This window comes from Cetorhinus maximus, chromosome 20 (assembly GCF_964194155.1).
Source record: "Cetorhinus maximus chromosome 20, sCetMax3.hap1.1, whole genome shotgun sequence".
Lineage (NCBI taxonomy): Eukaryota > Metazoa > Chordata > Chondrichthyes > Lamniformes > Cetorhinidae > Cetorhinus > Cetorhinus maximus.
Window position 1 is genome coordinate 24,534,505 of NC_135898.1, and position 72,089 is coordinate 24,606,593.

The 72,089-nt window shown below is 44.4% G+C and overlaps 1 protein-coding gene across 2 annotated transcripts; it reads left to right on the forward strand.

Moving 5' to 3' along the window:
- Window positions 1-3,916: 3,916 nt before the first annotated feature.
- Window positions 3,917-40,142, forward strand: LOC144694967 (uncharacterized). Of its 2 annotated transcripts, none has more exons than XM_078565787.1 (9): window positions 3,917-4,021; window positions 11,057-11,129; window positions 13,209-13,275; window positions 16,202-17,625; window positions 18,938-19,142; window positions 24,141-24,299; window positions 26,268-26,340; window positions 33,089-33,251; window positions 37,570-40,142. In XM_078565787.1, the coding sequence occupies exons 1-9, from the start codon at window positions 3,976-3,978 to the stop codon at window positions 37,787-37,789; spliced, it is 2,430 nt and encodes an 809-aa protein (XP_078421913.1). In that variant the 5' UTR covers window positions 3,917-3,975; the 3' UTR covers window positions 37,790-40,142. The 2 variants fall into 2 exon arrangements, with proteins under 2 accessions (XP_078421913.1, XP_078421914.1); XM_078565788.1 differs by having other exon boundaries at window positions 33,092-33,251.
- The last annotated feature ends 31,947 nt before the right edge of the window (window positions 40,143-72,089 follow it).

The following is a 72,089-nucleotide window of genomic DNA, read 5'->3' on the forward strand; positions in this document are numbered from 1 at the left end:
TCTTGCTATGCACAAATTGCCTGAGTCAGTTACTGCATGACAACAATCAAGAAAAAGAGGGAGAGTGAGAGAGAAACAGCTGGAGGTGATCTGGTCTCCAGCAGTCCCCTGCAGAGTGTCAGAGACCTCGGCTGTCACTGCCCCCGTGGGCTGCGGACCTGTGTCAGTGATGCGCTCCTTCGATTATGACTCCAAGCCCACTCTAGAACGTGGACCCACTGAGGTGAGTGCATCTGTGTTGGTGGAGGGGTGCAGGTGAACACTTTGACCATGCATCCTCTGAAGGTTCTGAGGCACCCTCCTCAGGGGTGGGGATGGAGCGGTGGCTGGTCCGGTTTGCAGACCTCCCCCTTTTCTTGCAGGTACCTGGAACAGAGAAAAGAAACATTTAGCGATTGACTAAGCAGGCTTGTAAATTAAAGACTTCCCACGGTCAGTGAGCTGACAACTGCAGGCTGGAGGCATCCTCACTGGCTCCCTGGGGGAGACCTGTCTCACCCTCAGCACAAACATGGCCCTGCTCTTCCCCAGCTAGCTCAGCTGCCACTCCCTCCTGCTAGGTCAGGACCCCTCCAGTCTTAAAAACAAAAAACTGCGGATGCTGGAAATCCAAAACAAAAACAGAATTACCTGGAAAAATTCAGCAGGTCTGGCAGCATCAGCGGAGAAGAAAAGAGTTGACGTTTCAGTCATGAGGACTCGAAACGTCAACTCTTTTCTTCTCCGCCGATGCTGCCAGACCTGCTGAGTTTTTCCAGGTAATTCTGTTTTTGTTTCCCCTCCAGTCTTGGCCCACTCACGTTTGTTGTGTGTGTTCTACTCCTGAAGAAAGACAGGGGGATTGATTGTCATCTCAATGGTTGCATGAGCGATTCAGGAGCATGGACGCCTATGGCAGCTGCTGAGAACCCCCTCCCCAGTAAGTGATTAAGAAGCCATTTGCTCTGCAACTGATATGAGATTGAGAACAAAAACAGAACCACCCGGAAAAACTCAGCAGGTCTGGCAGCATCGATGGAGAAGAAATCAGTTGACGTTTCGAGGGTCGTGAGGACTCGAAACGTCAACTGATTTCTTCTCCACCGATGCTGCCAGACCTGCTGAGTTTTTCCGGGTGGTTCTGTTTTTGTTATGAGATTGAGAGTCTGAAATGGCTGGTACACACGAGGTGCTGATGTCCCATCTGCTGGTTGTATCTGACATTGCGGTGCACTCCGCCCCCTGCAGACTGCCTGATGCCCTTGTGAGAGTGTCAGTTTGTAGTGAGCCATTTACCCTGACGGAGTGCAGCAGATCATTCATCCTGTTCCTATGCTGCTGTGCGTTTCTGCGCTGGACCATATGGATGCTAACCTCTGCTGCGACCTCAGTCCAGGCCGCTGTGGTCAGACGGGAGGGCCTCCTCTGCCATCCCAGGGAAACAGCACCTCCCGCCTCTCCTGCACGGCCTGGAGGAGAGTCACTGGGGAGGTTTCGCTGAAACTTGGGGCCACAGGTTGCTGTATTCTCTTGGACATGTCGGAGCATGCAGTATTCCGGAACTCCTGGCCTGCAGTGAGTGAATGACAGTCCGGGTGCCCTTTAAACATGGCACCCAACCTTCGACCCCTATGACTCAATGGCGAGGACGGTGACCCTGCCATGAGATTCACTGTGCTCTGCATGGATTAATAAGTAATGAGCTGAACTGCACAACATCGTGTGTATTTAGCCATCCTGCGCCCCCTTCCCCACAGTGGGAATCACTCCCACTTTCACGCCCACCACTGAACATAGGCTTTACTGCAGAAAATTCCAATTAGACATTGCTGCTACTGCAATGGTTGAAGTATCTCTGGGTCTTATTAGTCAGGCTAGTGTCATTTGCACATTGCTTATTTATTTAATTAAATATTTAATTGATTTAAATTAGTTAGTGCTCATCCGGTCTGATCTTATCACTGTACTTGATATCAAGTACATTTAATTAACAAGATGTACAATGGTGACGGATTGTTTATTGAGATCCTCGGGTTTATGGTGAAATGTCTCCGGGCCTTATTCATCAGGCTGGTGTCATTTGCACATTAATTATTTATTTCATTTTTTAATTAACCTAAATTAGTCAGTGTTCATCCGGTTTGATCTTATCGCTGTGCAAGATATCAAACACGATTAACCAGCAAGATGTACAATGGTGATGGATTGTTTATTGAACTGTTTGGTATTATGGAGTCAGTAATCAGTAAACAGGAAATATACTTGGTAGAATTTACAGTTTATTACCCAAGAATGCCACCACATACCACCTTTCATGTAGTAAAACATCCCAAGGTGCTTCACAGGGATGTTATCTGTCAAATATTTCAGAGCACTTCAAAGAGAAAGAAAGGCAGGCAAAGGAGGGACTAAAAAGGAGGAGAAAGAGTAGGGGAGGTTTACAGAGCTGGGGGCCTAGACATCAACAGGCACAGACTGAAGGAACTGGGGTTTGCACAGGAGGCCAGAATTGGAAGAATGTAGACCTGTCAGAGAAATGAGACTAGAATGGTCCCAGGGATAGGGAACTTCAATTACTTAGTGAGACTAGAGAAGCTGGGATTGTTCACCTCAGAGCAAAGATGTTCAACAGGAGATTTGATAGAGGTGTTCATAACCATGAAGGGTTTCGAGGGAGCAAATAAGAAGAAACTGTTTTCTAGTGGTTGATTCAGATTTACGGTAATGGGCAAAAGATCAAGAGGTGACTTGAGCAAAAAGAATTCACACAGTGAACTGTTACGATTAGAAATACACAGGTGAAAAGATGGTGGAAGAAAATTAAATACTAACATTCAAAAGGGAATATTTGAAGGGGGCAAATTTACAGGGCTGTGGGGAATGATTGGGGCATGGGGTGAATTGGATAGCTCTTTCAAAGGGCTGGCACCATTATAATGGACTGAATAGCCTTTTTTATTATTCCATGGGATGAGAGTGTCACTGGCTAGGCCAGTATTTATTTCCCATCCCTAGTGGCCCTTGAGAAGGTGGTGGTGAGCCGCCGCCTTGAACCGCTGCAGTCCCTGTGGTGTAGGTACACCCACAGTGCTGTTAGAGATTTTGACCCTCCTGTGCTGTAACATTCTGTGGGGGCAGGAATAGATTCCAGAGCTAAAACAAGGAAAAGAACTGAAAATACAGAGTAGCTAACCAGCTGCTAGAAAGGGCACAACTAGACTTTTGTTCGTTCCTAGAAAACCCTTAGAAACATAGAATGATAGCGGCACAGAAGAAGGCTGTTCAGCCCATTGTGTCTGTGTTCACCCTCTGAAGGAGCAACTGCCTTTCTTTTCACTGTAGCCCTGCAAATTTTAACTTTACCAAGGAAAACAGTCCCATAGCTGAAGTTCCTCATCCTTGGAACCGTTCTCGGGAATCTTTTCTGCACCATCTCGAATGCCTTCTCATCCTTCCCAAAATGCGATACCCAGAACTGGACACAATACTCCAACTGAGAACCTTCTAAATGGTGACAGAGCTGCTGTGTAAATTCAGGATTTTTGGAGGGTTTTATTGAGATCAACTGGAGTAATTGGGTAACTGAGATCATTGAACAGGCTAGGGCAGCACTGGAGCCTGAGGGCAACCTCACACTTCAGGCTGGAGACCAAGGGGCGGGGCCAAGTGCGGGGCGGGGCCAAGTGCGGGGCGGGGCCAAGTGCGGGGCGGGGCCAAGTGCGGGGCGGGGCCAGGGAGGTGTTGGGTCACGGGCAGGGGGCGGAGCCATGTGAGGGGCGGAGTCAATGGGGGCGGAATCGGGAGAGGGGCAGAGTCGCGTGGGGTGGAGCCAGGGGAGGGGCGGGGTCAGGGCAGGGAGCGAGGGAAAGGGCGGCGCCAGAGTGGCACAGCCGCGGTCACTATCGCTTCGATTGGTGAAATTTCGAATAGCGTCATGACGGCGGCGCCCAATCAGCCGGGGTGGCGGTTGGGCTTGAAGGGGGTGGTGGCGGTGGAATGGCGGCGAGTTGGTGGAGTAGCCGCGCTCGAATCGAGGAGTCAGGTACGGTCTTGGCGGTTAAGATCATCCTGAGGTGGCTGCGGAGCTGGCTGTTAGCTCCGAGGGTTCATCCTGACTGGGTCTGTGCTGCTCTCACAGCTTCAGTGGCATTGAATTCCCTGCATTGTTTATTGACTGCAGCTTTGTTATGTCGATAAAAACACCAGGATAACATCACCGTCAATAATAACCCCTCTTAGATTCGGGTAAAGTGACTCTGCATATTTTAGAAACGGCAGTTATTGGTGGCAAATTTATTTTTTTTGCAGGCATTTGTAGAAAGCGTACTTAAAATGTGTTATGTAGTGATATGTAATGTGTGTATGTGTGTATATATATAAAATAAACAAAAATACGTATTTGTTTATATATGCGCGTTTATATATGCATATGCGTTTGTGTATATGTGTGCACACAGTGTGTGTATATATGTATATGTGTGTATGTATGTGTGTACACAGTGTGTGTATGTATATATATATATATATATATGTTTATTTATTTAATGTGTATAATGCACATATACCAGAGGGAAGATCTCTCGTAATTCTCCTTCTGAAGCAGGAGCAGTGTGCTGATGTTTAATACTGGAGTGGATGAGCTGTCAGTCTGTCCAGGGTAGGGCTGGTGTTTTGTGACACCACCTTGTGCAAATGCTGCTACGTGCATGTGCGGTTTGTGATGCTTTGGGTAGATTTGCACTGCTGCTGTTGGAACATTATGTTTTATTACCTAGAGGAAGGCTGGCAGAGCTTAAAATTTTAAAATGGGCCCCCAGTCGTATTTTTTTTTAAAATCCTGCCCTTTGTTGTTACTGGCTGTGTCAGATCTCTGCATCAGCACCAGCATTTATAAAAGCAGCTGGTATTCACACCTGTGGCAAGGATGGCCACTCTGTTTCTCCCCCTAACTTTTTCTGTTTCTGCATTTCAGAATAGTGTCAGCTATTCTTGTGCATGGCGTGTAGCTGTTGTAATAGGGAAATGTCGCTCTCCCAGTGTCAACTCTAATCTTGGTAAACTATAGTTTAGTATGTGTGAGAAATGTCAATTTGAAGTGTGAAACACTCAGTAATACAGTTCATGATTGTGAGTTTTCCAAACTAAAGATTTTGAGTGACAATGCACTGGTGTGAAGTATTGCTGTCAGTTGTGTTCAGAACATTGAGAGATTAAGTAAAGGGCTGAAGGCAGCGCACCACCACCTTGAGTGTAATCAGGGATGAGCAATAAATGCTGTCCTAGCCAATTATCAAATGGGTTAAGTGTGTTCCTCCTTGCAATTACATTGCCTGAAATGCAGGGATATGCTCACATATGTTCAATATTTCTATGTATACTCTGTATTGTTGCTCTATAGTTTGTGTACATGAGTGTAACCATTCATTTTCCTTTAACTGTACCTGTTGCTGTCAAGCTGTGTGATATGTGCTGCATGAACTGTAGGCAAGTTAAAACAAAAGACTGATAAAAACGAAGTTGCGTCACTTTCGGAAGAGGGAAAAGACTGGCAGATGTTTTAAGAATAGACTGGTTTCTGAGAGATTTTATCCTTTATTCATTCATGCGATGTGGTTGTTGGAGGCAATGCCAGCATTGGTGGCAATTCCCTAAATGCCCTTGAGATGGTGGTGGTGAGCTGCCTTTTTTTGTTCATTGGATGGGGGCACTGCTGGCTAGATCAGCATGTATTGCCCTTGAGAAGGTGGTGGTGAGCTGCCTTCTTGAACTGCTGCAGTCCATGTAGTGTAGGTACACCCAGAGTATTCTTAGGAAGGAAGTTTCAGGATTTTAACCCAGAGACAGTGAAGGAACAGCGATATATTTTCATGTCCGGATGGTGTGTGACTTGGAGGGGAACTTATAGGTGGTGGTTTTCTCATCTATCTGCTGCCCTTGTCCTTCTAGATGGTAGCAGTCGTGGGTTTGAAAAGTGCTGTGGTAGGTGCCTTGGCAAGTTGACGCGATGCAGCTTGTACACACTGTTGTCTTGATGCACCGGTGGTTGAGGGACTGAATGTTTGAACCAGTGGATGAGGTGCGAGTCATGCCAATTGCATTGTCCTGGATACTTGGTCCAGCTCCTTGAGTGTTGTGGCAACTGCACTCATCTAGGCAAGTGGAGAGTATTCCGTCACACTCCTGACTTGTGCCTGGTGACAGGCTCTGGGGAGTCAGGGGGGTGAGTCACTCGCTGCAGGATTCCTAGCCTCCTACCTGCTCTTGTAGCCACAGTATTTATATGGCTGGCCCAGTTAGGTTTCTGGTCAATGCTGAACCCCACGATGTTGATGCTGGGAGATTCAGGCATTTAATGCTCTTGAATGACATAGGAAGGCGTTTAGATTCACTCCTAGAACATAAGAAATAGGAACAGGAGTAGACCATTCGGCCCCTCGAGCCTGCTCCGCCATTCAATAAGATCATGGCTGATCATCATGTGTTTCAATTTCCACATTCCCATCTACCCCCAGTAACCTTAGATTCTTGTGAGGCAAGGGAATCAATCTACCTCTGCCTCAAAAGGATTCAGTGACCCCGCCTCCACCACCTTCTGAGGCAGAGAGTTCCAAAGTCGCACAACCCTGTGAGAGAAAAAAATTCTCCTCGTCTGTCTTAAAAGGGCGACCCGTAATTTTAAAACAGTGCCGCCTAGTTCTGGACTCACCTACAAGAGGAAACATCCTTTCCATGTCCACCTTGTCAAGACCATTCAGGATCTTGTATACTTCAAACAAATCACAGAATCTCTCAGTGCAGAAGAGGCCCTTTGGCCCATTGAGTCTGCACCGACATGTGAGAAACACCTGACCTACCTCCCAATCTCATTTACCAGCACTTGGCCCATAGTCTTGAATGTTATGACGTGCCAACTGCTCATCCAGGTACTTTTTAAAGGATGTGAGGCAACCCGTCTCCACCGCCCTCCCAGGCAGCGCATTCCAGACCGTCACCACCCTCTGGGTAAAAAAATTTTTCTTCACATCCCCCCTAAACTTCCTGCCCCTCACCTTGAGCTTGTGTCCCCGCGTTACTGACCCTTCAACTAAGGGGAACAGCTGCTCCCTCCTATCCACCCTGTCCATGCTCCTCATAATCTTGTACACCTCGATCAGGTCACCCCTCAGTCATCTCTGCTCCAATCAAAACAACCCAACTCTATCCAACCTTTCTTCATAACTTAAATGTTTCATCCCAGGCAACATCCTGGTGAATCTCCTCTGCACCCCCTCCAATGCAATCACATCCTTCCTATAATTTGGCGACCAGAACTGCGCACAGTACTCCAGCTGTGGCCTCACCAAGGTTCTATACAACTCCAACATGACCTCCCTACTTTTGTAATCTATGCCTTGATTGATAAAGGCAAGTGTCCCATATGCCTCTTTCACCACCCTGCTTTCATGCCCCTCCGCCTTCAGAAATCTATGGAGACACATGCCAAGGTCCCTTTGTTCCTCAGAACTTCCTAATGTCATGCCGTTCATTGAATACTTCCTTGTCAAATTACTCCTTCTATAGTGTATCACCTCACATTTTTCAAGGTTAAATTCCATCTGCCACTTTTCTGCCCATTTGACCATCCCATCTATATCTTCCTGTAGCCCAAGACACACAGCCTCACTGTTAACCACCCGGCCAATCTTTGTGTCATCCGCAAACTTACTAATCCTACCCACCACATAGTCATCTATGTCATTTATATAAATGACAAATAATAGGGGACCCAGCACAGATCCCTGTGGTATGTCACTGCACACTGGCTTCCAGTCACTAAAGCATCCTTCTGTCATCACCCTCTGTCTCCTACAACTAAGCCAATCCACCTTATCAAATTACCCTGTATCCCATGTGCATTTGCCGCCTTTATAAGTCTCCCATGTGGGACCTTGTCAAAGGCTTTGCTGAAATCCATATAAACTAAATCACCCATCACTCTTCTAAACTCCAGTGGAAACAAGCCCAGTCTGTCCAACCTTTCCTCATAAGACAACCCACTCATTCCAGGTATCAATCTAGTAAACCATCTCTGAACCACCTCCAATGAATTTACATCCTTCCTTAATTAAGGAGACCAAAGCTGCACACAGCATTCGAGATGTGGTCTCACAATGCCCTGTATGACTGAAGCATAACATCCTTACTTTTATGTTCAATTCCTCTCGTAATAAAGGATAGCATTCCATTAGCTGCCTTAATTACTTGCTGGAGATTTACTCCTGGAGATGGTCATTGGTGCCACAGAAGTGCCAGGCAATGTTACTTACCACTTATCAGCCAAAGCCTGCATCTTGTCTTACTGTGGACATGGACTGCTTCACTGTCTGAGGAGTTGTGAATGGTATTCAATGCATTAGGGACATATCTGAGTGATGGGAGCAAATGGTGTACAGATGTAGGCTGTTAAAAGTGAAGTGGGGTGGGTACCTTTCATAAAGGTTGGTGATTAGCAGAAGCTTGAAGCAGTAGACAAGATGGTCAAAATGTGAATCATGGTTTTGGCTGTGGGAGAGAAGTAGAAGTTCAAAATGTGCATCCTGTAACATGTTTGGCACTCCATCTGACAAAGCCTCTTTCATCAAGGCCTATTTACAAATGGATACGGTAGGTTTGGCAGGACAGCTGTCGCATTCTTGCTGTCCTTTCCCCTGGGTTTCTAGTGAAGGTGTTGGCAGGCTTAAAAGTGGACACATCTCCAGGTCTGGATGATTTGTGTCCCAGACAGCTGAGGGAGGCAAGGGAGGAGATCGCAGGGACTCTGACCTGAATTTTTAATTCTTCTCTGGCCATGGAGGAGCTGTCAGAGGACTGGAGAACAGCTAATGTGGTTCCGCTATTTGAGAAGGGTTGTAGAGATAAGCCAGGGAACTACAGGCTGTGACTCTCATGTCAGTGGTCAGGAAACTATTGGAGAAAGTTCTGAAGGAGTGTATCTATCTCCACTTGGAGAGGCAAGGTTTGATCAGGGATAGGCAGCATGGCTTTGTCAGAGGGAAGTCATGCCTAACAAATTTGATTGAATTTTTTGAGGAGGTGACCAGGTGTGTAGATGAGGGTAGTGTAGTTGATGTAGTTTATATGGATTTCAGCAAAGTCTTTGACAGGGTCCCAAAAGGGAGACTTATAAAGATGGCAAATGCACATGGGATACAGGGTAATTTGATATGGTGGATTCAAAGTTGTAGGAGACAGAGGGTGATGACAGAAGGATGCTTTAGTGACTGGAAGCCAGTGTCCAGTGGTGTACAACAGAGATCTGTGCTGGGTCCCCTAGTATTCGTCATTTATATAAACGACATAGATGACTATGTGGTGGGTAGGATTAGTAAGTTTGCGGATGACACAAAGATTGGCCGGGTGGTTAACAGTGAGGTTTAGTGTCTTGGGCTGCAGGAAGATATAGACGGGATGGTCAAATGGGCAGATAAGTGGCAGATGGAATTTAACCCTGAAAAGTGTGAGGTGATACACTGTGGAAGGAGTAATTTGACAAGGAAGTATTTAATGAACGGCATGACATTAGGAAGTTCTGAGGAATAAAGGGATCTTGGCATGTGTCTCCATAGATCTCTAAAGGCAGAGGGGCACGTTAGTGGGGTGGTGAAAAAGGCATATGGGACACTTGCCTTTATCAATCGAGGCATAGATTACGATAGTAGGCAGGTCATGTTGGTGTTGTATAGAACCTTGGTGAGGCCACAGCTGGAGTACTGTGTGCAGTTCTGGTCGCCAAATTATAGGAAGGATGTGATTGCACTGGAGAGGGTGCAGAGGAGATTCACCAGGATGTTGCCTGTGATGAAACATTTAAGTTATGAAGAGGGGTTGGATAGAATTGGGTTGTTTTCGTTGGAACAGAGAAGACTGAGGGGCGACCTGATCGAGGTGTACAAGATTGAGGGGCATGGATAGGGTGGATAGGGAGCAGCTGTTCCCCTTAGTTGAAGGGTCAGTCACAAGGGGGCATAAGTTCAAGGTGAGGGGCAGGAGGTTTAGGGGGAACGTGAGTTTTATACAGAGGGTGGTGACAGCCTGGAATGCGCTGCCTGGGAGGGTGGTGGAGGCGGGTTGCCTCACATCCTTTATAAAGTACCTGGATGAGCACTTGGCACATCATAACATTCAAGGCTATGGGCCAAGTGCTGGTAAATGGGATTAGGTAGGTAGGTCAGGTGTTTCTCACGTGTCGGTGCAGACTCGATGGCCTCTTTTGCACTGTGATTCTGTGAACGTTTGTATTTCACTCCCTTCACTGCCGACGCACAGTAGCAGCAGTGTGTACCACCTACAAATGCACTGCAGCAACTCACCAAGGCTCCTTCAACAGCACCTTCCTAACCTGCGACCTCTACCTAGAAGGACAAGAGTAAGAGACACATGGGAATACCACCACCTGCAGGCCCCCCTCCAAGCCACTCACCATCCTGACTTGGAAATATATCACCGTTCCTTCACTGTTGCTGAGTCAAAAATCCTGGAACTTCCCTCCTAACAGCACTGGGTGTTCCAACACCACATGGTATGCCTTCTCAAAGGCAATTGGGATTAGGCAATAAATGCTGGTCTCACCACATACCATGAAAGAATAAAAAGAAACTGATCTTGTATATGTGGAAAGTTATAAGCTTGTCTTTATCCTGACTTTCTGTGGGATTATTGATGCAAATTTTTAATGTGTCATGAGATGTGAAAGATTTGTTATCTGATAATGACTACAGCATGATTAACTGCCACTTCATTCTGCTTAAGATTTCCAAGCAATTGGAACATAAAAGCAGGAGAATGAAATGTGCCCACATTCACATTGAGAGTAGAGAGTATCTGCACCCTGACTAAATCCAAATTAGGTGCAGCCAAAACTTTACCCTGTCACTTTGACAACTTGCTATTTTGTTTCCTGCGATCTAGTTTGCCACTTTAATAGTGTCTCCAGTTTGTCACGTAACCTTCTACAGAATGAGTTCAGTGCATTTTTGAGGTTAATTTAAATGATGTACAGTTTTATGACTTTGATTTGTAATCTGTCTCTGTGAAACAGAATGTCGAAGGCAACAACTTGAAGCCTATCTGGCCAGAAAGGGAAAACTGAAGGTTCCAGGTCCCAATGCCAGGTTTGTCAGAATTTCTCTGCCAAGTGATGGACTGCATGTGGCCACATTTCTTTGAATGAATACTTGGAGTAAAAGAAGCAATTAAAGTTACTGATTGCATGCCAGGCTTTGAATATGCAAGTAACCTGATTACCTGCGTCCTATAAATCTGTGCTCTTTGTGACATTAAAGCACAAGTACTGCAGTCTGTGGAAGGAATTATCTATTGATCAGAATGGTAACTTGTTGGTTGGGGTATCCTTAGAATCATAGATTATGGCACAGAAAGGGGCCACTTGGCCCATCATATTTGTACCGGCTGAAAAATGAGCTACCCAGCCTAATCCCACTTTCCAGCATTTGGTCCATAACCCTGCAGGTTACAACACTTGACTTACAACTTTGCATATCCAGACACCTTTTAAATGAGTTTAGGGTTTCTGTCTCTACTACCCTTTTAGGCAGTGAGTTCCAGACCCCCACAAGCCTCTGGGTGAAAATATTTTTCCTCATCTCCCCTCTAATCCTTCTACCAATCACTTAAATCGATGCCCCCAGTATTCTGCCTTGTGTCCCACAATCACTAATTGGAACTCTAGCTCTTATGGTTAATCATACATGTTCTCATGGCTACAAGAGCAGGCCAGGGGTTAGGAATCCTGTGGCGAGTAACTCACCACCTGACTCCCAAAGCCTGCCCACCATCTACAAGGCACAAGTCAGGAGTGTGATGGAATACTCTCCACTTGCCTGGATGAGTGCAGCTCCAACAACACTCAAGAAGCTCGACCCCATCCAGGACAAAGCAGCCCACTTGCTTGGCGCCACATCCACAAACATTCACTCCCTCCACTACTGACGCACAGTGGCAGCGGTGTGTACCATCTACAAGATGCATTGCAGGAATTCACCAAGGCTCCTTAGACAGCACCTTCCAAACGCACGACCATTACCATCTAGAAGGACAAGGGCAGCATATGGATGGGAATACCATCACCTGCAAGCCACTCACCATCCTGACTGGGAAATATATCACCGTTCCTTCACTGTCACTGGGTCAAAATCCTGGAACTCCCTCCCTAACAGCACTGTGGGTGTACCTACACCACATGGACTGCAGCAGTTCAAGAAGGTGGCTCACCACCACCACCTTGAGGGCAACTAGGGATGGGCAGTAAATGTTGGCCTAGCCAGCGACGCCCATATCCCGTGAATAAATTTTAAAAAACCCTCTTTCAAAGTGTTTCTGCCTTACTGGGTCTTGTTTAACCAGCCATCTCCTATGGAAGCAGTGTATTAATGAACTGCTCGCGTTCTCTGCCAGTGTCCAACCCAGTAATGGTGTGTCTATATTTCCAATCTTGTTACTGGATTTATTTTGTATGTTTGTACTGTTGCATTATAGTGTAAAGCTCACATGGAACACCATGTTTATTTAAATGTTCTCTTAATTCACCTTAGACAGCCTCTAATTTTGAGTTTCTCCCTTTTGCGCTGGAGGCAATAAATGCAATATGCCAACTGATCGCTTAGAATTTACGGAATCTACCTGGACAGATTCTGGCTGAACACCACTATCAATTCCTCTTTTTTTAAAAAAAGAGTGCTATTGACAAGAAATGTCCTCAGTTGCTGTCTTTGTTAACTGGGTGCTTTCTTTCCTGTTGATTATTAGTTACTTTTAGGCAGTTTACTAGAAATCAGTACTACTTCCACCCATATAGAAATCTTCCTTATATTCCTCTGACACTAATATTACAAGTCCTTGAATCTTGAGCATTTTAAGGCTCCTTGACTGAATGATAAGCCTGCACATGGCCTTTTTTATTGTGAAACAGATTTGTGTAAAGGGGCTTGCCATTATTATACATTGTTTAAAAACCCCACTTGGCATAACATCAACATACTTATAGAATACCTTTTAACACAGCTTAGCGCAATCTAGATTGATATTTCTGTTTACTCATTTTCTATTAAAAGTAATGGCCTGCTGAGGGAGTTGGGGTATGTAAGTAAGACTGAAGCTGAGTAAATCATTTCTAAACATTGTGTTCTTTATTTTGAAGCCATTTTGTACAGAAATATATTATATCTCTTCAGGTACTATTTAGGGGACAAGACTAATCGAAAAATACAGCCACCAACTGCTCCATTCAAAGCTAGCTTGGTAAGTTGGAACATCTTCAGAACATAATCCTCCTTGTCAAGCTATCACACATTAAACTTAAGTAACTAGATAATAGGTTGAATTTAGACAAGTTAGTAGCACCTTTTCTGTATATGGAATTAAATCTGATTTGAATGGACTATTCTAATGAAATTTTCAGTCAGGGAGTTGAGAACTCCTGCTGGTAACTATATTGTTTTGACCTCAAGTAGAAATTCCAAACATAACCTTTGAGTGTGTTCAAGATGAGGGACAGCCTAGAAAAGAAACTAGGATGTAAGCTGTGTTCCATCGTGCATGCACCATCTAAATTTTTGATAAACCTTTTGTATTCCTTCAGCCCCTTAACACAGGCATTGGGCCTTTACTGGTGTCTGGTTTTGACACCTTGCCTTTGGCTGCTTGTGTGGCTCAATATCTATTAAAATTTGCTTGTCACAATTTGAACACTGCTGATCAATGAGAAATATTAAGATGAAAGCAAAATACTGCGGATGCTGGAAATCTAGAACAAAAACAAAAATACCTGGAAAAACTTAGCAGGTCTGACAGCATTTGCGGAGAGGGATACAGTTGACGTTTCGAGTCCGAAATGAGAAATATTCATTGCTTAGCAGTGGGCAAATGTCATGCTTCATTTTCCCCATCATGAGAAAAATCTACTTTCTAGCAATTTGCTCTGAATTTCTGTGCCACCTGTGAATTTTGATCTTGATGCAGTGTTTTGTTTTGTGGTTTCTCCTCATCTGACCATTCCAGCAGCTAACAATCTACAAGGACACGTCTACATCAGTCTTAAAGTCCATGTGTCATTTGTAGGAACATTAAGCATTCTTGTATTGTTTTCCCAGATTTATACTTATTGTTTTGGATGAGACTTAGGGCACAGCAATTGGCCATTGAATTAAACCCCTTGGGGCTAAATGTAAATCCAGTTCAGATTAATGGGCAGTCCTTTTCTCTGGTGCTTTGATTTTATTCAGAACTCTCTCCAGAAAGTCCATTCACTTGTGAAAAATGCCCTTGGCATCCACAGACTTATTGCAGATGATTGTACTGAGATAATGGCCTTGACAATGCTTGGCTAAGGAGTAATGACACCTTTCCACGTGTGTGTGTGTGTGTACGTTTGTTGGACATGTTCAGCTTCCTAGGCCCTAAAATCTAGAATTCTCTCCCTATACCTCTGCACCTCGAGCTCTCTTTCCTCCTCCAAGACACTCCTTAACACCTACCTGTATCAGCTGTGGCTCACTGGGTAGCATTTCCATCTGAGTCAGAAGGTTCTGGGTCAAAGATCCATAGGACTTAAGCCTTGAGTATAAACATTAAGGCTCATGCTTCCAGTGCAGTACTGAAGCAGTGCTGCACTGTCAGAGAGACTATCTTTCAGATGAAACATTAAATCTCTTCAGGTGGACATAAAAGATCCTTTGGCACTATTTTGAAGATGAGCAGGCCTGTGTCCTGACCAATATTTATTCCTCAATCAACATTGCAACAGATTATCTGGTTATTATCATATTGCTGTTTGTGGGAGCTTGCTGTTTGCAAATTGGCTGCAGTGATTCCTACATTACAACAGTGCCAACACTTTTAAAAAAAAAAAAATACTTCATTGGCTGTAAAACACCTTGAGGCACTCGGTGGTCATGAAAGTTGATATAAATATAAGTCTTTTCTCTTTGTTTCTCTGTTATTTCTCTTTGTCTTTTTTTCTCTTTCTCACCATCCCCACTTCTGAGTTTTTGGCCAACTGCCCTAATAGAATTATGTGGCTCATGTTAAATCAGTTTTATAATGCTCGGTGAAGCACTTTGAGATATTATTACTCTATCGAAATACAGCAATATTGTTGTTGATTTTTTTTTTAAAAGACAGGCGTGAGGAAAGATATTATTGACCCAGGAATGGAGAGGTGATAGGATGGATTTTGAGAAGTGTTTTTTAGAATGGCAGAGAGGTTAAGTGGGGAATTTTGAAGTGTAGAGCCTTTTAAGGGTTGCAGGGGAAGGGGATACACAGAAGGCCAGAGTCAGAGTAATGGGGATTTTGGGCTGGAGGAGATAGGTTGGTGCTTGTCTATGGATTTGAGTCATGGTTTTAAATTTAACATATTTCCCTAAAAGAGAAGCAATGTAGTTTAGTAAGGACCAAAGTGAAAGGAGAGCTGAGCTTACTGTGTGAACATCCTGCAGACTGCTGAATTTTGCTGACGTTAAGAGTTTATGGCGGATTAAGTAAGAGAGACCAGCAAAGCAGATTGGAATGTAGGAGACTGAAAGCGACAGAGGTGTTTGAGTGACTTTTAAGGAAACAAGAGTAGAGGGAAGGGTGGAGATGGGTTTTGAGTCAGAAAGGAGGCAGAAGTCGTGAACTGTTGAATGCGTGTAGACAGTGGCTAAGAATGCACAGGACGATGTGGCAAGAGGATAGTGTCCTTTATTTGGCCAAAGACACTGGCTTCCACTTCCTTGATATTAGGACAGTGAAGATTGTCTGACATCCCGCCTTAGATTGACAGTCAGTCTGACAGCAGAGGTAGTGGTGGAATCGAGGTGGATGTTTGGGGCGTGTGTAACAGCTGGCCCAGGTCTGTGGGTCATGTCACTGTAGGAACAGTATAATAGGTGATGAGGAAGCAAGCCTATGGAGGGATGTTTAGGGATTCTGTAGGTGATGAGAAGGGAGAGGAGCTGAACATTCCAGAGGGATTAGAGCAAAGCTGCAGGAGAGAAGGGCACAGTTCACTGGAAAAGATTAAAGTTTTTTTTCGCCCACTTCCTATTGATGTATTTGTATTTAAGGTTAACCCAGTCTAGTTCCAATTCAAAGACAAAAGTTTGGGCAATGAAAAATCGACTTGGATTTACTCGCTGACTCAGCTTGCTTTTATTACTCTGAGCTTTTTCTAATTTTGTTTCAGGGAGGAGCGCTGAAAGGTGGTGGTTCTACAAAACCATCTAAACTCAAAAGCATAAACAATTTAACATCTACCAACGATGTCAAATCAGCGGCTGCCAGGCCCAAAACTCAACCCAACACAAAAACCTCTGAAACCAAGAAAACTCTCTCCAAAACTGTTCCTACGTTTCCCCAAACAGGGATTACTGCCAATGAAATAGCACCTACTTTATTCCCAGTGGAGTCAAATACAATAGAAAATGAACCTACAGCTGCTCAGACAGCTCATTCAGAACAACACGAAGGGAGTTTAAACCCTGCAGCATCAACATGTGCTAAAAACCTCCATAAATCAGATGATCAAGAGAAGAAAAGCAAGCACACGGTGGATATGGCTCCAAATGTTGGACACTCTGCTGGTGCAGATTTAATTAAACCATTCATAGAACAGGCAATTATATCGCAAGTTGGCAAATCAAAAGACATTGCTTCAGATAATAGGTTATGGGCTATTGATATGGATAGAACAGCCAAAGCAGCCAAATTTGCCAAGGCAACCCTCGGTCCAGCTGAACCTGTAGGCACTGGCAAAGCGGCACATGGTGCAGCTAAACCTGTAGGCACTGGCAAGGTGGCACATGGTGCAGCTAAACCTGTAGGCACTGGCAAAGCGGCACATGGTGCAGCTAAACCTGTAGGCACTGGCAAGGCGGCACATGGTGCAGCTAAACCTGTAGGCACTGGCAAGGCGGCACATGGTGCAGCTAAACCTGTAGGCACTGGCAAGGTGGCACATGGTGCAGCTAAACCTGTAGGCACTGCCAAGCTGGCACATGGTACAGCTAAACCTGTAGGCACTGCCAAACTGGCACATGGTGCAGCTAAACCTGTAGGCACTGCCAAGCTGGCACATGGTACAGCTAAACCTGTAGGCACTGCCAAACTGGCACATGGTGCAGCTAAGCCTGTAGGCACTGCCAAACTGGCACATGGTGCAGCTAAACCTGTAGGCACTGCCAAGGCAGCACATGGTGCAGCTAAATCTACAGGCACTGGCAAGGTGGTACATGGTCCAGCTAAACCTGAAGGAATGACAATGGTTCCAAAACAGTCCACAAATGCAGAGATGGATAAGAACGATGGCTACAAGAGATTGAGCAAATCAGTGCAACAGCTGGCAAGTGACAAAACCGAACCTGGTACTGGCTTACCGCCACAGAATGCAACTAATTCCACTGGAAATAGGCCAATGATAATCTGGCAACCTTTCACCAGATCTGCTGAAAGAATGCATCCAGCTTTGCGGTCTGTCCCCAGGAGCATAAAGCAAAGAAATGGAGCAATACAGAGCGTTAACAAATTGACTGCACCAGCGCTTGGCACTGCTAAATGTCGGCCAAATGAAAACACTGTGAGTAAGGCAGTAAAAGGACAAGATGAAAGGAGGTAAGAGGGAGTGGTTTTTAACTGCAGGAAAATAGTTTGATTCTGTTTTGACCTGCAACTCTGCTGTTTGCACTAGAATGGTTTCTCTTTAAAGAATATGCTTTTGAAAGAAGTTTTCTGCCCAACTAAAATGCAGGGGAAGATCTGTGCTTAAATTTCTATCCTCCGTTAATAATAGCTTTGTCTGTCACATATTTTGAAAAATTGTGTTCCAAAACTCCTGGGCTGGGTCTGTCCCCTCTAAGTGCAACTCTCTTGCCCTCTGAATCTTTCTACCCTTTATAAATGTCAGACAGGGCAATCAGCCAAGCTCCTACAGTTTGTAGGTTTATATTCCTAATCAGTGTACACATTAAATGTGTGATGGAAATCTCACACTAATGGACAACTCTTGGTTATTACGGAGTTTTTATGGGTTGCTGTGAAGTTCACTAAAGGCCAAAGTATAAATAGCGTTTCACGTAACTAAACCGTTCGAGATGTAACTGGAGAGTGCTTGCAACTAAAATATAACTGCAGAATGTTCCACCTTTTTTATAGTAACATCCCCTCTGGTTCGTAACACAGCATTTAGAAGAAAACAAATGCGCCATCTTGATTTCAAATGAACAGTTTAGCCATAACGTTGGATTTCATAATACAATACATTGTTTTAAAATTGAAATTCATTTTTTTTTAAACATTTTGTTTTCAGTATCAGTTTTTCAAAAAACAAAGTTGCTTCCGTGTTATTCCATTGTTAGGGGAAAACTGCAGGTCCTACTCTGCACATGAGTGGCCTGGGCTGATTTTCATTGCCCCTCTTGTAGATGGAGTTGTCTTGAAGTTCTGTAGCTGTCTTAAATTCTCGATAGCTATATTGCACTGGGTGCCTTACCTGGTTGGTTTATTTGGGTAGATATTGGTGCTAAGCTCTGCTGCTTGCGTTTCTGTGATCAGCAGACAAGGACAAAGTTTATTCCCAGAATTTTCCCTTGTGCAGGTGATATAAAGTATATAAGACTTTAAGTGAAGGTTGCAGAGAAATATAATTATGTGCCTGCAATGCTTAGATGTTGCTAGACGTAACTCGTATAATATGTTCATCCGGACACACATTCAGTGCTCTGTTTGCCATTCAGGATTTGTAAATGACCAGATTGACATCTTTAAGATGGGAATAGCTACAAAAGATCAGTGAGTTCTGATAAAAAGTTTTCGACCTGAAACATTAATTCTGTTTATCTCTCTACACAATTGCTGCCAGACTTGCTGAGTATTTGCAGCACTATGTGCTTGTTTTTCTAATGGAACTACTCTAATTTTGCTTTAGGAAACGTCTTGAAGAGTGGTTAGCTTCCAAAGGGAAGACCTACAAACGTCCTCCCATGCCAACCCCTTGGAAAAGATCAGTGCAATCTGTTAAAAAGAATTTGGAGTTTTCTTTCTGGGAGGCGATTGAGGAGGAGGAAGAACAGAAGAGCCTGACAAATCGGGTGAACCGCATGTTAGATGACTGCATGAGATTACTGGAGAAGGTATGGAAGTGCCACTGGGAAAGTCATTGATGTTACTTGGAAGCCTTAGGCACTGTGAAGAGGATAGTGATAAACTTCAGAAGGATACAGATGGGTTGGTGGAATGCACAGACAAATGGTAAATGAAATTTAATGCAGAGAAGTGTGAAGTGCTTCATTCTGGTCGGAAGAACTAAGACAATATAAAATAAAGGGTACAATTCTAAAGAGGGTGCAGGAGCAGAGGGATCTGGGGGTATATGTGCACAAATCATTGAAGGTGGCAGGGCAGATTGAGAAAGCAGTTAGTAAATAGAGGCAAGGAAGTTACAGCAAGCCTTTATAAAAGACTGGTTCGACCTCAGCTAGAGTATTACGTCCAATTCTGGGTAGCACTTAAAAAGGATGTGAATGCATTTTAGAGGATGCAGAAAGGATTTATGAGAATGGTTTTCATCCCTGGAACCATTGTTGGAGAAGCTGGGACTGTTCTTCTTGGAGAAGAGAAGGTTGAGAGGAAACCAATTTTGCTAGAACAAAAACAAAAAATGCTGGAAAAACTCAGCAGGTCTGACAGCATCTGTGGAGAGAGAGACAGAGATAACGTTTCGAGTCCGTATGACTTCTCTTCAGATCTGAAGGGAGGTAGAGATGTGGTGAAATATATTCTGATTAAGGGGGGTGAAACAGGTGAAGCTGGATAGAAGGTCAGCGATAGGTGGAGGCAGAGGAGAGATGGCAAAAGATGTCATAAACAAAAGGCCAAAGAGTTGTTAATGGTGGTTGTACTGGCTAAAGGAGGTGCTAATGGTGACATTAAGAAAGCAAAATGTGATAATGGCCAGACCAGGGTAAGCACTCTGGAAAGTGACAGATGGCCCTAGCGGGGGTGGGGTGGGGGAAGAAAGATAGAAAATCGGTTAAAAGCTGGGGATAAAACAATGAATGAAAATAAATTTTTAAAATAATAATGAAAATAAGTGGGGAAAAAATTAATAAATTTTAAAAATATATTAAAACCCTTTTTTCCATATTCATTTTAATATTTTTTTAATTTTCATTTTTTTCCCACTTTCATTATTATTTTAAATTATTTCCATTTTCATTCATTGTTTTACTCCCAGCTTTTAGCTGATTTTCTATCTTTCTTCCCCCACCCCACCCCCGCTAGGGCCATCTGTCACTTTCCAGAGTGCTTACCCTGGTCTGGCCATTATCACATTTTGCTTTCTTAATGTCACCATTAGCACCTCCTTTAGCCAGTACAACCACCATTAACAACTCTTTGACCTTCTGTTTATGACATCTTTTGCCATCTCTCCTTTGCCTCCACCTATCGCTGACTTTCTATCCAGCTTCACCGATTCCACCCCCCTTAATCAGTATATATTTCACCACATCTCTACCTCCCTTTGGATCTGAAGAAGAGTCATACGGACTTGAAACGTTATCTCTCTCTCTCTCTCTCTCTCTCTCTCTCTCTCCACAGGTGCTGTCCGACCTGCTGAGTTTTTCCAGCATTTTTTGTTTTCGTTTCAGATTTCCAGCATCCGCAGTATTTTGCCCAATTTTGCTAGGGCTCCTTGATGCCACACTCAGTCAGATGCTGCCTTGATGTCAAGGGCAGTCACTCTCACCTCACCTTGGGAATTCAGCTCTTTTGTCCATGTTTGAACCAAGGCTGTGATGAGGTCAGGAGTTGAGTGGCCCTGGCAGAACCCAAACTGTGCATCAGTGAGCAGGTTATTGCTGAGTAAGTGCTGCTTGATAGCACTATTGATGACCCCTTCCATCACTTTACTGATGATCGCGAGTAGACTGATTTGGTGGTAATTGGCTGGGTTGGATTTGTCCTGCATTTTCTTGTACAGGACATACCTGGGCAATTTTCCACATTGTCGGGAAGATGTCAGCGCACTAAACAGCTTGGCTAGGGGCGTGGCTAGTCCTGAAGCACAAGTCTTCAGTGCTATTGCTGGAATGTTGTCAGGGCCCATAGCCTTTGCAGTATTCAGTGCCTTCAGCTGTTTTCTTGATATCACGTGGAGTGAATCGAATTGGCTGAAGACTGGCACCTATGATGCTGGGGGCCTCCTGGAGGAGGCTGAGATGGATCATCCACTTGGCTCTTCTGGCTGACGATTGTTGCGAATGCTTCAGCCTTGCCTTTTGCATTCCTGTGCTGGTCTCCTCCATCATTGAGGATGGGGATGTTTGTGGAGCCGCCTCCTCTTCCTCCTGTTGTTTAATGGTCCACCCCTATTGACGACTGGATGTGGCAGCATTGCAGAGCTTAGATCTGATCCATTGGTTGTAGGGTCATCTAGCTCTGTCTGTTGCATGCTGCTTCCGCTGTTTGCCATGCAAGTATTGTAGCTTCATCAGGTTGACACCTAATTTTTAGCTAGGCTGGTGCTGCTCCTGCCATGCTTTTCTGCACTCTTCATTGAACCAGGGTTGATCCCCTGGCTTGACGGAAATGATAGAATGGGGGGTACACCAGGCCATGAGATTACAGATTGAGGTTGAGTACAGTTCTGCTGTTACTGATGGCCCACAGCGCCTCATGGATGTCCAGTTATGAGTTGCTAGATCTGTTCAAAATCTATCCCATTTAGCATGGTGGTTGTGCCACACAACACGATGGAGGGTATCTTCAATGTGAAGGTGAGACTTCGTCTCCACAAGGACTGTGTGGTGGTTACTCCTACCAATGCTGTCATGGACAGATGCATCTGTGACAGGCAGGTTGGTGAGGATGAGGTCAAGTAGGTTTTTCCTGCTCATTGGTTCCCTCACCACCTCTGCAGACCCGGTCAAGCAGCTATGCCCTTTAGGACTCAGCACCACCTCAGTGGCGGTGCTACTGAGGCACTCTTGGTGATGAACATTGAAGTCCCCCACCTAGAGTACATTCTGCACCCTTGCCACCCTCAGTGTTTCCTCCCAAGTGGTGAGCTGAGGGGGTGTGTTAGGTGCTAACCCACAGGAGGTTTCCTTGCCCATGTTTCACCTGGTGCCATGAGACTTCATGGGGTCTGGAGTCGATGTTGAGGACTCCCAGAGCTATTCCCTCCCGACTGTATACCACTGTGCCGCCACCTCTGCTGGGTCTGTCTTGCCAGTGGGACAGGACATACCCAAGTGGTGATGGTGAGGTCTGGGACATAGCAACATAGAAATTAGGAGCAGGAGTAGGCCATTCGACCCTTCAAGCCTGCTTTGCCATTCATTATGATCATGGTTGATCACCCAACTCAATAGCCTGCTCCCGCTTTCTCCCCATACCCTTTGATCCCTTTCGCCCCAAGAGCTATATCTAACTCCTTGAAAACATACAATATTTTGGTCTCAAACACTTTCTGTGGTAACGAATTCCACAGACTCACCACTCTCTGGGTGAAGAAATTTCTCCTCATTTCTGTCCTAAATGGTCTACCCCATATCCTCAGACTGTGACCCCTGGTTCTGGACTCCCGCACCATCGGGAACACCCTGCATCTACCCTGTCTAGTCCTGTTAGAATTTTGTATGTTTCTATGAGATCCCCCCTCATTCTTCTGAACTCCAACGAATATAATCCTAATCGACTCAATCTCTCCTCATGTGTCAGTCCCACCATCCCAGGAATCAGTCGAGTAATGCCCATAAGGTATGATTTTGTGAGTATGACTGTCTGGTTGTTACTTGACTAGTCTGTGGGACAGCTCTCCCAATTTTGGCACAAGCCCCCAGATGTTCATAAGGGGGACTTTGCAGGGTCGACAGGGCTGGGTGTGCCGCTATTGTTTCTGGTGCCTAGGGCGATGCTGGGTAGTCATCTGGTTTCATTCCTTTTTTGTAGGCTTCATAGTGGTTTTATAGAACTGAGTGGCTTGCTGGGCCATTTCAGAGGGCAGTTAAGAGTCAACCACATTTCTGTGGACCTAGGGTCACATACAGGCCAGACCAGGTAAGGCCAGCCAATTTCTTTCCCGAAGGGACATCAGTGAACCAGATGGGTTTTTGTGACAATCAACAATGGTTTCTTGGTCACTATAAATGTAACTAGGTTTTAATTCCACCAACTGCTGCGATGGGATTTGAACCCACCACCAGTCCTACAGAAGTTAATTACAGTCTTAACATGGGTTCATATGGGAACCAATGTTTCCCTTGTCATGATTTTCGGAAAAGCAACCACAAGTGAGGACATACTATACTGGATACTAGCTGAATTGAATGGTTGTGTCACCAATTGGGAAACAGAAGGGTGTAGATGAATAGTGTAAGGCACATTATTACTGACAGGCACCTTGTTATAAATCCCTAGTTGAGAAGCCCTAGAGCCACATTATACAGTCAATGCAGACAGAATTTTCTCACTTTATTAATAGTTGTGACAGGGGATATCAGCCATGGATGCAGGCAAGAGGAAGCAATTATTTTTCTAATCCCCTTCCAGCAGACAACCTGTTCAGTTCCTTTGAGTAGCTGCAGAACGCTTATGTGTGAACTGTTGCTCCATGCTGTCAATGAAGCAGAAACTTTTGATGAGTTATAAACTCCTTTAGAAAATAAACCATTGAACTGCAACAATTAACTTGCCCAATATCCTTTAATTAAAAACAAAAAAGTGCTGGAAATAGTCAGCTGGTCAGGCAGCATCTGTAGAGAGAGAAACACAAACACAGAAACATTTCTGATCAATGACCTTTCATTATTTTTCTCTCTGTTTCTCTCTCCACAGATACTGCCAGACCTGCTGACTATTTCCAGCACTTTGTTTTTATTTCAGATTTCTAGCATCTGCGGTATTTGGCTTTTGTCCTTTGCCTGGTTAAACTTAAGTGTTTTCTCTATGTTTAAACATGGTTGTATTCAGCATCTATAAATTGACTGGTGGTACTCAGTTTTTGGGATGGATGTTGTTTCTTTGAATGGTGGACACTGCACCTTGTTTTCCACTGTTAGTTTGCTGTCTGCCCTTCCATTACGTTGAACTGGGAAGTTTTTATAGTTTGTCTTGTATCCCTTCAGGGATCCCCTCCTGAGCAGGTGTCTGCAGCACTGCAGAATGTTCCAGAAGGTGAAAAGTTTGCCAAGTACTGGATCTGCCGAGCCCGCCTGCTGGAATTAACTGGCTCAATGGAGGCTATCATTGCTCTGTTTGAGCAGGCTGTTCACAGTGGTGCAGAGGTAAGAATATGCAGCAGTTATAAAGACAATTTGGAGCTCTTAAAATTTAGTTTTGCTGTTCATCTATACACCTAGAAATGCCTGTGGCTTCAGTTTTTATAAATGGCCATTTGAACAAATTGTGACTAAAATGCAGTTAGTTGTCTGGAATTTTTGGCAGTTTGCCATCACTTACACCTCTGAATCCTTCCGTAACTTCTGGATTTGCAGAGGTGTAGATTAACACAGACGTTGTGATTTCAGTCACTGCTCTGCCACAGGCTTGGGGCCACCCTTCCCTCCCTGCCCTGCTCTGAGCTGGCAATCAATGGAATCAGTGGATTTGATAAGAATTTTCCCTTTTCCAGTCTCAGATCGTTGTTCAAACTGTTATAACCGCTATAAAAGTTGAGCCTTGTTCAGTGGGGTATAACTGGGTTTGTAACAGCAATCTGAGTAGTAATTACTGCTGAACAACTGATCTGGCCCTGAAAAAGGTAGTTTGTCTTTGTGGAATGTTGTTAAATGTTTACATCATGATTAATTACTAGATTTTTTTTTTACATCTATAAAATTTACTTTAAAAAGTGATATGATTATTAGTGCTTTCTTTTTCCTGGCCGGCTGGCTGTGAGAATTCTTTAATGTGATTGGCTGCTTGGACAGCTTGATGGCATTACCACAGTGTAATGCTTGGGGAATCCCCAGTAAAACTACGCTACAATTGAGAGAATTAAAGTTCTCACCACAACCGTTGCAAAACCTCTCAGCTTATGTCCTTGCTTCACTCCTGACTGCAAAATCTGGCCCAATATATTGTGAATACCAATGCCAGTTCATGTGCAGTTTAATTTTCCTAGGCCAGGTCAGTTTAGATGTTACTTAGTTGTGAAATGGAAAATTCTACTTACTTTTTATTTGCAAATGGAGCAGGCAGGTTTTCAATTATAGCTGCAAGCGTCATTTTAATTATTCAGATCAAAAGACTGCATTTATTTTGCAATGTAAAAAAACTTCTGCAGTAACACAAACATTAATCTAATCTGATCCACTCAAACCGCCCCCACTCCCAAATTATATGAATCAACATTATATTTGCTGGTCAGTAAGCAGATCTGAAGTACCTAGAACTTGTGTATAAACCAAAGAAAATATGCTAATGTTATGAAACCTAGATATGGTGACGAGTGCACGACTCAGCTGTACAGATTTGAAGATCCCAGGTTTAATCCAGACTGTCAGTCAGCCAGTCTTGGTCAAGATGATGGTATGGATTCGAAGGTTGTGGAAAGTTAGCCAGGGCTCTTAATTCTGATGACTATGTAGTAGCCACCGCTGGGAAATGCATATGTGCAGATCTGGAATGAAGACAAATTGAGCTCCTTTACAATGTTTTCCATGTTCCAGAGACTTGCTGATGCTCACTGCCTGGGCTAAAACATTAAGAGTGGCTACTTGTCCGAAAGAATTTTGGCAACCATGCTCATGAAACTTAAGCTCAGTAAGAGATATTGCCTTCGGAGGTGGGGTAGGAGAGAAAAATAACTTCCTGGAAAAAGAAATGTTTTGCCTAAATATATCTCTTGTTGGTCTGTCCTCAATCTGTGTGGTGGAGTTTTGTTTGTATAGTTTTAAATTAGGAAATAACTTCATTGAGATTAATATAAATTGTTAACTACTTGTTTTTAGTGGTACCTAACTGAACTACAGTACATTAATATTTACACACACATGCACACGGTTTGCCCAGTTAATTATTTCTTTAAGTATTGCATTGTTTTGTACTTGTTAACAATATTATGAGGCAGATTTTCAAAGTCCTTGCCTGTGGTGGGGATGCAGAAAATCTACTCTTGCATGTTGTGTAGAATGTGCTGAATCGTGTCTCAGATGGCTGCCAATCCATATTCCTCTGTTCTTGTCAAAATGCACAACCTTTCTTGCACTGTGAGCTAGGTTTCAATAACAAATTTTGTCAAACTTTTTCAGCCTGTTGAAGAGCTGCGATCTGCACTTGTAGAAACCATCATGAGGAACGCAAACTCCCAAGCAGCCTCTGCAGGTAAATTCATGGCAATAAAAAGGAGCTTTGTTATGCTGAGCTCCTTGGAACTGAAAGAATTACTGTCAGTTTTTAATATGGAAAAGAAAGAAAACTATTTTAGGAATCATGTGCTTTTAAATGCTACAGAGGCATGTCAGGATTGTGGAGTTTGGATTCCTGGCTGTTTTTTGTGTACGGAGAGGTATAAACCTCTAACTAGTATTCTTTTCTGAATACCGGTGAGGGAGCTGGTTCCTCTGGGGAGCACGCCAGAACCAAGGCCAGAGTACCATGGCTGGCTCAGGTGTGAAGGAGAGGGAGGAAGGAGGTCAGGAAAACAATAGTGATTAAGGAATTCTATAGTCGGGCACAGACAGGTGTTTCTATGGCCCACTCATTAGTGTAGGTTGGTACATTGCCTCCCTGATTTCAGAGTCAAGAATGCCAATGAGCTCTTACAGTAGGGGGGTGAACAGACAGAGATCGTGGTCCATATTTGTAGCAATAACATAGCCTGAAAGAGTTAGTACATGCAGATTTAGGGAGCTAGGAAAGAAATAGGATCATGCAGATGAATGTGTAGCTGGAGCAATGCTGCAAGATGGCAGGGACTTGGGGCCGATTCAGCAAGAAAAGAAAGGCAGTGAAACTGAGCAACAAAGTAGATGACAAAGTTCAGTGATTAATGGTATATACTTCAATGCAGGGAGCCTAGTGAATAGGGCAGATGAGCTGAGGGCGCAGAGAGAGACAATTGAAAGTATGATACCATTGCTATTACTGAAACAGCTTAAGGGCAGGCATGGTAGCTCAACGTTACTGGTTGCAGGAGTTTCAAATGGGATAGAGTGAGGGATAAAAAGCGAAGGAGCTTGCAATATGATTAAAGAAAAGATCACAGATGTGAGGAGTGATGAAATGCTAAGCAGACCATCAAACAAAGCCATAGAGTTGAACTGAGGAATGAAAGAGGGGCAGGCACACTGCTGAGACAAACTTTTGACCCCTCTGAACAGTCAGAGGAAGATAGAAAAGTAAAATGTAGTCAAATTGATGGGAATTGCAGAAACAACAGGAAAGTAATAGCAGGGAACTTCAACTACCTTCATATTAACTGGGATAAAATCAGTATAAAGGAATAGAGACTGCAGAATTCTTCAAATGTATTCAGTAGAACTTTTTTTTTTAACCAGTACAGAGCAAGTGCAACAACAGGAGGGGCAGTTCTGGACTTACTTTTAGGGAATGAAGCTGGGCAGGTGGAAGGGGTATCAATGGGAGAGCACTTTGATGTAGTGATCATAATTCAATTTGATTTAGTGTAGTTGTGGAAAAAGATAGACCAAGAGCGAAAGTTTCAAATTGGGAAAGCCTAGTTTACTGAGCTGATGTAATTTGAAAGAAGTAGACTGGAAACAGCTACTTGAAGGTAAATCAGTGTCGGGGCAGCAGAAGATATTTAGGGGGTTCAGAATAAATATGTTCCCAGAAAGAATAGGGGTGGAACTCTCTAAACCTAGATCCCCTTGGATGTCAAAGAGTCTACAGAATCGGATAAGGCAAAAGAGGGAAGCTTTTGTCTGATACAAATAGCTCAATAGTGCAGAAAGCCTAGAAAGCACTGGATGAAATTAAAAAGGAAAATAGGAAAGCAAAGAGAGGGGATAAGGAAATATTGGCAAGTAAAAGCAACCAAGATGTTAAAGAGCAAAAGGATAAGTAAGTAAAAAGAAAGGCCGATTAAAGACCAAAAGGGTAAGTTGTGTGTGGAGGTGGAAGACATGGGCTTGGTTTTTAATGGTTACTCTAAGCAGGTGATGATGTAGACATTGTAGTTCAGGAGGAGGTATTTGAAATATTGAAGGGGATAAACCTAGTGAGAGGGGAACTGTTAAGGCATTTAGTATCTTTGAAAGTAGGTAAGTCACCAGGCTTCCAGATGAAATATATCCCAGGCTGTTGAGAAAGGCAAGGGACGAAATAGCAGAGCCTTGAATCATCCTTTTCCTATCCCCTCTGGGTACAGGTGTGGTGCTGGAGAACTTGTAACATTGTGCTGTTGTTTAAAAGGGATAAACTGACTAATTACAGACCGGTCAGCCTAACCTCTGGTGGAAAAATTAGAAAAAAATCGAGGGCAGGTATAAGCTGTTATTTATTTAATAAAGGACAAAGAACAAAGAAAAGTACAGCACAGGAACAGGCCCTTCGAGTCAGCAGGAATTTGTTAAGGCAAGGTCATGTCTCACTAATTCAATGTTTTGAGGGGATGTCGTGAGGATAGCACATTTGGTGTTATCGACAGATTTTAGCAAAGCTTTTGACAAGGTCTGACATGATATACTGGCCAGAAACTTAAAAACAGAAATGGCAGTTATGTCCAAAATTGATTCACTGGCAGGAAACAAGGTGTTATGGTCAACGGCTGCCCTTATGCGAAGGCTGTTACCCATCATGTTCCTCTGAGTTCAGTACTAGGTCCTTTTGCTTTTTCATGATGTATATCAATGGTTTAGACTTAAATGTGAGGGCATGATTAAGAAATTAGCAAACGATACAAAAATTAGCTGTGTTGTTGTTGAAGGAGGAAGCTGTAATCTGCAGGCAGATATCAGTGGACTGGTCACATGGGAAGCAAAGTGGCAAACGGAGTTCACTCCGGAGAAGTGAGAGGTAATGAATTTGGGGAAGGCTAAGAATGCAAGGCAATGCACAATAAATGGTTGGATTCTGAAAAGTATAGAGGGACGGAGGGTCCATGGAATGTATGCCTGCGGATCTCTGATGAAAGCAGGACAGGTAGATAATGTGGTTAAAAAGGCATATGGGATATATTCCTTTATTAGCCAAGGCACAGAATATAAGTGCAAAGAAGTTATGCTAGACCTTTAAAACACTAGTTAGGCCAGAGCTCTGCATTGCAGGAAGGATGAGAGGGGATCTCACAGAAACCTATATAATTCTAACAGGACTAGACAGGGTAGATGCAGGAAGGATGTTCCCGATGGTGGGGGAGTCCAGAACCATGGGTCACAGTCTGAGGATATGGGGTAGACCATTTAGGACTGAGATGAGAAATTTCTTCACCCAGAGAGTGGTGAGCCTGTGGAATTTGTTACCACAGAAAGTAGTTGAGACCAAAACATTGTATGTTTTCAAGGAGGAGTTAGATATAGCTCTTGGGGCGAAAGGGATCAAAGGATATGGGGAGAAAGTGGGAGCAGGCTATTGAGTTGGATGATCAGCCATGATCAAATGAATGGCAGAGCAGGCTCGAAGGACCGAATGGCCTACTCCTGCTCCTAGTTTCTATGAAGGATGTGGTCACAGTAGAGAGGAGATTGATGAGCATTTTTACTGAGGAGAGATTGGATAGGTAGGGTTTTCTTGGAACAGAGGAAGCTGAGGGGAGATTTAATTGAGGTATATAAGATAATTGAGGGGTTGGAAGAGAGTGGATAGAAAGGACCTATTTCCATTAGGGAAGTCAATAATCAGGGGGCAAAGATTTCAAATAATTGATAGAAGGATTTTTTTTTAATCCATTCATAGGATGTGGCTGTCACTGGCTAGGCCAGCATTTATTGCCCATCCCTAGTTGCCCTTGAGAAGGTGGTGATGAGCTGCCTTTTTGAACCGCTGCAGTCCATGTGGTGTAGGTACATCCACAGTGCTGTTATGGAGGGGAATTCCAGGATTTTGACCCAACAACAGTGAAGGAACGGCAATATAGTTCCATGCCTGGATGGCGTGAGGCTTGGAGGGGGAACTTCCAGGTGATGGTGTTTCCATGTGTCTGCTGCCTTTGTTCTTCTAGATGGTAGCAGTCATGGGTTTGTAAAGTGCAGTTTAAGGAGCCTTGGTGAATTCCTGCAGTGCATCCTGTAGATGGTACACACAGCTGCCATTGTGCTTCGGTGGTGGAGGGAGTGAATGTTTGTGGATGTGGTGCCAATGAAGCGGGCTGCTTTGTCCAGGATGGTGTCAAGCTTCTGGAGTGTTGTTGGAGTTGCACTCATCCAGGCAAACATGGAGAGTATTCCATCACACTCCTGTGACTTCTAGATGGTGGGCAGCCTTTGGGAAGTCAGGAGGTAAGTTACTTGCTGCAGAATTCCTAACCTCTTGTAGCCACAGTATTTATGCAGTAAATGCTGGCCTAGCCAGTGACAGCCACATCCTATGAATGAATTAAAAATCAGCTTCTGGTCAATGGTAACCCCCAAGATGTTGATAATGGGGGATTTGGTGATGGTAATGTCAAGGGGCGATGTTAGATTTGCTCTTGTTGGAGATGGTCATTGCCTGGCAATTGTGTGGCACGAATGTTAGTTGCCACTTGTCAGTCCAAACCTGCATATTATCCAGCTCTTGCTGCATTTGGACATGGACTGCTTCAGTATCTGAGGAGTCACAAACGGTGCTGAACTTTGTGCAATCATCAGCGAACATCCCCACTTTCAGACCTTATGATGGAAAGAAGGTCATTGATTGAAGCAGCTGAAGATGGCTGGGCTGAGGACACTACCCTGAGGAACTCCTGCAGTGACGTCCCGGGACTGAGGTGATTGACCTCCAACAACCACAGCCATCTTCCTTTGTGTGGAGAGTTTCCCCGCTGATTCCCATTGACTCCAATTTTGATTAGAGGGAAGTTAGGAAATGTTTTCCCCCAGAGGGCGGTAGGAGTCAGGAACTTATTGAAATGGTGGTAGAGGCAAAACCTCTCATGTTGTAACCTACAGGGCTAAAGACCAAGAGCTGGAAAATGGGACTTCGGTAGATAACTCTTTTTCAGCCACACGATTACATGCTTCTGTGCCATAAATTTGCTGTGTTTTAAACATCACACTATAGTGAGAACAAATTTTTCAGACATCTAATCAATTTGTTTGTTCTGGAATGCCATTCTTTCCTATACTATACATACATTTATTGTGCTCCTGTTAATTTAAATAAGTGCCTCGAAGGCAGTGATCAGCTCAGCCGTATAGACCAGAAAGACTCCAGATTTGGCAAAACTGCAGAAAATCTAAAATACAAACAAAATGCTGGAAATGCTCACTTGTTTTTTATTTGTTCATGGGATACGGGTAGGCCAGCATTTATTGTCCATCCTTAATTGCCTTTTGGATGTTTTGGGCCCATGATCTTGCAATAGAACTGCACCCTGACTGCTGAGTTAGTTGATTTTGGCTGTGCTGCAGGAAGATTACTCCAGCAATCATCTCCAACCTGTGTTAGAGTGGAGCTCAGATCCTGTTCCTGATTGCTTTTGGTGCCCTTCAAAAGTGTGGGTGTAAATGTATGGTGAGGATAGGTTCAGGCTGGCCTTGCTCACTTTCCCCTTTTTGTGAAATAGCATGACCCTCATTATGCAGTTGAAGTATGAATGATATGGGGGCTTGTCCAAGAGACTGGAAAGTGGCTAGTGCTAGTTAGAAATGTGCCCAACAACAGTTAATAACTCTGGGAGAGAAGACGAAATTGTGTGTGAACTGATAAATATTAATGCTCAAGACTAGTTCATCACTCTTTTGTTTTGGCCCCTAGGTCAGTCCTGTCCCTTCCTGTATAACGTGGTATGATTCTCTTGTAATTAAGTCAAATGTTTGATGGATAAAGTTGAATGTTTGATAGATACAGTACATGTGTAGAGGTTATACTGAGGAAAATGCAGGTGGAGTTCTGTGTCCTGTTCTGGTCGTAATGCTCTGAAAAGCACTTGCAGTGAATTGAAATAGATGTAGAGAAGCATGTTTTCTTCTGTGTAAAACCTTAAGGACAGAGGCAAGGAAATTGAGCAATGTAGTGCAAAAAAATGGATGTTCATGCAGATACTGTTTGATAAAATATTTAATGATATGCAGAGGATGAGCCCTCAATATAACTAAAAGATAGCGTAGACCAAGTCAGAAATTTAAATTGGCGAAAAATAGATGAGTTAGAATGAGAGAAAAGTGAACTTCACAGGATCATAGAATGGTTGCACCACAGAAGAGAGCCATTTGGCCTGTTGAGTCCATGCTGACTCTCTGCAAGAGCTATTTAGTGAATCCCATTAAGCTGCTCTTTCCCTGTAGTCCTGCAAAGATATGTTCCCTTCAGGTGCTTATCCAATTCCCTTTAGAAAGTCACAATTGAATCTGCCTCCACTTTGGAATGCATTGTGCATTCCAAATTCTAACCACCCTGTACAGAAAAAAGACGCTTCCTCGGGCTACCTTTGGGTTTTTTTGAGAAATCTGGTTCTTGCCCCTTTCTGACAATGGGAACGGTCTCTATCCACTCGGTCCAGACCCCTCATGATTTTGAACACCTATCAAATTTCCTCCCAGTGTTCTCTTTAAAGAGAATAGCCCCTGCTTCTCCAATCGATCTATGCAACTGAATCCCCTCATCCTCCCTGGAACCATTCTCATGAATCTTTTCTGTGCCCTCTCTCATGCCTTCATATCCTCCTAGAGTGCGGTGCCCAGAATTGGGGACACTACTCCAGTTAAGGCCAAACCAGAGCTTTATAAAGGTTCAACATTACTTCCTTTTGCACTCTGACTCTATTTATAAAACCCAGGAATCCATATGCCTTATTAACTGCTTTTTCAATCTATCCTGCCACCTTCAACATTTTGTGGGCATACAACCCCCAAGTCTCCCTGCATTCTCTTCAGAATTATACCCTTCAGTTTATACTGCCTCTCCTCATTCTTTCTACCAAATTTTGATTGGCTTTTTCTCAATTTTGACTGTTCTTGTCCTTTGACAGCAGAAGAAGAGAATGAAACTGAGGATTATGAAACTGAAGATTTTGGCGAATTAGCCACGGTCACACCACATATGACAGCAACCAGGGTTTTATATGAGAAAACAGATGGGCACGGTTCATCTGTGGTCAAATACAGAGTTACTGCAATGCCTCAAGCGCTCAGGTAAGGAATTGGGAGTGGAAAAAGCGATTAAAATTTAAATCTGCTGGAATTGCTTGCAAGAGGGTGACGTACAACGATTCCTTTAATTGCTTCAGTCTGGATGGTATGCCTAATAGTCGATTGTTTGATTTGAACAACTGGTCATTATCCTGGTTCTTTGGAAATAATTATTGTAAGGGCTAGCCAACAGAGACTAGGAAAAGGTCTACTGTTCAGTTGGAAATCTCTAACTCACCAGGATGTGAGATTAGGATTAAGGAGAAAAGAGTGGGCAGTATATGTGGATTACTGGAATGGGAAGACCTTGGGCGAACAACTACTCTTTTGCTTGCCAATAAAAACATTGAGAAATCACAGGAATCAGTGCATTACAATCAGTCTGTATTGTATCCAAGCAACACAATGGGCCAGCTGCCTTGAGTTCAGTTGCTGTCTCTGTTTGCTTTGTAATTCTGGGCACAGTTCACATTTCCATCGCAGCTCCTTTGCATTCTGATGGTACCAGGGGTTTATGTTAAAAATAAACTGAAAATGCTCAAATCAGCAGCTATCAGAAAGTTTCAGATGTTGATTGGCCAATGTTTTTACAGCATTTACTGCTTTCCTTTCCCTTTCAATTCTTTCTCTCCAAGATTAAGACTGTTGACTCTCCTCTAGAACATCGCCAGTCTCCTCCTCTAGCCAGTAATATAAAAGAAGATTGCAAGAGTTTTTTTAGATATATAAAGGGTAAGAGAGAGGCAAAAGTGGACATTGGGCCGCTGGAAAATGGTGCTGGAGAAGTAGTAGTGGGGAACAAAGAAATGGCGGAGGAACTGAATAGGTACTTTGTGTCACTCTTCACGGTGGAAGATACGAGTAACATCCCCAAAGTTCAAGAGAGTCGGGGGGCAGAGGTGAGTATGGTGGCCATTACCAAGGAGAAGGTGCGAGGAAAACTGAAAGGTCTGAAGGTGGATAAATCACCTGAACCAGATGGATTACACCCCAGAGTTCTGAAGGAGATAGTGGAAGCGTTAGTGGTGATCTTTCAGGAATCACTGGAGTCGGGGGGTCCCAGACGACTGGAAAATCGCTAATGTAACCCCGTTGTTTAAGAAGGGAATGAGGCAAAAGACGGGAAATTACAGGCCGATTAGCCTGACCTCGGTCATTGGTAAGATTTTAGAGTCCGTTATTAAGGATGAGATTTTAGAATACTTGGAAGTGCATGGTAAAATAGGGCAAAGTCAGCATGGTTTCATCAAAGGGAGGTCATGCCTGAAAAATCTGTTAGAACTCTTTGAGGAGGTAACGAGTAGGTTAGACAAAGGAGAGCCAATGGATGTTATCTACTTGGACTTCCAGAAGGCCTTTGACAAGGTGCCGCACAGGAGGCAGCTCAGTAAGATAAGAGCCCATGGTGTTAGAGGCAAGGTACTAGCATGGATAGAAGATTGGCTGTCTGGCAGGAGGCAGAGAGTGGGCATAAGGGGGTCCTTCTCAGGATGGTGGCCAGTGACTAGTGGAGTTCTGCAGGGGTCAGTGTTGGGACCACAACTTTTCACTTTATACATTAATGATCTAGATGAAGGAACTGAGGGCATCCTGGCTAAGTTTGCAGATGATACAAAGATAGGTGGAGGGACAGGTAGTATTGAGGAGGCGGGGAGGCTGCAGAACGATTTGGACAGATTAGGAGAATGGGCAAAGAAGTGGCAGATGGAATACAACGTGGGGAAGTGTGAGGTCATGCACTTTGGTAGGAAGAATAGAGGCATAGACTATTTTCTAAATAGGGAGAGAATTCAGAAATCTGGAGTGCAAAGGGATTTGGGAGTCCTAGTCCAGGATTCTCTTAAGGTTAACTTGCAGGTTGAGTCGGTAGTTAGGAAGGCAAATGCAATGTTGGCATTTATTTCGAGAGGACTAGAATATAAAAGTAGGGATGTGCTGCTGAGGCTTTATAAGGCTCTGGTCAGACCACATTTAGAATATTGTGAGCAATTTTGGGCCCCGTATCTCAGGAAGGATGTGCTGGCCCTGGAGAGGATCCAGAGGAGGTTCACGAGAACGATCCCAGGAATGAAAGGCTTAACATATGAGGAACGTTTGAGGACTCTGGGTCTATATTCGATAGAGTTTAGAAGGATGAGGGGGGATCTGATTGAAACTTACAGAATACTGAAAGGCCTGGATAGAGTGGACATGGGGAAGATCCATTAGTAGGAGAGACTAGGACCCGAGGGCACAGCCTCAGAGTAAAGGGAAGACCTTTTAGAACAGAGATGAGGAGAAACTTCTTTAGCCAGAGAGTGGTGAATCTATGGAATTCATTGCCACAGAAGGCTGTGGAGGCCAGGTCATTGAGTGTATTTAAGACTGAGATAGATAGGTTCTTGATTGGTATGGGTATCAAAGGTTACGGGGAGAAGGCGGGAGAATGGGGTTGAGAAACTTATCAGCCATGATTGACTGACGGAGCAGACTCGATGGGCCGAATGGCCTAATTTCTGCTCCTATGTCTTATGGTCTCCCTGTTCTGACTGCCCGATAAGCCAAAATACTAGCGATCATTGGAGACCGATGGTCTGAGAGAGCAAATTGTGTGCTGCACTTTGATTTGCCCCATTACTGATCTACTTTTACCAATAGACTCCAAATATTCTTCTGAGGCACCATTGGCCAAAGACATTAGCCTTGATTGATCATACACATGGTATGTCCTATATGTCAATAGGATGATCTATAATCTGAGCATGAAAATATGTTCTTTTTATTCTTAATTTCCTCACCTACCATTTACATCCGCTCGCTTTCAAGGAGTCATTAGCCAGTAATCAGGATTGGACTTTTGGCCACTCTCCACCCCACAACCATTGAGAGCTGAGGCTAATTGCTATTCGACTAACCATTCATTAAGCACAGACCAGGCAATCAAAGTGCAAATGTGCAGTTTTGTGTTGCGCTGGGCAGTTTAGCAGCTTTTACCTCTACCTAGTGACATTAGTGATTGTCTGTGGTGTCTTTCAGTAATAATTTTCTGTTAGCTAGGAATATTTAATATAGGAATATCTTTGGGCTGTGTTAATACACTGTTGACTGACCTTAATGGGAAGTTCTGTACGAAGTATTAGCCCTGTTTTAACTGTTTTAACAGATGTGACCCTGCTGGCCATTTTGACACTGGTGTAACCTTGGCTTGTTGATAGAATCTGGCCTTTGAGTTTGAACAAGATGTGTTCACACCCCATTCCAGATACTTGAGCAAGTAATCTAGTACTGAGGCAGCACTGCCCTGTTGAAGCTCATCCACCCTGTCAGTTAACCCAAAGGGTCCCATGGCAGTCTTTCAAAATGAGCAGCTGAAGCATTCTCTCAGTGTTCTAACAAGAACATAAGTAGGAGCAGGAGTAGGCCATTTAGGCCATCGAGCCTGATACACAATTCAATGTCAATAGAATCATGGCTGATCTGATTGTGGCCTTAACTCCATTTCCTGCCTGTCCCCCTGTAACCTCTAACTCCCTTGTCAATCAAAAATCTGCCTAACTCACTCTTGAATATAGTCAATGACCCAGCCTCCACTGGGTGGAGAGAATTCCAAAGACTAATAACCCTTTGAGAGAAGATTCCCCTTCATTTCTGTCTTAAATGGGAGAATCCTTAAACTGTGCCCCCTAGTTCCAGATTCCACGATGAGGGCATCTACTTTGTCAAACCCCCTCATAATCTTATATGTCTCAATAAGATCACCTCTCATTCTTCTAAACTCCAGTCAGTATAGGCCCAACCTGCTCAACCTTTCCTCATAAGACAACCCTTTCATCCCAGGAATCAGCTTAGTGAACCTTCTCTGAACTGCTTCCAATGCAAATATATCCTTAAATAAAGAGACCAAAACTGTACACAGTATTCCAGATGCAGTTTCACCAATGCCCTGTACAGTTGTAGCAAGACTTCCCTACTTTTATACTTCATCCCCCTTTGCAGTATTGGTCCTGGCCAAATAGTTATCCCTCAACTAACATCACTAAAAAAGATTATCTGGTCATTTATGACATTGTGGAATCTTGCTATGTACGAACATCTTGAGGTTGTGAAAGGCACTATAGAAATGAAAATTCTTCTGTTCCTCCATTGGTTCAGGTGGAGTGCTTCCAAGGTGATGCTCTCTATCATACTCCATTTTGGATAGATGACGTGTTGGTCAGTTAGGAGGTAATTCTCTATCCTGATCGACACTTGCAACCTGGATTCTGGGCTTTCCTGCCTCTCAAAGGTGAGGACTTGAGAGAATTAAATGGTGTATGTTTTTAAACTACATCTTTCTTCACAGAGGAAAAGAAACTGCAGACAGAATATGGTCTATTGGGAAACAAGATGTGAAGTTCCTCACCCCGGTCCGCCGCTCTGTACGGATTGAGCATGTATCTGCTTCATACCCTGAGATGCTGAAAGAACATGACTGCTGTGTGACTTCGCTAAATGAACTTTTAGCTGTGGAGGAGGCAGAAACTTTTGTTTATAGAGAAAACCGGGCCCTGCTGGGAGAATGACTAAAATGTGGCTCTCTAAAACACTTGTGTACGTACTTCAAGCACTGCCTGCGTTCTTTTATAAATAGCCTTGTTATAACTAATATGAAATGTATTAAGAATGTACATAATAAACTCATTTTAGTCATTTATAACGTTAAAAATTGGCCCATATCTATATCTCTGAACATGCCAGCATATGACTCCTTGGGCAGGTCTTGCTCTGTTTTCACTAACATTCCAGTAATGCAAGTTCTCACCTGTTGAAAAGACCTTTATTGTATTAACCCTGAGCTTCAATGATAAACATTGAAAACAGTTATTCTCCCTCTGCTGTCACTTGTCACTTTTTCTGGTTTAGTCCCCTTTCCTTCATTATAATCTCTTCTCTGAATGTTTTGCCATAAGTTTTAAATGCTTCAATGTGCTTTTGCCTGCAGTCTCTGCAGCGATGGAGGAGGGTGTTGCAGCCTGTGCTTTTTCCCACCACTTTACTCGTAGTTGCACAGTTCAACAGCCAAGTCCCTCACCTTCCAAAAGGGTAAAACGACAATTGGTCAATGGACACAGACTAAAACTACTGAGCAAGTTTGTTCAGTCAAATGCACAGGAGCAATGGTTGGTTTTACTGATGTATAACTGGAAGAAATTGTGGCTCATCCAAGACTGGATAAGCAGTAAGACAATGTAGAGGCAGCAAAGGAGTTGAGAAAGGTGACAAACGGGTAGATCTGGGTGTCATCAGTGAAAGATGAGGGAACTGATGCCAAGTCTTCAGATGACGGTGTTAAGGAACAAGAATGGAAGGCCATTGCTGAAGATGATCTAGCTGGCTACAGTCGGATAGATAAGAGTGAGTACAGCCCCACTGGGATAGACGAGACGAGGACGGTGTGGGCTATATCAATGACTAAAGAGGAAAAATGTGAATCATACCCCATAGTCACAGACAATGTTGTTTCTTACTTTGTTTAGTCATTTTTGTGCCATGGTCAAAGTGGAAACCTGAATTAGTCATGGAGTTGTGGAAATGTTGACCACTGACTTTACAGAGGAAAGAGAGGATGGAGATGGGGCAATAATTTGGAGAAAGATGTTGACAGTGATTGAAAAGTATGAGACAGTCCTTAAGGGAACCATTTACAATGTCAACCAACACAGGGATCAAGAGTGGGGTGTCTTTCTACTTTGTAAAATTGGGCATTTGGGATTTAAGGTTTTAAAGATGTTGAATTTTTAGATAAAAGCAGATAAGCATGCAACATAAGAAAATAAAATGGCCTGCATTATTTAAAAAACAACTGGCCCCTGTTGATTCCTCAAGCTCTATTTATAAATGTATTAGTTGAGCTGCAGGGGGTTTTTGACGGGTTTGCTCATTGGACTGGGCCCCAAGTTTGAAATCTCAGCTCTTGAGAAAAGCTCAATTTTTTTCTGAGCAAATGGAGGCTGTTTTATAAAAGGCTTCTTCTGCTTGGAAGATAATGCATTGATGTGTGGTTTTGATCTGGGCATGCTATATGCTTTGTGAGCATCTTGAATACTGGCATCATGTGTCTTGTAAAAGAAATAAATCAAGAGCAGGACTCTGGTTAATATGCAGGACTCATTCTTCAGGTCAATGCCTTGACCAATTAGAGTCAAGCTGCCTGGTTTAAATTTCAAATAGTACTTGGCAGTTAACTGTCAGCCACTATCAACTGGTGCACCATCCATGGTGATGTATCTACCAATCAGAATCCACTTGCCAACTAATCAGCACTCTCCTCTCATACAGCATAAATTTGTCGTCTCCCTTGGATTTGTATTGTGAAATGTCCTGATGAGTGCAAGATGAAAAGCTTGGGCAAAATGCCTCTTTCCAGCAATATCAATATCCTTTGGTGCATCACCTATATCCTCCCTGATTTGCCAATCCCTTTCACTGACATTGGGGAAGTTACTAATGTTTACTTCAATAACTCAATCTGTTAGGCAATTACTGTATACTGCAACCACTATCTGGTACGCACGATATGCTTAATAGCGAAAATATTAACAGCTGTACTATCCTTTTGACTGCAAGAAGCTCTAACTTGTGTACCTTAACTTGTCTTGCACCTTCATGAAATCTCCATTCAAAGTTAGAATCCCAAATCAGTTGGGCAGTAAATGTTAAACATTGATTTCTGCTAGCTTTTTCCCACCCACATACATAACTAGAAGTTAGTAATTGACCTATTATTGCCAAAATTGGTTCCAGAACTCTCTTGTTTGATTAATGGAAAAGGAGCTTTTTTGCCTGACCTGAAACTTTTTCTGTATCTTTTATATAATGTATGTAATGTGGAGCAATTAACTTTATGGAATTAAATTTATTCTGGTTTCTCTACAAGTTTTTTTAAAAAAACCTTTATGATATCTAAGCAGGGCATCCAAAGCTAAAAACCTATTTTATACATTTGAAAATTGCACCTATTAATTCCAACTTTTTGCTTGCAAGTAACAGATTTTTGGGATGTGGGAAAAACTGGCATGGCTCCATTTATAGCCTACTTTTAGTTCTCCAGAAAAGATACTGGTTGGCTTCAGTCCTTGTGCTGAAGAAGTGAGAATGCATCACTGACCCAAGGCTGACTCATGCAGAGCAACATTAAGCTACATGGCTGAACAATAGAGCATAAGGTAAAGAAAAGTGTTGCCAAGACTGCACCATGAGTACTCTTTCCAGTTCTGTTTGCTATAATACACAGCTTAATATAAATGATTTAGAGTTAATCATTACAGAGACATGGTTACAACCTGACCAAAGTTGGGAAATTGACACTAGGGGATACACATTTCAAAATAAGAGACAGAATGACCTGTTTTTTCCTATTTGTTCTGTCCGTTAACCAATTCTCAATCCATGCCAGTATATTACCCCCTATTCCATGTGCTCTAATTTTTGCTTACAAAACTCTTGTGTGGGACCTTATCAAAAGGCTTCTGAAAATCCAAATACGCCACATCCACTGGTTCGCCCTTATCTAATCTGCTAGTAACACACTCAAAAAAAACTCCAAGTTTGTCAAACACTATTTCTCTTTCATAAATCCACGTTGACTCTGCCTAATCAGATCATTATTTTCTAAATATCCAGTTATCACATCCTTTATAGATTCTAATATTTTCCCTACAGGCTAAGAGGTCTGTAGTTCCCTGTTTTCTCTCTCCTTCTGAAGGGGGAGGGAGAACAGCCAGAGGTCGTGGTACACATTGGTACTAATGACATAGGCAGGAAGAGTGACAAGGTCCTGCAGTGGGAGTTCAGGGAGTTAGCCAGAAAGTTTAAAAAACAGGACCTCTAGGGTTGTAATCTCATGATTACTCCCTGTGCCACGTGCCAGTGAGGCTAGAAATCGGAAGATAGTGCAGCTAAACACATGGCTGAACAGATGGTGTAGGAGGGAGGGTCTCCGAAATTTGGATCATTGGGATCTCTTCCGGGGCGGGTGGGACCTGTACAAGAAGGACGGGTTGCATCTAAACTGGAGGGGCACCAATATCTTGGCTGCGAGGTTTGCTAGTGTCACTCAGGAGGGTTTAAACTAGTATGGCAGGGGGGTGCAAACCAGAGCAATAGGTCAACATATGAAATAAATGACTGGAAACTAGTGAATATGGCCAGAAGGACTAAGAGGAAGAGCAGGCAGGGAGAAATTACTGAACACAGTGGGACTGGGGGTCTGAAATGCATTTGTTTCAATGCAAGAAGTATAACAGGCAAGGCAGATGATCTTAGATCTTGGATTAGTACTTGGGACTATGATGTTATTGCTATTACAGAGACTTGGTTGAAGGATGGACAGGATTAGCAGATAAACGTTCCAGGATTTAGATGTTTCAGGCAGATAGAGAGGGATGTAGAAGAGGTGGGGTATTTGCACTGCTGGTTAAGGAGAATATCACAGCTGTACAATAGGAGGATACCTCGGAAGGCTCATACAGCAAGGCGATATGGGTAGAGCTCCGGAATAGGTGAGAGATTGAGGAACAGTTATGTAGGCAGATTTTGGAAAGATGTAAAAGCAATAGGGTTGTTGTGGTGGGTGATTTTAACTTTCCCTATATTGACTGGGAATCACTTAGTGCTAGGGGTTTGGATGGTGCAGAATTTGTAAGGTGCATCCAGGAGGGCTTCCTGAGACAATATTTAGATAGTCCAACTAGGAAAGGGGCAATACTGGACCTGGTATTAGGGAATGAACCCGGCCAGGTGGTCGAAGTTTCAGTAGGGGAGCATTTCTGGAATAGTGACCATAATTCAGTAAATTTCAAGGTACTGGTGGATAAGGATAACAGGAGTCCTCGGGTTAGGGTGCTTACTTGGGGGAAGGCTAATTATAACAATATTAGGCAGGAACTGAGGAATCTAGAGTGGAGGCGGATATTTGAGGGCAAATCAACAACTGACGTGGGGGGTTTTCAAATGTCAGTTGATAAGAATTCAGGACTGGCATGTTCCTGCTAGGATGAAGAATAAGTATGGCAAGTTTCAGGAACCTTGGATAACGAAGGATATTGTGAGATTAGTCAAAAAGAAAAGGGAAGCATTCGTAAGGGCTAGAAGGCTGGGAACAGATGAAGCCTGTGGAGAATATAAAGAAAGTAGGAAGAAACTTAAGGAGTCAGGAGGGCTAAAAGGGGTCATGAAAAGTCATTGGCAACCAGGATTAAGGAAAATCCCAAAACTTTTTATATATATGTAAAAAGCAAGAGGGTAGCCAGGGAAAGGGTAGTCCCACTCAGGGACAGAGGTGGGAATCTGTGTGTGGAGCCAGAAGAAATGGGAGAGATACTAAATGAGTACTTCTCATCGGTATTCACCAAAGAGAAGAACTTAGCGGTCGATTTGTCTAGGGAAGAGTGTGTAGATAGCCTGGATCATGTTGAGATCAAAAAAGAGGTGTTAGGCGTCTTGAAGAATATTAAGGTGGATAAGTCCCCAGGGTGAGATGGGATCTACCCCAGAGTACTGAGGGAGGCAAGGGAGGAGATTGCTGGGGCCTTGGCAGAAATCTTTGTATCCTCACTGGCTACGGGTGAGATCCCAGAGGACTGGAGAATGGCCATTGTTGTTCCATTGTTTAAGAAAGGTAGCAGGGATAATCCAGGAAATTACAGGCCGGTGATGCAGCTTTATTATTTAACTTTAGTAGAAGAGTTTCCCTGATTGGTTTCCTCCCACGTGGGAATATTTGTATGTTTGATGATTGTCCATTGATGATGGCTGATATAGACAAAGAATGTTTTATAGTTTTCCAATTCCCTTCTAGTTTATTACTGAAATTAATAACAAACAACGCACCTTAAAGATTGATGAAACTGAATATTTACAGCAAAACAATGTAAATAAAGAGCAGTGACTGCAATACAAAAACAGCAACTGAGAAGTGAGTGCTTGAATTCACTGAAACCTTTTCTTTTTTGCAGGTACAGGAGAGTGTTATGATCCTTGGACAGACCCTGACCCTTGGGGGAGATCCAGTTAGGGACCTTTAACGTTTTGTTTAAAGTAGGTAAACTTTGAGATTCAAGACACTTACTAAGTGCTGAGTGGAATATCCATCTCAGCCTCCTCCGGAGGTCCCCAGCATCACTGATGCCAGTCTTCAGCCAATTCGATTCACTCCATGTGATATCAAGAAACGGCTAAAGGCACTGGATACTGCAAAGGCTATGGGCCCTGACAATATTCTGGCAATAGTACTGAAGACTTGTGCTCCAGAACTTGCCGTGCCCCTGGCCTAGCTGTTCCAGTACAGCTACAACATTGGCATCTACCCGGCAATGTGGAAAATTGCCCAGGTATGTCCTGTACACACAAAGCAGGACAAATCCAACCTGGCCAATTACTGCCCCATCAGTCTACTCTCGATCATCAGTAAAGTAATAGAAGGGGTCATCAACAGTGCTATCAAGCGGCACTTGCTTAGCAATAACCTGCTCACTGATGCCCAGTTTGGGTTCCACCAGGGACACTCAGCTCCTGACCTCATTACAGTCTTGGTTCAAACATGGACAAAAGAGTTAAATTCCCGAGGTGAGGTGAGAGTGACTGCCCTTGACATCAAGGCAGCATTTGACCAAGTGTGGCATCAAGGAGCCCGAGCAAAACTGGAGTCAATGGGAATCAGGGGGAAAATTCTCCACTGGTTGGAGTCATACCCAGCACAAAGGAAGATGGTTGTGGTTGTTGGAGGTCAGTCATCTCAGCTCCAAGACATCACCGCAGGAGTTCCTCAGGGCAGTGTCCTAGGCCCAACCATCTTCAGCTGCTTCATCAATGACCTTCTTTCCATCATAAAGTCAGAAGTGGGGATGTTCGCTGATGATTGCACAATGTTCAGCACCATTCATGACTCCTCAGATACTCAAGCAGTCCATGTCCAAATGCAGCAAGACCTGGACGATATCCAGGCTTGGGTTGACAAGTGGCAAGTAACATTCGCGCCACATAAGTATCAGGCAATGACCATCTCCAACAAGAGAGAATCCAACCATCACCCCTTGATGTTCAATGACATTACCATCACTGAATCCCCCACTATCAACAACCTGGGGGTTACTATTGACCAGAAACCGAACTAGACTAGCCATATAAATACTGTGGCTACAAGAGAAGGCCAGGGGCTAGGAATCGTGCAACGAATAACTCACCTGACTCAAAGACTGTCCACCATCTACAAGGCACAAGTCAGGAGTGTGATGGAATACTCCCCACTTGCCTGGATGAGTGAGGTTCCAACAACACTGAAGAAGCTGGGCACCATCCAGGACAAAGCAACCCACTTGATTGGCACCACATCCACAAACATTCACTCCCTCCACCACCGATGCACAGTAGCAGCAGTGTGTACGATCTACAAGACGCACTGCAGGAATTCACCAAGGCTCCTTAGACAGCACCTTTCAAACCCACGACCGCTACCATCTAGAAGGACAAGGGGAGTAGATAGATGGGGATACCACCACCTGCAAGTTCCCCTCCAAATCACTCACCATCCTGACTTGGAAATATATCGCCGTTCCTTCACTGTCGCTGGGTCAAAACCCTTGAACTCCCTCCCTAACAGCACTGTGGGTGTACCTACACCACATGGACTGCAGCGGCTCAAGAAGGCAGCTCACCACCGCCTTCCCAAGGGCAACTAGGGATGGGCAACAAACACTGGCCCAGCCCAGCAACGCCCACATCCCATGAATGAATAAAGAAAAGTGAACAAAGCCACAAGATTCCAAAAGCTTTGAACAAACAAGAATAAACTTTACCATACAAGTTCAGAAAGATAAAACAATTTAAAATATCTAATACAGGTGAACTGTGGTCGGACACACCACACTACACAATAGATGACAGATGTGACCAAAACAGAGTCCATGGATTTTTCAACAACTCACCCAGATATTTGTCACATTATGAGTCAACCAATCTCATTGAAACTTGGTCTTTCTCACAATAATTTCCATCTCCACATTTGAAGATCTTGCCTTGGAATTCTCTCCAAATGTCACTCCCACTCAGACAATTTCAACAACGATCTACCTCTCAGGATTTCAGTCTCACCTCCCTAAATTGTTTTCCCCTGGATTTATGAGTACACTCAAGCTTCACATTCCATACACGATGTCAAGTCTTCGGCTGTGCCAAGCAGAACACCACTGCTCCAAAGGGGTACCTTTGCCCCAGTGGCCCACAGCACAGAGTTACCAACCTTTGGCTGTCTTCTTGGATCTTCAGGGCTTCTCTCATGCCCACTTTGCTTAAAAGCTGCTGCTTGCAGTTCTGTCTTCAAATTGAAGCATGTCTCTCTGCTCCCTTCTCGTAACTTTACGGGACCTATCTCCGTTCCCTATCTTTATCCCTTACCTGGGGCTTCTTTTAGGGACCTCTCCCTGTAAGCCTCCCTGTTTTGGGACCTTCTCTTTTCCCCCGCCCCCACGGTGTACTCCTCCCTGGGGCGCACTCACTACAATGGCACTCCGTATCAGGTCATCTGACCTGCATTTGAATGCTATTCTTCTTCTCCTGTGTAGATGTGCATGTGCGGCCATTCCCCGGCTGGCGCAAGCACGGAAGGCCCGAGCTTCATCGGGAATGAGAGTTCCTGACCTCCGAAGGTTTCTTAACAAGAGAAAGAACAAACTTGCTTTCAATTATCATTAAATTTTCCTGAGTGTTCTCCTGAAGATTGACTTACTTTGGGTACTGTTGCTGATTTCTGCCCCATTTCAATTCTCCATCCATCATTTCCAAACCATTACTTCTCTGGCAGTAAGGAAACTCAATGAGGTGAGGCCACCTAAATACCAAGACAACCCTAAACCTGCATTTATTAGAGTCATAGGACCTAACAGCACAGAAGGAGGCCATTCATGCCTCTTTGGAAGAGATATCCAATTAGCCCCACTACCCTGCTCTACTCCCCTTCAAGTACTTATCCAAATTCCTTTTGAAAGTTAAAGAAGGATTTGTCTTTATATAGTGATCTTCATGATGACCAGATGGCTCAAAGCGCTTTTCAGCCAATGAAGCATCCTTGAAGTGTACTCGCTGTGGGAATGTGGGAAACATGGTCGCCAATTTGTGCACAGCAAGTTCCCACAAACAGCAATGTGATGATGACCAGTAACCTGTTTTTTTTTTTCTCCTTTGTTTGAGGGATAAATATTGTCTAGGACACCAGAAGAAATCCCCTGCTCTTCTTCAAAACAGCCCCATGGGGTTTTTTACATCCACTCGAGCAGGCGGATGGGGCACAGTTTTAAAATTTCATCCAGAGGGCAGCATCTCTGACAGTGCAATGTTCTCCCAGTCTCAATTCTTGTGCTTAAGCCCGAGTGTGGGACTTGAACCTGGAACATCATGATGCAGGAGCAAGCAGGCTACCAACTGAGCCACAGTTGACATTCATATTACTGTGACAGTTATTACTGAATGTACTTTCACTACCTTTTCAGGCAGTGCAATCCAGGTCATAAGTCCCTGCATTTAAAAAAAAACCACACTGTGCCTACCCCTCTGGCACTTTTGGCAATTATTTTAAATATGTGTCCTCTGCTTACATCTCTTTTGCCAGAGGAAACAATTTCTTCTTAATTACTCTATCAAAAGCCTTCGTGGTCCTGGATGCCTCTATTAAATCTCCCCTTAACCTTCTCTCCGCCCTGCTGTAGGCACAGGATAATCCCCTTCCCCAGAGGAATCCCACAGCAGCACAAGAAGCCAATGTCAGCCTATTTCCTCTGTTTTATTTCCAATGTCTATGCTTCTCCAGGCATCGAGCAGAAAAAAACTGACCGTCAGTGAAGGTTTTCAGCTGTGCTGACATGAATCATCTGAATGGGCTTATCATAATGCAATAATGTCATGATTTACAAGGGAAATTAGAGATAGCATTAGATCCAAGGAAGAGGCATACAAATTGGCCAGAAAAAACAACAGAACTGAGGATTGGGAGCAGTTTAGAATTCAGCAAAGGAGGACCAATGGATTGATTAAGAAGGGGGAAATAGAGTACGAGAGTAAGGTTGCAGGGAACATAAACACTGACGGTAAAAGTTTCTACAGGTATGTGAAGGGAAAAAGATTGGTGAAGACAAATGTAGGTCCCTTACAGTCAGAAACGGGGGAATTTATAATGGGGAACAAAGAAATGGCTGACCAACTAAATACATACTTTGGTTCTGTCTTCACAAAGGAGCACACAAATAAGATACCAGAAATGTTGGGGAACACAGGGTTTAGTGAGAGGGAGGAACTGAAAGAAATCAGTATTAGTAGGGAAATGGTGTTGGGGAAATTGATGGGATTGAAGGCCGATAAATCCCCAGGGCCTGATAATCTACATTCCAGAGTACTTAAGGAAGTGGCCCTAGAAATAGTGGATGCATTGGTGGTCATCTTCCGAGATTCTATAGACTCTGGAACATTTCCTACAGATTGGAGGGTAGCTAATGTAAGCCCACTATTTAAAAAGGGAGGTAGAGAGAAAACAGGGAATTATAGACCAGTCAGCCTGAAGTCGGTATTGCGGAAAATTCTAGAGTCCATTATAAAAGATTTAATAACTGAGCACTTGGAAAACAGTGGCAGAATCGGGCAGAGACAGCATGGATTTACGAAAGGGAAATCATGCTTGACGAATCTACTGGAATTTTTCGAATATGTAAAAGTCCCAATTAAGAGATTAGCATGTAAAATTAAAGCGCATGGGATTGGGGGTAGTGTATTGAGATGGATAGAAAACTGGTTGGCAAACAGGAAACAGAGTAGGAATAAACGGGTCTTTTTCTGAATGGCAGGCAGTGACTAGTGGGGTACCACAGGGATCGGTGCTGGGACCCCAGCTATCACAATATATATTAATGATTTAGATGAGGGAACTAAAAGTAATATCTCCAAATTTGCAGATGACACAAAGCTGGGTGGGAGGGTGAGCTGTGAGGAGTATGCAGAGATGCTTCAGTGATTCGGACATACTGAGTGAGTGGGCAAATGCATGGCAGATGCAGTATAATGTGGGTAAATGTGAGGTTATCCACTTTGGTAGCAAAAACAGGAAGGCAGATAATTATCTGAATAGCTATAAATTAAGAGAGGAGAATGTGCAATGAAACCTGGGTGTCCTCGTACACCAGTCGTTGAAGGTAAGCATGCAGGTAACAGGTGGTAAAGAAGGCAAATGGAATGTTGGCCTTCATAGCGAGAGAATTCGAGTACAGGAGCAGGGATGTCTTACTGCAATTGTACAGGGTGTTGGTGAGACCACACCTGGAATATTGTGTGCAGTTTTGGTCTCCTTATCTGAGGAAGGGTGTTCTTTATATAGAGGGAGCGCAGCGAAGGTTTACCAGACTGATTCCTGGGATGGCGGGACTGACATATGAGGAGAGATTGAGTCGGTTAGGATTATGATCGCTGGAGTTCAGAAAAAAGAGGGGTGTTCTCATAGAAACCTATAAAATTCTCACAGGACGAGGCAGGGTAGATGCAGGAAGGATGTGCCCGATTGTGGGGAAGTCCAGCACAAGGGGTCACAGTCTGAGGATACGGGGTAGACCACTTAGGACTGAGATGAGGAAAAATTTCCTCACCCAGGGAGTGGTGAGCCTGTGGAATTCACTACAACAGAAAGTAGCTGAGGTCAAAACATTGTCTATTTTCAAGAAGGAGTTAGATATAGCTCTTGGAGCGAAAGGGATCAAAGGGTATAGGGAGAAAGTGGGAGCAGGCTATTGAGTTGGATGATCAGCCATGATCATATTGAATGGTGGAGCAGGCTCGAAGGGCCGAATGGCCTACTCCTGCTCCTAGTTTCTATGTTTTCTATGTATACTTACAGAAATAGATAACAATTGCTATGTGAAGGAATCACAAGCCATGAAGCGAGGAACCTGTTGTGAACTTGAGCCATCTTCCAACATATAAGTGGAACTTACATTCATCTGCAAATATATAAACAGTGTGGAGCAGATAAAGACCCTCTGGCCCACACAATTGTCATACCTGCACCAGACTCTCTACACTCCCCACTCCAACTCCATCTATGCAAGTTTCTGGGAATGAAACTTAGATAAAACAAGACAATTTGGAAGGAAAAATATTCTGGGAAATACCTCTCTAACCCTCTTAGGAATCAAAACTAGTGCAATAGATTACTTTGGCCTTCGTAATTCTATATACAATTATGAGTTTTACAAGATTATGTTTGAGACTGTGTTGTTAACTTAAGGTAAAATGGAGGGGGGGGTCATGTGACTGTTCTGAAGTTTGCTTGGCAACGGGCCCCAGGGCAGTTAAAGATCAAAGCTGGGTGGGTGGGGGGTCCAGGTTGTGTTACTGGGGCAATGTTGCAGGGTGTTTACGGTTTGAGACAATGGCAACAGCATCTGAGTTCACAATGAGGGCGCAATTTTCCATTTTTGAAGCTAAGAGCGCTGGCGGGCGTCCTCCGCAACGCATTCCCCGCTGGTCGGAATGGTGGGGAATCGTGCCCGGTTCTGCACTCGGAAGCTCATTAATTCTGTGCAGGCGAATGTCTCTCCCAATCACTTGGTGATTCGGGAAGTCATTCCAAGTGGCTTGGTTACCTGAAGGCGTTGTGATTATTTACATATGTTTCCGCTTGTTGCAGGGATTAGCCATTCTCTCACTCAGCGATAGTCTCCCTTTGTGAGATTCACATTCATGTGTTGTCAACCTCAGTGAAGATAGTTTCCACACCCTTGTGAGATGTCAGGGAGATGTGTCAAAATCTTCATTGGATGTGTGTGCTTACCGTGTTTGTAACCCTTATTGCTCCACGACACACCATTGTGTGAGGGCAGCTCAGCAGCATTGAGGGATTAGCGGCAGTTGTGTCTCCTCAGTGGTAGTGCCAAAGGACAAAACCAGGATGGGAGAATGATATCCCCAACCATGTCCTCATCTCACTGGCCATTGTAGTTTCTAATTAATGTGGTGGCGACTGCAACAAGTAAGTTGATGTTCTCGCTGTTGAGTAGACTCTCACTTCCCAGAGCGATCGCTTACAGGGTGCGCCACTGACCTTCTTAGAGATCATAGCCTGGTCAATCATAAGGCTGGAAGGTGCAAGTGTGAATGCTGAACTTGTTTTTGATGTGACTGTTTGGACATCCCATTCAATGTAATGGAACGGGCATTAATGGACAGGAGGAATGTGACCATCATTCCTTGCCTTCACTTTACTCCTCTTGGGATCTGTCTGGGAATTAAAGTGGCATGGGCACATCTTCCACATCGGGCTTCATCTATGGCATCATCCTGTGGAAGCTGGCGCTCATCACCCTCTTCAGGTTCCTGGCCCTCCTGCTCATCACCCTCCGAGGCTCTCTCAGCCTCCTCCATTTCCCCCTCTGGCAAGGGATCCTCCCCCACTTTGAAGCACCAGGTTGTGAAGGGCACAACACTGACAACGATGATGCAGGAGACCCTAGCTGGAGAGGACTGCAGAGTCCAACTGAGCGGTCAAACATGGGAAACATATGTTCAGGATGTCAATGGTCTGCTCGGTTATGTGCCCATGTGGAGCTATGCGCTGCCTTGGACCTCTCCCCTGAAGCACTCTGAGGCCCAAGCACAGGTCTCATGAGCCATCGTTTGAGTGGGTGCCCCTTATCCCCAAGCAGCCATCCCTGTAATCGCTGAGACCCTTTGAATATGTGAGGCACCAGGGAGTGACTCCAGATGTAAGAGTCATGGGAACTCCCAGGTTACCTGGATCAAATGTGCATGATGTGCTTCCGATGATCACACACCAGCTGATCATTTCTGGAATGAAAGCCTTTCCAGTTGATGAACATTAGGGGCTACTGCCGTGGAGATCTCAAAGCCACATGTGTGCAGGTGTTCACACCCTGCACTCTAGGGAAGCCTGAGAGAGCTGCAAACCCATTGAATCTAGCAGCCTGGCTAGTTTCATCAAGAGTGAACCTCACATATTGATGGGCATCTGTCACCTCCTTGATATATCTATGTGTGGCGGACTGTGAGATGCTGCACGGGTGTCCTGTGGATCCCTGGAACGATCCACAGGCAAAGAAATTGAGCGTGGCAGTCACCATTAAAGCCACTGGTAGGGGTTAGCCTCCCACTCCACAGGGCATTAGGTCCTCCTGAAGAATGTGGCAGATGTGATCCACCAGAGCTTGGGACAATCACGGGCGTGTGTGGCATCATCTCTCGCTCATCTGCAGATAGGAGAGTCTTCTTCGTTAGACCCTTGGTCTAGTGAGTCACCTCCGTGGCCTAGGTCTATCCTCCCGTTCCTCATGTTGCTGCTGGGGCTCCCCGGGTCCCTGGACCTCTTGCAGGGCCTTCTCCTGAAGCTGTGCTCGGAGTCACCTGGTGCTTCTTCTCCTCCTCCAAACCCCAAAGAAGGAAGCATTGAGCCAAGGCTCCATTCTCCTTTTGTCCTTCTCTCTGTGAAATGATAGGTTCAAGACATTAATGAATAACAGGTGAAAACAGAGAATCTCAGAATCTGGAACCAAATGGCACTGTCATGGTCTCGAGCAGCTTCTGCCCTATGAGCCTTGTCGCTGATGCAGCCTTGTATCTGAGACACATCGAGGTGACCAAGGTCATTGAGGACCCAATCCTAAGTCTTTACATCTCAATCCCACAGGAGCAGGTTAGAATGACATGTTCAACCTTCCCAAACTCACTGCTCCAATCTCAGATCTAACATACTGAATAATAAGAACTTACTCATGACTAATGGCCGGATGCTCTTTGGCCCAGTTATGCATGCCAATTGTGGAAATCACATGAACGTAATTCATTGTTGGAAGCCATATATGCAGCAGTTGCGGTTGTCTGCATTGCCAAGTGTCACATTCCTGTGTGTTAATGTTGAAATGTGGTGACCATTATGTGAACCCAGTGACTACGGCATTTCCCTGTACAGTGTGGCAAAAGGCATGGGTTCCAATAGCAACCTTCTCAAGGAATTCTTCCTACACTATCTCAGCTCTAAATTAATTTCTATCTTGTGGCTCCAACAAGTTAGGGGGCACCCCCACAGAGTCCAGCACTGCGCTCCTCCCACACTGCCTCAGACCCCTCACATGCAGATTCGTTTCTAGTTTCAATTTCAAACAGCACCATTACTCCGTGTTGTGGTTCCTCACTATTATTTGCTTATTCTCCAGTCTACCCCAGTAACACTGGGTCCCATGGTCATTGTGGTGGGGAATCCAACCCTCCCCCCTGAACCCATCACTGTTGATGTTTCCGTGTCCACAGTGGACCTCACCTGCCCCCCACCACACCTCCCCCAACCCATGTAGAGAATGTGTGTATGGTCACCTCCGGAGAAAACCATCCCCATAACCGAGAGAGCTTCCATATATGTTTCCCTGTTTACAGGCTGCAGATGCCTCACAAAACCATTAACATCCCATCTGCAGTCCAGTAGAGTGACAGACAAGTCCATGGTCACCAACTGTGAACACGCCATGCACAACAAGCTGTGCATTATTCCTGTTGAGCACAGTCCTTGACCCTCCATGGAGCGGGAATACAATGTGCGTGCCAAGCATAGCCTCTGTAGCATGGCCCACTGTATCCCAGACAGTCTCGACACTCCCACTGCTGACAGCAAACCTCAGGAATGTCTCTACTCTCTCACTCCTTGACTGTAAACCCCAGGACTGTCTCTACTCTCTCACCCTGGACTGTAAACCCCAGGACTGTCTCTACACTCTCACTCCTGACTGTAACCCCAGGACGGTCTCTACACTCCCACTCCTGACTGTGCTGCCCAGGACTCTCTCTACACTCTCACTCCTGACTGTAAACCCCAGAACTGTCTCTACACTCCCAATCCTGACTGTGCTGCCCAGGACTCTCTCTTATCTCTCACTCCTGGACTGTAAACTCCAGAACTGTCACTATTCTCTCACTCCTGACAACGTTCCCCAGGACTGTCTCTGCTCTCCCACTCCTGGCTGTAAACCCTAGGACACTCTCTACTCTCTCCCTCCTGCCTGCAATCCCCAGGACATGTTATTCACAATAAGAGGTTGTGGTGGAAGGATTAATCGCGGCTGGTCTTTTGTTTCAATCTGATTTATTTTCAAGACGACTCAGGAGTGCTTCTGACTTCCACATAGCTTCCACACAGTGTTACAGCTGTATCCTTTTATTGTATTTATATGGGATAAACAAAGCCCATCACCTTTTTAACTAGCAATTGTTTTTAACAAGGTGATTGCCATATTAACAGAATTCCCTCTTTTCTAATCTAAAAAAAACTTAAAGAACAATTTTTTAAAAACAAGCAGAAGGAAATAATGTCACGTTTTTCCACAACTATCATTCCCGAATTTCTGTATATACATATTAAAAAAAAATATATTGCACTATGAACAAAAACATCCCTCTTCCAACACATTTAATAACTCCCTAGAGAAGCCCCTAACTTTCAGAAAACAATCTGATAGTTGGTGACTTGTGTCAACCCATTGTATCTTCGAGATGTCTCTTCTCTCTAACATTTCTTTTATGCTGGCTAGGTCTATTCTTAACCTTTTTTCAGTGACACTTTTCGTGGAATGAACATTGTCCCAAAGAGACCGGTTATCAACATTACATTCTGTGGGCAAACTTTTCCCACATTGCCCCGTATATAATAATTCTGTCAGTAAATTGGATAAGTAAACACCCATATCTGATGCTTCTACCAAGGCCAGCGTTTCAGCAGCTAAGGTGCTTTCCATTACCCTTTTTATTTTCTTGGCCTCCCAAGCCAGTGGGCAACATTTATCATTCTATCCCACCAAGAATATGATAAACCCTGCTGTGCTAGAGGACCCATCTGGAAGATTGGCATGTGAAGCATCGCTAAAAATGACCAACCTCATATCTTCTGGATCACCCAAGGCTGGAAACATGAGCACATATCTCTCAGAATTGAATTTTGTAAGTGTTTTATTTGCCCTCAGAACGTACTCAGCTGTTACATGTTTCATCATGTTACTCTGCTCCAACTCATCATAACTAGCGTCAGACCTAGTCTGAGTGTGCAACCAGTTCAAGTGCCCAATCGAGCTTCTCAACTGTTCTGTTTCTTCCTTGGTAGCAGGATCCGCTTTTTGTGAGGATCCACCATCAATTATTGGGATATAATTAACATTTTCTAGATGAGATTGTTGATTCAATGTCACTCCTAACTTGTCTGCTTAATGTCTAAACCTATGTATTCAAAGGCCCCTGAAGCCTGGAATTCCTTCTTTATCTTCTCGATTACCCATTGTTCAAATTCTACAGAGCCTCCCCACAGGAAATCATCAACATGCATGATAAAGATTCCAGCTAGTTTCGCCTTATAGTACCAGTAGAACCAGTAGATGCCTTTCATCTGCCTTTAACTGACTGCAGCCTGTTTTCAACAGGAATGGCCTCACCGAATAATACCAAACTCTTCATGCATCATTCAACACATAAACACACATGTTCAATTTGCATATTTTCCTTCTACATTCCCAGCTTCTTTGGGTGGTTTCAAATATACTTCCCTTTGAAACTTCTCCCCCTGTAAAAACGCAGCCTTTATGTCAATCGATTTGCACTCCCAGGAACAGGATGCCAAAATAGCTAAAAAAATCTTCAACCTCACTTTCCCCACAGTAGGCGAGTCCACTCTGACATCCTGATCTCCTCGTCTCTCTTCAAAGCCTCAGGCTACTATTCTCATTTTGGCCTTTTATATGCTGTCTGGGAGTACCGTTTCTGTACAGATCCATCTGAGATAAAGCTGGCTGTCCTGTCAGCTATTTCAGAATATACCCCAAATTCCTTCCAAATTTCTAACTCTTTCCATTTGGCTTCCTTCATCACCTTATTTTCCAATTTATTAGCAGCTACAAGAATCTCTCGGTCAGAAGGAATTCTACTTCCATTGAGATTGCGAGCTTGCTCCCTAGTCCTCTACTCACATTCCTCTCCCTTTCTGGACTGCTACTACATGAACATTCTCCCATGTGAGCAGAACTCAAATGTCCTGTTCACAAGTCCATGATTTTTTTCTAGTGTCACGGCCACTTTCTGGTCCACTGTCAGAACTCATACAGCCCTTTCTGGGTTTCCACATCTTCACCTCGTTTTGCCAATCGATAGGTCTCGTCTCCTTTCCTTCATCCTGCACATTTAGCTAATGTTTGAATTTAACAGTGGCCTTTCCTGCTCTCTCTGTGATGGTGGCATCCCTCCACACACTGGTCCCTTTGGGCATATATGTTACCTTTGTTCCTACTTTGGGTCGTTGCCCTTTTGGACGAATAACGTTGTCCTCTACCTCAGTATTATTTTCTTCATAGTCAGGCAAACCTGTATCTGCTGTCATCTGCTCCTCATAACTACCCAGTTGTGAAATGCATGGTGCCTCCTCGCGTTCAATATCCTGTTCAGAACCGGTACAAGGTACAGTCAGTACCAATTAACCGTGAAGAATGTACCCTAACAGGTTGATTGCCGTATTGCACAGTTACTACTTTCCCATCACTCCCTATTACATTGCCAGGTCCTTTCCACTCTTTCTGGCCTTCCCTTTATAAATATACCATGACTCCTTGTCTAACCTGTATTCCTGGTGGTCTTATGTGGTTCCGTAGGGCCTGCCGAATTTTCTCCGAAACCTCAGCTTTAATGAAAGCTTTTCTGCCTGAATGCAAATTGTTCAGATGAGCAGAAAAGTTGGAGTTAATGCTAGTCCCTTCTAGAGCAGGGGGAGCATCTGACAATATTGAAGGTAACTTCGGATTTCTTCCGTACACCAGCTGGTAGGGACTGTACCCCCCAATCATTTGCAGAGAGTTCTATTCATGCACCGCCCGTGCTAGCGCCCGTTGCAATTTACAACCTGGTTGATCAGCTAATATTTTATGCAACGTGTCGTCTATTACCGCATGGTTTCTTTCACAAAGACCATGACCAAACAGGCTGTCAGCTGCAGTGTGCATAACTATGATGTTTAAATGTTCACACATATCTCGAAATTCCTCATTGGTGAATTCCCCACCATTATCTGTGAGGAATTTTCTCGGTGTTCCGAATACCGTTCCTACCAAATTCTTCATGACTTTATTGACAATGGTCCTTTTGTCTTTACTATGTATCACAGAGGACAGGCCAAATCTGGTTGCCACATTTATGAAGTGTAGTGCAAAAACACCCCTATCCTTGTCCCAAACTTTCAAGTCCATTGCCACTGCATCATTAAACTCCCTGGCTGTAGCAAATTTAACACTGTGCAGTGATCTGTTCAATAAGGTCATCATGTCCTTTATCGACCACTCCCACATCTCGAAGTAGGGTCTCCAATTTCTGTGGCGCCGGGTGTGCGGGCCCCGGGTGTGCAAACTGTCTATCTAATTTCCAAATGATCTTTTTTTTGTCCACCAAATTCTTATTTTCAGCAGTTAACAAAACTTCATGAACTTTTTGATGAGAAATCTCTGGTTTCCTTTGTGGCAAGTTGTAAAGGCCTGACTGAGTAAAATGTAGATCCACATGTTTTCCAAACACAACTCCTCTCTCATTCTTCATATCTAGCACCATCTGAGACTTCTTCATCGCAGATCGACTCAACAATAGCAGTATCTCGCTCAAAGCCACCAGTACTGATAAACAGATTGATCCCTGCTATCTTACAAGGCAGGACCACCCATTTGGAGGATGTTATTGTATTGTCATCGCTGAACTTATAGCAGGTAGAGCTTTCATCCTTGAGCTTCAGCCGGTCTGCATTATCAAGAGACTCCAGGTAGCAGTCAAGCCAGTCCATGCTGCACACCATAGAAGTGCAGCCACTGTCCAGAACTGCACAGTTGAAGGAATTTACCATCGAGAGACTCATCACCGGATTCAAACTTTCAGTGATCAATACAATTCCATCATGGCAGTCACCATCATCATTTTCAGTTTCAGATCAATCCGTCTCATGGGTCACTTCAAAAACGTGATTCCTTTGCTGTAGACAGTTCATCACGTAATGATACTGGGCATCACACCGAAAACATCAATTAACAATTCCCTGTGCATTTTTTGGGTTTAAATGCTGACAGTAACTGTCCCAGGCAGGCTTTTTGTCCGGATTCTCAAATTGACTAGGGTTACAACCATTTTCAGACCTCTTGTCACTAATCCAATTTTTGCGTTGGAATCTTCATCTACTATTTGGTCGACCTCGAAATTCAGTCACCATTGAATCCTCTATCCTTTGTTTGACAGCATAATTCTTCGCATTTGCTAAGAAAGTGGCAGAGAAAGACTGTTTCCTCAGAAATCTTTTCAGGGCAGCAGCCATTGGATCCAAGAAAGGTTCCATCCCCCAGAATTCAAACCCTGTTAGTACTCAAAGACTATCAATGTAAGAAATGCGAGCACAGTCCAGTAATTTAAATGCCAATACAAAGTGTTCAAATTGGATCTTTTTATTCTATTTTGATGGTATAATCAATGCCCATCGCCTGTTGAACTAGCAATTGTTTTTAACAAGGTGATTGCCATATTAACAGGACAGTCTCTAATCTCTCACTACTAACTTTAAACCCCAGGACTATCTATACTCTCTCGCTCCTGACTTTAAGCCCTAGGAGTGTGTCTACTCTCTCGCTCCTGACTGTAAACCCCAGGACTGTCTCTACTCTCACTCCTGACTGTAAACCCCAGGACTGTCTCTACTATCTCACTCCTGACTATATTCCCCAGGACTGTCTCTACTCTTTCACTCCTGTTGTAAGACCCAGAACTGTCTCTACTCTCTCACTCCTGCTGTAAACCCCAGGACTGTCTCTACTCTCTCACTCCTGATGTAAGCCCCAGGACTGTCTTTCTCTTTCACCCCTGCTGTGAGACCCAGGACTGTTTCTACTTTCTCTCTCCTGCTGTAAATCCCAGGGCTGTCTCTGCTCTTTCACTCCTGACTGTAAACCCCAGCACTCTCTCTACTCTCTCACTCCTGCCCGTGAGCCCCAGGACATGTTATTCACAATAACTGGATGTGGTGGAAGGATTAATCGCCGCTGGTCTTTTGGTTCAATCTGGTTTATTTTCAAGACAACTCCTCAGTGCTACTGCCTTCCGAATAGATTCCACACAGTGTTCCAGCTGTATCTCTTTATACTATTTACATGGGATAAACGAAGCCCATCACCTGTTTAACTAGCAATTGTTTTTTACAAGGTGATTGACATATTTACAGATTCTCCTCTTTTCTAATCTAAGAAAAGCTGAAAGAACAATATTTTTTTAACAAACAGAAGGAAATAATGTCAGGTATTTCCACAACTATCATTCCCGAAAATTAATATATATATATTTTTAAAATTATTACATTATGAACAAAGGCATCCCTCTTCCAACACATTTAATATCTCCTCAGAGAAACCTCTACCTTTCATAAAACAACCTGATAGTTGGTGACTTGTGTCAACCCATTGTATCTTCGAGATGTCTCTTCTCTCTAACATTTCTTTTATGCTGGCTAGGTCTATTCTTATCCTTTTTTCAGTGACACTTTTCGTGGAATGAACATTGTCCCAAAGAGACCGGTTATCAACATTACATTCCATGGGCAAACTTTTCCCACATTGCCCCGTATATAATATTTCTGTCAGCATATTAGATAAGTAAACACCCATATCTAATGCTTCAACCAAGGTCAGTGTTTCAGCAGCTAAGGTGCTTTCCATTACCCTTTTTATTTTCTTGGCCTCCCAAGCTAGTGGGCAACATTTATCATTCTATCCCACCAAGAATATGATAAACTCTGCTGTGCTAGAAGACCCATCTGGAAGATTGGCATGTGAACCAACCTCATATCATAAGACAGTGTGCTTGCACACGAACAGGAGAGAGAGCACATCCTGAGTGGGGCACATCCAGACTGGATACTGGCAATTTAGTGCAAAGCGGGAATTGAACTGGTAAGTCTTTCTCTTTAATTTCTCATTAATTTTAATAAGTAGTCTAGTTAAAAGGTTGGTGAAGTAGCTGACTCTGCTGACTGTGTGACAGTTAACCGTCAAATCACCTGAAGCCTGATTAGGGCCTGAATAGTTAACTACTATTTGAAGCAAAACTAGTGGTGAGTCACCTCAGATCTATTTAAGAAAGGGACTATCTAGAAGCACGCTGCAGTGTGCATGCACACAAACAGAGGAGAGAGCACATCCTGAGTGGGGCACATCCAGAGTGGGTATTGGCAATTTGGTGCAAAGCAGGAATTGAGGGCATAGGGGACGAAGTGCTCTTTGCATTTTTTCCTTGCTATCCAGCTTCTTAAATCTTCAGAGCATGCTACAGCACTAGAGGCTACAAGGGAAAGGAATCACTGGTTAGATGTGGGTAAGGTATTCAATACTTTAATCCCTTATTGCTTAAGGTCTTTTTGTGGATTACAGTTTGTATATTCTACAGTAACGAGGATCAGGAAAGAAGGGCCCTAGAGTAATTGACTTAAAAGGTTTAATTTAAAGGGATATCTCATGGCAGGAGTGCTCAAAGCCGTGGTGAGCTCCTCATGCTCCATGTGGGAAGCCGGGGTCATTTGCAGTGCCCGGGACCAGCATGTGTGCAGGAAGTGTGTCCAGCTGCAGCTCCTGGAAGCTTGAGTTTCAGAGCTGGAACGAAGGCTGAGGACACTGTGGAGCATCCGCGAGTCTGAGAGCATCGTTATAGCACGTTTAGAGAGGTGGTCACACCGAAGATGAAGGGACTTGAGGAAGGAAGGGAATGGGTGACCACCAGGCAGTCCAAGAGAAACAGGCAGGTAGTTCAGGAGTCCCCTGGGGTCCCACTCGCAAATCGGTATTCCATTTTAGAGGCTGATGAGAGCGCTGGTTCCTCCAGGGTGTGCGGACAGAGCCAAGCTTCTGGCACCACAAGCAGCCTGTCTGTACAGGAGGGGAGGAAGGGAGAAAGAGCAATAGTAATAGGACATTCTATAGTCAGGGGAACAGATATGCTCTACTGTGGCTGTCAACGTGACTCCAGGATGGTGTGTTGCTTCCCTGGTGCCAGGGTGCAGGATGCCACTGAATGGCTGCAGGGCATACTTAAGGGGGTGGGTGATAAGGCAGAGGTCATGGTACATGTTGGTAGCAATGACATAGGTAGAAAGAGGGATGAGGTCTTGCATCAAGAAATCAGTGAGTTAGGCAGTAGGCTAAAAAGCAAGATCTCTCGGATTGTAATCTCTGGATGACTCCCAGTGCCACCTGCTAGCGAGCTCAGAAATAGGAGAATAGTGCAGATGAATACGTGGCTTAAGAGTTGGTGCAGGAGGGAGGGTTTTAGATTCCTGGATCACTGGCACCGTTTCTGGGGAAGGTGGGTTGTACAAGTGGGACGGTCTACATCTGAACCAGAGCAGGACTAACATCCTTGCGGGTGGCTTTGCTAGTGCTGTTGGGGGGTGTTTAAACTAATTCGGCAGGGGGAGGGGACACAGAATGTTAGCAGAATCGGGATATGTCATAACACAGTAAAACAATCAAGTCAGAGGGAGTAAAACTGGCGGTAAAATTTCTATAGGTATGTGAAGAGAAAAAGATTGGTGAAGATAAATGTAGGTCCCTTACAGTCAGAAAGAGCGGAATTGATAATGGGGAACAAAGAAATGGCTGACTAACTAAATACATACTTTGGTTCTGTCTTCACAAAGGAGGAAACAAATAACGTACCAGAAATGTTGGGGAACACAGGGTTTAGTGAGAGGGAGGAAATGAAAGAAATCAGTACTAATGGGAAATGGTATTGGGGAAATTGATGGGATTGAAGGCCAGATAATCTCCGTCCCAGAGTACTTAAGGAAGTGGCCCTAGAAATAGTGGATGCATTGGTGTTCATCTTCCGAGATTCTATAGACTGTGGAACATTTCCTACAGATTGGAGGGTAGCTAATGTAACCCTGCTATTTAAAAAGGGAGGTAGAGAGAAAACAGGGAATTATAGACCAGTCAGCATGACGTCGGTAGTGGGGAAAATTCTAGAGTCCATTATATAAGATTTAATAGCCGAGCACTTGGAAAACAGTGCAGAATTGGGCAGAGTCAGCATGGATTTACGAAAGGGAAATCATGCTTGACAAATCTAGTGGAATTTTTCGAGGATGTAACAAGGAGGGTTGATGAAGGGGAGCCAGTGGATGTGGTTTATTTGGACTTTCGGAAGGCTTTTGACAAAGTCCCACGTCAGAGATTAGCATGTAAAATTAAAACGCATGGGATTGGGGGTAGTATATTGAGATGAATAGAAAACTGGTTGGCAGACAGGAAACAAAGAGTATGAATAAACGGGTCTTTTTCTGAATGGCAGGCAGTGACTAGTGGGGTACCGCAGGGATTGGTGCTGGGACCCCAGCTATCACAATATATATTAATGATTTAGATGAGGGAACTAAATGTAATATCTACAAATTTGCAATAACACAAAGCTGGGTGGGAGGGTGAGCTGTGAGGAGGATGCAGAGATGCTTCAGTGATTCTGTCATACTGAGTGAATGGGCAAATGCATGGCAGATGCAGTATAATGTGGGTAAATGTGAGGTTATCCACTTTGGTAGCAAAAACAGGAAGGCAGATCTGAATAGCTATAAATTAAGAGAGGGGAATGTGCAACGAGACCTGGGTGTCCTCGTACACCAGCCGTTGAAGGTAAACATGCAGGTGTAGCAGGCGGTAAAGAAGGCAAATGGTATGTTGGCCTTCATAGCGAGAGAATTCGAGTACAGGAGCAGGGATGTCTTGCTGCAATTATACAGGGTGTTGGTGAGACCACACCTGGAATATTGTGTGCAGTTTTGGTCTCCTTATCTGAGGAAGAGTGTTCTTTATATAGAGGGAGTGCAGCGAAGGTTTACCCGACTGATTCCTGGGATGGCGGGACTGACATATGAGGAGAGATTGAGTCGGTTAGGAATATATTTGCTGGAGTTCAGAAGACTGAGGGGGGATCTCATAGAAACCTATAAAATTCTAACAGGAATAGACAGGGTAGGTGCAGGAAGGATGTTCCCGATGGTGGGGGAGTCCAGAACCAGGGGTCACAGTCCGAGGATACAGGATAAACCATTTGGGACTGAGACGAGGAGAAATTCCCTCACCCAGGGAGTGGTGAGCCTGTGGAATTCGCTACCACAGAAAGTAGTTGAGGCCAAAACATTGTCTATTTTCAAGAAGGAGTTAGATATAGCTCTTGGGGCAAAAGGGATCAAAGGGTATGGGGAGAAAGTGGGAGCAGGCTATTGAGTTGGATGATCAGCCATGATCATAATGAATGGCGGAGCAGGCTCGAAGGGCCGAATGGCCTACTCCTGCTCCTTGTTTCTATGTTTTCTATGTATACTTACAGAAATAGATAACAATTGCTATGTAAAGGAATCACAAGCCATGAAACGAGGGACCTGTTGTGAACTTGAGCCATCTTCCAACCTATAAGTGGAACTTACATTCATCTGCAAACATATAAACAGTGTGGGACAGATAAAGACCCTCTGGTCCACACAATTGTCACACCTGCACCAGACTCTCTGCACTCCCCACTCCAACTCCATCCATGCAGGTTTCTGGCAATGAAACTTAGATAAAAACAAGACAATTTGAAAGGAAAAATATTCTGGGAAATTCCTATCTAACCCTCTTAGGCAATCAAGTGGTAGTATCAATTAAGTAGTATGTCATAAATGATCAGCTGTCCTTTTTTACTAACAGGCAGCTTGATGTTCATTCTTGATCATGCACAACTTAGAGTTATCAGAAAGCAAAGCATGATTTTCTTTAAAAAAATTTAAAAAATATAGTTCAGGATTGAGATCATCAGGTTTTAAGTTACAGCCCAAAAGGAACATGAGAGAAGCAGATTTGTTGCTGACATAGATCACTTTGGCCTTTGTAATTCTATATACAATTATGAGTTTTACAAGATTATGTTTGAGAATGTGTTGTTAACTTCAGGTAAAATGGAGGAGGGGGGGGTGGGTCATGTGACTGTTCTGTAGTTTGCTTGACAACGGGCCCCAGGGCAGTTAAAGATCAAAGCTGGGGGGGTGGGGGGTCCAGGTTGTGTTACTGGGGCAATGGTGCAGGGTGTTTACGGTTTGAGACAATGGCAACAGCATCTGAGTTCACAATGAGGACGCAATTTTCCATTTTTGAAGCTAAGAGCGCTGGCGGGCGTCCTCCGCACCGCATTCCCCGCTGGTCGGAATGGTGGGGAATCGTGCCCGGTTCTGCACTCGGAAGCTCATTAATTCTGCGCAGGCGAGTGTCTCTCCCAATCACTTGGTGATTCAGGAAGTGATTCGCTCCCCGCCCCGCCACTGTTACCTAATGGGGTCGAAGGTGTGGGTGCCATATTTAAACCCCATCCGAGGACACACATTTCACTCTCTCCAGCCCAGCTGACCTCAGGAACCACCAGGAATGGCTTTCAACATAAAGAAGGCTGAACCCCACTTCTGCCATGGCTCCCTCCAGGGAAGAGTACAGCAACACAGGGATGTCCTTTACTCCAGGGATGCCTCACCTCACTGGCCTGGGAGGTGATAGCAGAGCAGGTCAGCACAGCTTGCAAACACACCCAGAACGTTATCCCGTGCAGAAAGGGGATGATCTCATCTGCTCCGCGAAGGTAAGGCTACCTTCAGCTCCCACCAAGATCACACTCTCATCATGGCATTATGCACTCAAAGGGCTACGCTGCTCAGGGATCTCAAACAATATTAGGGTTATCTTTATAGTATTATCGGCACCGATTGTCTCATAGATACTGTCTCATGGATACGTTCACATCACCACCATCTCATCTATCATGCTGCACAAACTCCATCCTCACTCCTTACTGGGGAGGGTTCACCACACACACACATGCACTCTTCCCAACCTCTGCTCCATCCCTTTCCATCGCATTCCTTTCTTTTGACTTCATGCAGTCCAAGCTTGCCCACAGCAGAAAGGGAAAGATCCCACACTGGAGGAGGGATGGCCAATATCATACTGAGTAGGCTAACCAAGAAGATCCATTCACCCGCGCATCCAGCGCAGAGACACACACCTCAGTGGTTCACAGCTCTAGATTAGGCTCGGAGTCATTTTCTGGAGAACACCTCGCTGACACATCTCCACACAAGTCGGAGGCAGTGACAGCCCAGGTCTCTGACACTCAGAGGACTGCTGGAGATCAGGCATCCGCTGAGTCCGAGTCAGATGATGAGCCTCTGCAAGCAGCTGCGAAGACAATGCTGGAGATGCAACGACAGGCAGCGAGACATCAGGCAGAGGTGCAAGAGGCACTCAGAAGACTAGAGTGAAAGATGGAGGAGTCCGTCCACTTTCTGTCTGACGTCATGGATCTGATGTGAGAGCGCCTCGGGGTCACCATGGGAAGGTTGGCGACTGCCACGGAGACCCCTTGGTCTTGCAGGTTTTGTCGGATATGCTCTCGGACCTGTGCTCCATTGCTGTAGGCATTGATGGGATCCGTCAGTGGCTAGGCAAGAGGGAGCAAGGCAGCTTGACCTCCCTCCAGGTACCCCCCGCCTCTCAAGGAGTCAGGGAGGGGTCCTCAAGCACCCACAGGGAGAATGAGCATCAGCCAGACACCCCAGGGTCTCTACTCCGGACTCTCCAAGTGTGTCCAGCCAATTAAGAGTCACCACAGACATCAGGAGGTAGGCTGCCTCCATATCGGCTGCACCCAGGCATAGTGGTAGGGTGCCAATCACTATAAAAAAAATATCGCGCTTCTGTAAATACATTAGATATTAAGGTGAAAGGCTTGGTTACCTGAAGGCGTTGTGATTATTTACATATGTTTCCGCTTGTTGCAGGGATTAGCCATTCTCTCACTCAGCGATAGTCTCCCTTTGTGAGATTCACATTCATGTGTTGTCAACCTCAGTGAAGATAGTTTCCACACCCTTGTGAGATGTCAGGGAGATGTGTCAAAATCTTCATTGGATGTGTGTGCTTACCATGTTTGTAACCCTTATTGCTCCACGACACACCATTGTGTGAGGGCAGCTCAGCAGCATTGAGGGATTAGCGGCAGTTGTGTCTCCTCAGTGGTAGTGCCAAAGGACAAAACCAGGATGGGAGAATGATATCCCCAACCATGTCCTCATCTCACTGGCCATTGTAGTTTCTAATTAATGTGGTGGCGACTGCAACAAGTAAGTTGATGTTCTCGCTGTTGAGTAGACTCTCACTTCCCAGAGCGATCGCTTACAGGGTGCACCACTGACCTTCTTAGAGATCATAGCCTGGTCAATCATAAGGCTGGAAGGTGCAAGCGTGAATGCTGAACTTGTTTTTGATGTGACTGTTTGGACATCCCATTCAATGCAATGGAACGGCATTAACGGACAGGAGGAATGTGACCATCACCCCTTGCCTTCACTTTACTCCTCTTGGGATCTGTCTGGGAATTAAAGTGGCACGGGCACATCTTCCACATCGGGCTTCATCTATGGCATCATCCTGTGGAAGCTGGCACTCATCACCCTCTTCAGGTTCCTGGCCCTCCTGCTCATCACCCTCCGAGGCTCTCTCAGCCTCCTCCATTTCCCCCTCTGGCAAGGGATCCTCCCCCACTTTGAAGCACCAGGTTGTGAAGGGCACAACACTGACAACGATGATGCAGGAGACCCTAGCTGGAGAGGACTGCAGAGTCCAACTGAGCGGTCAAACATGGGAAACATATGTTCAGGATGTCAATGGTCTGCTCGGTTATGTGCCCATGTGGAGCTATGCGCTGCCTTGGACCTCTCCCCTGAAGCACTCTGAGGCCCAAGCACAGGTCTCATGAGCCATCGTTTGAGTGGGTGCCCCTTATCCCCAAGCAGCCATCCCTGTAATCGCTGAGACCCTTCGAATATGTGAGGCACCTGGGAGTGACTCAGGATGTAAGAGCCATGGGAACTCCCAGGGTACCTGGATCAAATGTGCATGATGTGCTTCCGATGATCGCATACCAGATGAACATTTCTGGAATGAAAGCCTTTCCAGTTGATGAACATTAGGGGCTGCTGCCGTAGAGATCTCAAAGGCACATGTGTGCAGGTGTTCACACCCTGCACTCTAGGGAAGCCTGAGAGAGCTGCAAACCCATTGAATCTAGCAGCCTGGCTAGGTTCATCAAGGGTGAACATCACATATTGATGAGTCTTCCTGCACAGGGCATCTATCACTTCCTTGATGCATCTATGTGTGGTAGACTGTGAGATGCTGCACTGGTCTCCTGTGGATCCCTGGAACGATCCACAGGCAAAGAAATTGAGCGTGGCGGTCACCTTTAAAGCCACTGGTAGGGGTTAGCCTCCCACTCCACTGGGCATTCGGTCCTCCTGAAGAATGTGGCAGATGTGATCCACCAGAGCTTGGGACAAGCACGGGCGTGTGTGGCATCATCTCTCGCTCATCTGCAGATAGGAGAGTCTTCTTCGTTAGACCCTTGGTCTAGTGAGTCACCTCCGTGGTCTGGGTCTATCCTCCCGTTCCTCATGTTGCTGCTGGGGCTCCCCGGGTCCCTGGACCTCTTGCAGGGCCTTCTCCTGAAGCTGTGCTCGGAGTCACCTGGTGCTTCTTCTCCTCCTCCATTTTACTAGAACCCCAAAGAAGGAAGCATTGAGCCTAGGGTCCACTCTTGTTTTATCCTTTTCTCTGTGAATTGATAGGTTCAAGACATTAATGAATAACAGGTGAAAACAGAGAATCTCAGAATCTGGAACCAAATGGCACTGTCATGGTCTCGAGCAGCTTCTGCCCTATGAGCCTTGTCGCTGATGCAGCCTTGTATCTGAGACACATCGAGGTGACCAAGGTCATTGAGGACCCAATCCTAAGTCTTTACATCTCAATCCCACAGGAGCAGGTTAGAATGACATGTTCAACCTTCCCAAACTCACTGCTCCAATCTCAGATCTAACATACTGAATAATAAGAATTTACTCATGACTAATGGCCGGATGCTCTTTGGCCCCGTTATGCATGCCAATTGTGGAAACCACATGAACGTAATTCATTGTTGGAAGCCATATATGCAGCAGTTGCAGTTGTCTGCATTGCCAAGTGTCACATTCCTGTGTGTTAATGTTGAAATGGAGTGACCATTATGTGAACCCAGTGACTCCTGCATTTCCCTGTACAGTGTGACAAACGGCATGGGTTCCAATAGCAACCTTCTCAAGGAATTCTTCCTTCACTATCTCAGCTCTAACTTAATTTCTATCTTGTGGCTCCAACAAATTAGGGGGCACCCCCACAGAGTCCAGCACTGCGCTCCTCCCACACTGCCTCAGACCCCTCACATGCAGATTCGTTTCTAGTTTCATTTTAAAAAGCACCATTACTCCGTGTTGTGGTTCCTCACTATTATTTGCTTATTCTCCAGTCTACCCCAGTAACACTGGGTCCCATGGTCGTTGTGGTGGGGAATCCAACCCTCCCCCCGAACCCATCACTGTTGATGTGCCCGTGTCCCCAGTGGACCTCACCTGCCCCCCACCACACCTCCCCCAATCCATGTAGAGACTGTCCGTATGGTCACCTCCGGAGAAAACCATCCCCATAACCGAGAGAGCTTCCATATATATATGTTTCCCTGTTTACAGGCTGCAGATGCCTCACAAAACCATTAACATCCCATCTGCAGTCCAGTAGAGTGACAGACAAGTCCATGGTCACCAACTGTGAATACGCCATGCACAACAAGCTGTGCATTATTCCTGTTGAGCACAGTCCTTGACCCTCCATGGAGCAGGAATACAATGTGCGTGCCAAGCATAGCCTCTGTAGCATGGCCCACTGTATCCCAGACAGTCTCGACACTCCCACTGCTGACAGCAAACCTCAGGAATGTCTCTACTCTCTCGCTCCTTGACTGTAAACCCCAGGACTGTCTCTACTCTCTCACTCCTGGACTGCAAACCCCAGGACTGTCTCTACACTCTCACTCCTGGACTGTAAACCCCAGGAATGTCTCTACACTCTCACTCCTGACTGTAACCCCATGACTGTCTCTACACTCCCAATCCTGACTGTGCTACCCAGGACTCTCTCTACACTGTCACTCCTGGACTGTAAACCCCAGGAATGTCTCTACACTCTCACTCCTGACTGTAACCCCATGACTGTCTCTACACTCCCAATCCTGACTGTGCTACCCAGGACTCTCTCTACACTGTCACTCCTGGACTGTAAACCCCAGAACTGTCTCTATTCTCTCACTCCTGACAATGTTCCCCAGGACTGTCTCTGCTCTCCCACTCCTGGCTGTAAACCCTAGGACACTCTCTTCTCTCTCCCTCCTGCCTGCGAGCCCCAGGACATGGTATTCACAATAAGAGGTTGTGGTGGAAGGATTAATCGCGGCTGGTCTTTTGTTTCAATCTGATTTATTTTCAAGACGACTCAGGAGTGCTTCTGACTTCCACATAGCTTCCACACAGTGTTACAGCTGTATCCTTTTATTGTATTTATATGGGATAAACAAAGCCCATCACCTTTTTAACTAGCAATTGTTTTTAACAAGGTGATTGCCATATTAACAGAATCCCCTCTTTTCTAATCTAAGAAAAACTTAAAGAACAATTTTTTAAAAACAAGCAGAAGGAAATAATGTCTCGTTTTTCCACAACTATCATTCCCGAATTTCTGTATATACATATTAAAAAAAAATTTATTGCACTATGAACAAAAACATCCCTCTTCCAACACATTTAATAACTCCTTAGAGAAGCCCCTATCTTTCATAAAACAATCTGATAGTTGGTGACTTGTGTCAACCCATTGTATCTTCGAGATGACTCTTCTCTCTTACATTTCTTTTATGCTGGCTAGGTCTATTCTTAACCTTTTTTCAGTGACACTTTTCGTGGAATGAACATTGTCCCAAAGAGACCGGTTATCAACATTACATTCTGTGGGCAAACTTTTCCCACATTGCCCCGTATATAATATTTCTGTCAGTATATTGGATAAGTAAACACCCATATCTGATGCTTCTACCAAGGCCAACGTTTCAGCAGCTAAGGTGCTTTCCATTACCCTTTTTATTTTCTTGGCCTCCCAAGCCAGTGGGCAACATTTATCATTCTATCCCACCAAGAATATGATAAACCCTGCTGTGCTAGATGACCCATCTGGAAGATTGGCATGTGAAGCATCGCTAAAAATGACCAACCTCATATCTTCTGGATCACCCAAGGCTGGAAACATGAGCACATATCTCTCAGAATTGAATTTTGTAAGTGTTTTATTTGCCCTCAGAACGTACTCAGCTGTTACATGTTTCATCATGTTACTCTGCTCCAACTCATCATAACTAGCGTCAGACCTAGTCTGAGTGTGCAACCAGTTCAAGTGCCCAATCGAGCTTCTCAACTGTTCTGTTTCTTCCTTGGTAGCAGGATCCGCTTTTTGTGAGGATCCACCATCAATTATTGGGATATAATTAACATTTTCTAGATGAGATTGTTGATTCAATGTCACTCCTAACTTGTCTGCTTAATGTCTAAACCTATGTATTCAAAGGCCCCTGAAGCCTGGAATTCCTTCTTTATCTTCTCGATTACCCATTGTTCAAATTCTACAGAGCCTCCCCACAGGAAATCATCAACATGCATGATAAAGATTCCAGCTAGTTTCGCCTTATAGTACCAGTAGAACCAGTAGATGCCTTTCATCTGCCTTTAACTGACTGCAGCCTGTTTTCAACAGGAATGGCCTCACCGAATAATACCAAACTCTTCATGCATCATTCAACACATAAACACACATGTTCAATTTGCATAACTTTCCTTCTACATTCCCAGCTTCTTTGGGTGGTTTCAAATATACTTCCCTTTGAAACTTCTCCCCCTGTAAAAACGCAGCCTTTATGTCAATCGATTTGCACGCCCAGGAACAGGATGCCAAAATAGCTAAAAAAATCTTCAACCTCACTTTCCCCACAGTAGGCGAGTCCACTCTGACATCCTGATCTCCTCGTCTCTCTTCAAAGCCTCAGGCTACTATTCTCATTTTGGCCTTATATATGCTGTCTGGGAGTACCGTTTCTGTACAGATCCATCTGAGATAAAGCTGGCTGTCCTGTCAGCTATTTCAGAATATACCCCAAATTCCTTCCAAATTTCTAACTCTTTCCATTTGGCTTCCTTCATCACCTTATTTTCCAATTTATTAGCAGCTACAAGAATCTCTCGGTCAAAAGGAATTCTACTTCCATTGAGATTGCGAGCTTGCTCCCTAGTCCTCTACTCACATTCCTCTCCCTTTCTGGACTGCTACTACATGACCGTTCTCCCATGTGAGCAGAACTCAAATGTCCTGTTCACAAGTCCATGATTTTTTTCTAGTGTCACGGCCGCTTTCTGGTCCACTGTCAGAACTCATACAGCCCTTTCTGGGTTTCCACATCTTCACCTCGGTTTGCCAATCAATAGGTCTTGCCTCCTGTCTTCATCCTGCACATTTAGCCAATGTTTGTATTTAACAGTGGCCTTTCCTGCTCTCCCTGTGATGGTGGCATCCCTCCACACACTGGTCCCTTTGGGCGTATATGTTACCTTTGTTCCTACTTTGGGTCGTTGCCCTTTTGGACGAATAACGTTGTCCTCTACCTCAGTATTATTTTCTTCATAGTCAGGCAAACCTGTATCTGCTGTCATCTGCTCCTCATAACTACCCAGTTGTGAAATGCATGGTGCCTCCTCGCGTTCAATATCCTGTTCAGAACCGGTACAAGGTACAGTCAGTACCAATTAACCATGAAGAATGTACCCTAACAGGTTGATTGCCGTGTTGCACAATTACTACTTTCCCATCACTCCCTATTACATTGCCAGGTCCTTTCCACTCTTTCTGGCCTTCCCTTTATAAATATACCATGACTCCTTGTCTAACCTGTATTCCTGATGGTCTTATATGGTTCCGTAGGGCCTGCCGAATTTTCACCAAAACCTCAGCTTTAATGAAAGCTTTTCTGCCTGAATGCAAAGTGTTCAGATAAGCAGAAAAGGTGGAGTTAATGCTAGTCCCTTCTAGAGCAGGGGGAGCATCTGACAACATTGAAGGTAACTTCGGGTTTCATCCATACACCAACTGATCGGGACTGTACCCCCCAATCATTTGCAGAGAGTTCTATTCATGCACCGCCCATGCTAGCGCCCTTTGCAATTTACAACCTGGTTGATCAGCTAATATTTTATGTAACGTGTCGTCTATTACCGCATGGTTTCTTTCACAAAGACCATGACCAAAGAGGCTCTCAGCTGCAATGTGCATAACTATTATGTTTAGATGTTCACACATATCTCGAAATTCCTCATTGGTGAATTCCCCACCATTATCCGTGAGGAATTTTCTCGGTGTTCCGAATACCGTTCCTACCTAATTCTTCATGACTTTATTGACAATGGTCCTTTTGTCTTTACTATGTATCGCAGAGGACAGGCCAAATCTGGTTGCCATATCTATGAAGTGTAGTGCAAAAACACCCCTATCCTTGTCCCAAACTTTCAAGTCCATTGCCACTGCATCATTAAACTCCCTGGCTGTAGCAAACTCATAACAGGGCGCGGTGGTATCTTGCGATATTTAAGGCAAATTTAACACTGAGCAGTGATCTGTTCAATAAGGTCATCATGTCCTTTATCGACCACTCCCACATCTCGAAGTAGGGTCTCCAGTTTCTGTGGCGCCAGGTGTGCGGGCCCCGGGTGTGCAAACTGTCTATCTAATTTCCAAATGATCTTTTTTTTGTCCATCAAATTCT

Excerpts from the sequence above, each read along its gene's own strand:
- LOC144694967 (XM_078565787.1), top strand. The coding sequence starts at position 3,976 with ATGGCGGCGAGTTGGTGGAGTAGCCGCGCTCGAATCGAGGAGTCAG. Across the intron at positions 11,130-13,208 it reads GTTCCAGGTCCCAATGCCAG|GTACTATTTAGGGGACAAGA; the intron begins GTTTGTCAGAAT and ends ATATCTCTTCAG. Across the intron at positions 33,252-37,569 it reads GCAATGCCTCAAGCGCTCAG|AGGAAAAGAAACTGCAGACA; the intron begins GTAAGGAATTGG and ends CTTTCTTCACAG.